Genomic DNA, 72,089 nt, shown 5'->3' with positions numbered 1-72,089 from the left:
CCTTCTGCAGTGGTAATGACTCCATGGCAGAAAGAGCAGCTGCTGCAGGACGAGATTGCCAGGCTCAGGCCAGGCTAGAATTTCTACTGCGTCAAAGGGAAACAGCATCCCAAGGCGCTGTCTACATGTCCAATCATGGAGGAGAATCTCGGCCACCAGATGTGCCAAATGGCCAGGGAGCTGACAACACACCACCTGAACGATGAGATTCCCCCCAATAAGTAAGCACACAAGAAGTCAGACCTCCTCAGCTTAATGTAAAGGCAGAGGAATTCAGGCCAAATCCTCAAGGCCCCCCGTATGTGCCATGGCAAGTTACCCTCAGCAGACAACACACTGAAGCAAATCACCAGCCGGCCCTGGCACATGCCCCTGCTCTCAAGAACAAGACACCAACTGTGCCTAACTACACCCCCTACGCAGCACCAACGTACCTTCATATACCCTGCAGAGGAAGGCTAAACTTGGCATCCAAAGGAATACAGAAATTCTCTGGAAGTATTTCCAGTTCCTAACATGACTACTGCTAGGACCATCCAGGTGCTGAGAAAACTCTTTGCCACACATGGGCTGCCAGATGTCTTAGTTTCAGACAATGGGGCCCAATTCACTGCTGCTGAATTTCAGGCCTTCCTTAGAGCTAGTCTCATCAGACATGCAACATCTACGCCTTTTCATCCATCTTCTAATGGTCAAGCTGAACGTATAGTGAGGACAATGAAGGAATCACTCAAGCACATTGTATCAGGTGACTGGCATCACAGATTGGCAGATTTTCTACTCTGCCAGCATTCTAAGCCCTGTACTGCTACAGGCAAAAGTCCTGCAGAACTACATTGGGGGAGGCGTTTGATCACTAAACTGGACAGGTTGCATCCAGATAGAGTGGCAGCAGAAGCCTCTCGACCTAAACCTTCTAGGGGGCTGCAAATGGGCAATTGGGTTTGGGCCAGGAACTATGGTCATGGGAATCTGTGGGTTCCTGGTCAAATTTATTTATTTATTTATTATTTAAATTTATATACTGCCCTATTCCCCTAGGACTCAGGGTGGTTTACAGGGAGAATTAAAATACATAGCATACAAAAATTAAAAGCAGTTAAAAACTATAATTAAATTGCAGTCCCTGAAATTAAACTAAAACCCAATTAAATTAGTTAAATTAAATTAGTTAAAACCCCTCAGTCTGGGCCAAACAGCTCAAAGAACCAGGTTTTCAAGTCCCGGCAAAATGAGCGAAGGTCGGGGGCAGTCCTGAGTTCCGTGGGAAGTTGGTTCCATAGGGCCAGCACACCCACAGAGAATGCCCTTCTCCTGGAAATAACCCGCTGGCATTCTTTAACCAGCGGTACCCTGAGAAGGCCCTCCCTGTGGGAGCACACCGGATGATGGGAAGTTGATGCCGGCAGCAGGTGTTCCCTTAGATAATCTGGACTCAAGCCATTTAGAGCTTTATAGGTCATTACCAGCACCTTGAATCTCACCTGGAGGGCAACCGGAAGCCAATGCAGCTCACGGAGAAGAGGTGTTACACGGGAGTATCGGGAAACTCCCATAACAACGCGCGCGGCTGCATTCTGCACCAGTTGAAGCCTCCAAGTGGTCCTCAAGGGCAGCCCCATGTAGAGAGCGTTGCAGTAGTCTAGCCGGGAGGTCACAAGCGCATGGGTGACTGTGCGTAGGGCATCTCGGTCCAGATAGGGCCGCAACTGGCGCACCAGATGAAGCTGGGCAAAAGCCCCCCTGGTCACGGCTGCTATATGGTCTTCAAAATTGAGCCGTGAATCCAAGAGGACGCCCAAGTTGCGAGCCCTATCGTCGGGGGGTAACACCTCACCCCCCATCATTAGTGATGGAACAACCTGGTTAACCTGAGATGCCGGTATGCACAGCCACTCAGTCTTGGCAGGATTGAGACGAAGCCTGTTTCTCCCCATCCAAACCCGGACCGCCTCTAGGCAATGGGACATCACGTTGAGTGCATCACTGGGTTGGTTCGGGGTGGAAAGAAAAAGTTGGGTATCATCAGTGTACTGATGATACCCTACCCCGAAACCACGAATGAGCTCGCCCAGCGGTTTCATGTAGATGTTGAACAGGAGGGGAGAGAGGACCGACCCCTGAGGGACTCCACAAACGAGAGACCTCGGGGCAGACCTCTGCCCTCCCGTCAACACCGACTGCGAGCAGCCCAGGAGGTAGGCGGAGAACCACCGTAAAACAGTGCCTCCCACTCCCAACCCCCTGAGACACCGCAGTAGGATACCATGGTCAATGGTATCGAAAGCCGCTGAGAGGTCTAAAAGGACTAGGACAGAGGAACATCCCCTGTGCTGAGCCCGCCAGAGATCATTCACCAGTGCGACCAATGCCATCTCCGTGCTGTACCCGGGCCTGAAACCCGATTGGTACGGGTCAAGATAATCAGTTTCCTCCAGGAACAGAGGAAGCTGATGCACCACCACACTCTCAACAACCTTCGCCAAAAAGCGAAGGTTGGAGACTGGATGGTAGTTATTTAAAACAGCCGGTTCCAGGGCAGGCTTCTTGAGGAGGGGTCTCACCACCGCCTCCTTCAAGGTGGCAGGAAAGATACCAAAATTACCAAAGCATCCAGGCCCCTGTCTTATGAAGTGGGGTTGGAGGGAGGGCGAATTGTCAGACGCCACATTGATCAACTCAGAAAATGGTTTCCAGAATGGCCACTAAGTGTGGACTGCATCATAAGTCCCTCCCAAGGTCCTCAAACTTACGGCCAAGCCAGTCCTCACATGGACTCTCAGGACTTTTCCTTCATAACGGAGGAGGAACCAGAGGGAGAAGTGGGGAGTCCAGGAATACAACATGGGTCCCCTGAAGGAGCAAGCCAACCAGACTTCAGCAACAGCTGTGCCTAGTCTGCTGATCAGTCTGACTCTGGGGTGGGCCAGCCTGGAGAGGCCAGCCAGAGAGCATCTAATCCCCTTGACTCAGGAGCACCAAGGGACACAGGTCTACCCAGCCCACTGGGTAAGCTGGTAGACCACAAAGTGACTGGAACTCCAAGACATTCCACGAGGGCACACAAGCCTCCTTCTTATTTTGCTGATTACATTGTAAAATAAAGAGCTATAATATTGTTGCATTGCAGCTTGCCACTGTACTACAGAAACTAGCGTTATAATGTTAACTGGCATACTGTCAATGAAGGCATATTCATTCAGGTGCTATGATGTAACTGTCTAGTGTGCTGTCAATGAAGCTTATTCATTCAGACGTTGTTTAATAACATTGTAACCTATATGGGTTGTTTTTTCTATTACTATTCTTTAAGTTTGTTTTGATAATGAGTCTTCATAATTGCATTAAGACTAACTTGTGTTAGTATTGTCTGATCTAAGAGGGGAGGGGTGTTATGTACTGGGCTCATTAGTAATACCATGTGGGTTGCTGGAGCAGCTAACAGCTCTCCAGCAACCCAGACTACAAGTCTCCAGTGTTGCTATTGGCTATCCCTAGGCGGCAATGGTTGCTCCAAACCTATTGGCGGCCGCCTAGGGGCTAGACTATATATTGTGGCTAGTTGTAGCCATTTCCCCAGTTCTGACTCTGCACGAAATAAACCATGAGCTTTCCTGTACTCATTTATCTTGTCTTCATTCCTGCGCCAAAGAACCCGCTACACAACAGGACCAGTGCTGTAACCATGAGTTATTGACATTGGAAGCATGAAATAAAAGTAGTTTGTTTATTCCATTTGAGTTTATTCTGGCTGTTTTCAAGAGGGATTAGCATTCACATCTTTTTTTTGAAACAGAACAATTTCTATGTCTTGTCTAATATTTCTGTTTAAGACTTCCAAAGTGAAAATGAATAAAAATGGAGATAGTGGGCATCCTTGCCTTGTGCCTTTTCTTATCTCAAAGCTCTCAGTACAATCTCCGTTCACGATCACTTTGGCTGTCTGTTTGTTATATATTGTTTTTATTATGTTTATAAAGTTCTGTCCAAAGTCCATTATTGGTAATTGCTGGATCATAAATTGCCAGGAAACGTTGTCAAATGCCTTTTGGGCATCTAAAAATATTAGTGCCAATTGTTTCCCTGGATGTAGTTCATAGTATTCTAATACGTCCATTATCACTCTTAAGTTATTTTTAATTTGTCTCTTTGGTAAAAAGCCATTTTGGTCTGGATGTATAAATTCAACTAAGTATTTTTTCAGTCTCTCTGCCATTATTGAAGTGAAAATTTTGTAATCCACATTAAGCAGTGAAATCGGTCTGTAATTCTTAATCTGTGTCAAATCTGAATCTTCTTTTGGTATTAGAGTAATATTTGCTTCTATCCATGTGGCTGGAAGTTTAGCCTCTAACAAAAGTCCATTGCAAATATTTTTCAACGGTTCACTTAGTATATCTTGTAAATTTTTATATAGTTCTGCCGGTAGCCCTTCTGGACCCGGTGTTTTCCCATTTTTTGTCTTTTTATGGCCTCTGATATTTCCATCGTAATCCTTTCCTCTAACATAGTTTTAAATGTCTCTGGAATTTTTGGAAGATTATTTTCTTCTAGATATTGAACAGTTCTCTCTCTTCAAGTTTCCTCTTTATCATACAGTTCCTTGTAGTATTCCTTAATTATCTTTTTTATTTCTTCATTTTTAAATTTTCCATCTACTAAGTTATATATTATTTTCTTCTCTTTCTGTTTTTTAAGTTTATAAGCTAACCATCTTCCTGGTTTATTGACATTTTCAAAAAAAATCTGTTTTTCTCTCTTTATCTGCTCTGCCACTTTTTCCGAATCCAATAGGTTTAATTTATGTTTTATTGTTTCCACTTCCCTTTTCAAAGTCTTTTTCTGCAGATTTTTTGTAGTTCTGATTCTAACTTTCCAAATCTTTCTTTTAAGAATACATATTGCTGTTTTCTCTGTTTATTTTTCTTTGCCATATATGTTATAGCTATGCCTCTAAAGTATGCTTTGGCTGTATCCCATACATTTTGTAATGTTGTATCTTCTTTATTTTCTTTAAAGAAGAGTTCCATTTCTTTTTTTGCTAACTCTATAAATTCTCTTTATTTTAATATAGATTGATTTAAAGTTCATCTTGGTCTTTTTTGTATTCCTCTCCATGACACTTTTAAAGGGTTATGGTCTGCCCATGTGCCTTTTTCTATCTAAATTTCCTGTATATTCATCCTCAATTCAGATGTCATCCAAATCATATAAATTCTTGACCAGGATTTTTGGCTATTTGAGTAAAAAGTATATTGTAGTTTTTCTGGATTAATTTCCCTCCAGGTGTCTTGTATTGCAATTTCATCTGCCATATCAAAAATGTCCTAGTAATCTTCCGGTTTTTCCTGTTTTGCTGCTTTTATAATCAATTTTTCCATCTACTATCACATTAAAGTCTCCTACTAGACAAATATTTTGGTACTCCATTTCTATTATTTTTCTATGTAGGCTTTGATAAAATTCTTCTTGATTGTTGTTTGGTGCATAAATTGCTACTAACAATGTTTGCTTTTGGTGTAGATATATTTCTACCATTACAATTCTTCCTTCTTCATCTGAGTACACCAATTTAGAATCTATTGTCATTTTAATGTATACAACAATCCCTCTTTTTTCTGATGTGCTGATGCATAATAACGTTTCCCAATTTTTGAATATTCCAATATTTTATGATGCTGTTCTTTTACATGTGTCTCTTGCAAACAGATTACATCTATATTCAATTTCTGTAGTTTCCTAAAAAAAATTGTTTCTTTTTGATGGAAAGTTTAGTCCATTTACATTCACAAAGAAAATTCCATTTTCTTTCTCCATCTCCATTTCCATTATTTATATTTAGGTCTAGTCAATCTCATAATCCTCTGTTCTCTGACAATTCCTTCACCCTCTTGTTCATCTTTCTCTTTCTGTTCTCCTATTTGTGTAGTTACTCCTTGGGTTGTCTCTTCCATTTGTTTCTGTTACTTACTCTCCCCTTGTCGTTGTTGCACTCCTTCATCTAGCATTGCTCAATTTCTTACTTTGAAGTCCTCTGCTTTCCAGATTGAATCCAGTCAATACCTTGTGTTATTCCAATTTATTAAGATGCCTTCCAGCATTAGCCATCTGAAGTTTATGCCTTTTGCAATCAGCTTTGTAGTTAAGAAATGGTAGTGTCTTCAAGTGTCTCTTACTCTCTTGGGTATCTACTTTAAGACCACGATTTCTTTATTTTTATATTGTAATGGCTCATCTCTCACTTTTCTCAGTACTTCATCTCTTGTTGTTTTCTTTATGAATCTTACATGTACTTCTCTTGGTAGTCTATTTTTCCTTGCATAGCTTGAATTCATTTGAAATATTTTGTCTATCACCATTTGGATCTCTGCTCTTTCTGCCTTCAAAGCCTCTGCCAGAAACTCAATGATCACAACTGCTATGTTTTCTTCTCTATCTATTCTGGAATGGTATTAAACAAAATAGTTATTGATCAGGAATTCTAAGCAGTAACTCAGGTCTGCTGTAGATACATCTGTCACATGTTTATAATTTGTCCATCCACGTAGTGTAAAAAGAAATAATTACCCCATATCAGCGAAGCATTGTTGAGGATCTCAGTCAAAGCATGCATGAGGCTTTATTAGACAAAGGCTTTTTACAACCTTGGCATGTAGCCAGGAAATCCTCTAATAAACTTTGAAGTCCCTCCCAGTACCAGTTAGACATAGAACTGACCAACAACTAAACTACATTTCCCAGAGGTCATCTCTTACGGAGACAGCATTTAACCCCTTAAATGCTACTACTTGCTCTAACAGCACAGTATTTCTTAGGGAGACAGCTTTTAACCCTTTAAACAGCACGCTATCCTCAGGGATATTTTGAAATCTCAAGTAGTGTTCTGCCTTGTCCATTTCCAGAATCTTAACTGCCCCCTCTAGATCTTGATTTGCTTGTTCTAATTTTTCATTTTCTTGTAACAACATTTCCATCTTTTTATCAATATCCTCTGATTTATTTTCCATTTTCTGAATTCTTTGTTCATTTTTAATAATCATTTAGTATTGAGCTTCAAATGCCAGACAAATCTTATTGCATTCTTTGACCAGGTGACAAAATTAGTGGACCAGAGGAATGCTGTGGATATAATTTACTTGGACTTCAGTAAGGAATTTGATAAAGTAGACCACAACTTACTACTTGATAAGATAGAAAAATGTGGATTAGACACCATCACCACCAGATGGATTCATAGCTGGCTGACAAGCTGTACTCAGCGTGTGGTCCTCAATGGAACTGCATCTACATGGAAGGAAGTGTGTAGTGGGGTGCCCCAGGCCTCTGTTCTGGGCCCAATGCTCTTCTACATCTTCATCAATGATTTGGATGAGGGAATAGATGGGGAACTCATCAAATTTGCAGGTGACACTAAGCTGGCAGGAATAGCCAACAGTCCAGAAGATAGGCTTAAGATACAGAAGGACCTTGACTGACTTGAATATTGGGTGCTATCTAACAAAATGAATTTCAATTGTGAAAAAAGTAAAGTTATACATTTAGGCAAGAAAAACCAAATGCACAGGTATAGTACATTGGTTGAACCTTGCTAAATAGTAGAAACTGTGACAGGGATCTTTGAGTCTTAGTGGATAATCACTTAAATATGAGCCAGCAGTGTGCTGCAGCTGCCAAAAAAGCCAGGCTGCATTAACAGAGGGATAGAATCAAGATCACATGAAGTATTAATACCACTTTAGAATGCCTTGGAAAGGTCACACTTGGAATACTGCATCCAGTTTTGGTCACCACAATGTAAAAAAGACGTTGAGACTCTAGAAAGAGTACAGAGAAGAGCAGCAAAGATGATTAGGGGACTGGAGGCCAAAACATATAAGGAACAGTTGCTGGAATTGAGTATGTCTAGTTTAATGAAGAGAAGGATGAGCAGGGACATGATAGCCGTGTTCCAATATCTCGGGTTGACACAAAAAAGAGGGAGTCAACCTATTCTCCAAAGCACCTGAAGTCAGGACAGGAAGCAATGGATGGAAACTAACCAAAGGGAGAAGCAACCTAGAACTAAGGAGAAGTTAGAACAATTAATCAGTGGAACATCCTGCCTCCAGTAGCTGTGAATGCTCCAACACTGGAAGTTTTTAAGAAGAGACTGAACAGCCATTTTTCTGAAATGGTATAGGGTTTCCTGCCTGTGCAAGCGGTTGGACTAGATGACCTCCAAGGTCCCTTCCAACATTATATTATTATTATTATTATTATTATTATTATTATTATTATTATTATTATTATTATTATTATTATTATTATTATTATTGACGGCATTCCTCATTAGCCTTGGGTGGAACTTAAAAAGAAGTTTTGATAATTTGTAGGCTGTGAAATCAGCCTGTAATATAAAGCATGTCTGTGGAATTTGGTAACAGTTCTGGCAAGTTGATGTGTGTAATTTGGTAGCTCATAGCAAAGAACTGTGTCTGTAGTGCTCTATTTTCTCCTGTGGGAATCTTAATGTTGATTTAATACAGGACTTCAAAAATATTTACAAAAGCTACAAGAATTTTCAAGGAACGATTTCTTCCAGCAAATTTTAGTCATGTCCGATTTACATCATGTTATACTTCCATGGCTAAGAACTAAGTTTAGCTCATCACTAGGCTTTCTTCTGTAATATTTCAGAGCAGTGTAATAATAACATTAAATTCCAGGCCCTTAGGAACAGTTCTAGCAGAGGGTCACATTTTCTTTCATTTCAATTAACCTACTTGCCATATACAAGGTTGTCTCCATTCAGGGGGAAAAATGCCCAAACTGTTTCTTATGTTCTTTTAGTGTGTTGAACTAAAAATTAATGATATCTTGTTGCTATTTGCACCAAAAATATAATGAACATTTTTCCAGTTGAGCATTCCTATTGGGGAGTCAAATTTACTGTCTCCTGATAACTTTGTTTAAAATATAGCATTTTTTCATATTCCAAGACATGCAACTTTAAAGTCAATGTCCCTAGTAAATAGTAGTTTAAATAGATTAAGATTTCATGAAACACATTTGTCAGGTTGTGTAACAGTATCAATGCTAATAGTTCTTCTGTACACATGGAATATTTATTATAAGTAGTGATTTCATTTCTACTATAATCTGTTAAAAATGTTTTTCATATAAAAAGTCCCCATTAAACCAATAAAAAGCCAGTAGTATCTATTGAGTGCTACTATTATCGCAGTCTGCAGCAACCTAACAAATGTTATGCAAATCATGCTGAGTGCACAGATTATGGAAATCAGCTGTTTAAGAGGCATACCATAGTGTCCATGGCATTGAGCTAATTGTCTCTCTCTCCATGAATTAGAGTTAATAGGATGTATTCCATTATAAGATATCTATACTTATGAACATATGAAGCTGCCTGAAAATGTCAGACAATTGGTGTGTTTCTTGCCCACAATTACTTACTCTAATTGGCATCAGAATTTCAATAGTAAGATAACAGTATTTGCCAACTTATTCTTTCTTGCTAATAAAAGTCACTGGCTTCAGTACTTTGGAAGACTTCAGTTCTTCATAGCTCATTACAACTTAATGTCAGCTGGAGTCATTTTTTTATTTTTTAAAAACAAATGGAATTTTTCAGTGAACTATAGTTAATGAAAACAAACGTTTAGATGGAAACAATTTATTTGCTCACATTTGGTGCATTTTCTGAGCTACTGATAAGATACATTTGTCACACAAAGAAACTATCATGTGGGTTTTCACTGCTTGATCCTGAAAAGAAGATTAATCTTGTTTTTAAGTTTCTGTATTTCTGTTGCATCTGTGGGTGGGCATGTTGGGTGAAGACACAGACAGCTCATAAATATATAGCTTTTTAAGCTATTTTTCCATTGATATTGTTTTTATAACTTGCAAGACTATTTCCATTCATATAGTGTTCAGATGGACTAAAAGCTCTTAAGTATTTATGGCTCTTTGGCTTTGAAACGGAGGGAACCTTTACCTTTACACACACACACACATGCACACGTGGACACGCGCGCACACACACACACACACAGACACACACACACACACACACATATATATATATAATTACTGCAGTTTTATGGACAAATAACAGGCACATAAACAAATAAAAAGATATACTCAATCCTATGCACAGAAAGATTAGGAGGAAACAGACAAGACTTCTTTTGCTCTAAGGGGGCCTATATATATATTTCTCATTTAAAAGTAGAGTCCTATCTAGATTTCTAGTGTTGGGACTTTTATTTTCTTTCTAATAAATATTATCAAAGAGAAAAGTTTGACAGTTGCAGTTTTGAGTGTTGGGTTGCTCTGGCTTTCAGCTTCAGTAATGTCTTGACGGTTTAGCAACATAAGGTTAGTGTGTACCAGGCTACTAGAAGATTTTAACAAATGTTAAATCTCAAGAATAGGAAAAGGAAAGTCTTAGAAAGGTCTCAGAGGTGGACTGGTCAACTGGATATGCTGTGTGTTGGATACTGGGTTCGTTGCTTCAATGACGAGGCAAGGCGAGTGAGTTCAGCAAAGATCATTGTTGCTTGCAGGATCTGAACTGAGAAACAGGGCTGCGAATGCAGCAATTTATACCCTGGCCTCTAGGTGGTGGCCAATAGGTTTAAAGCAACCTATTGCCGCCCTAGAGGCAGTCAATGGCGGCGCTGGAGACAGGTTGTCTGAGGAGCTGGGAGCCGTTAGCCAGCTTCCCTGCTTAAGCAACCTTCCAGCGATTAACCCACGTGGTGTTCCCTTAACAAGACAAAGCCCAATACATTACACCCCTCCCCCCTAGAATGTACAAACATTATAACAACAGAAGAAAAATGATTACAGCAATACAAATTTACAAGGTAAAACAATAGTGTGCATTTACATGTTTCCATTCTGTCTAATACAGATGTTTCCTAGCTAGCAGCACAGTCATGATATTATAGCTCCATTATTTCAGAACAAAATCCTGTAGATTGCAGGAGGTTTATGAACCCTTGTGGAATGCCTCTTCCTGGCCTATCAGCTTGCCCACCGGGCTGGGTAGATCAGTGTCTTTAAGTTCAAAAGAGTCTGGTTGACTCGGAAATCTCTGGCTGGCCCTTCCAGGTTGGCCCACCCCAGAGTCAGTTTGCTCCGCAGAGTTAGCACAGCGGCTGTAGTGGCTTTCTCCATCAGGTGACCCATGTTGCACTCCTGGGCTTTCTTCCTCTCCGGCCACCTCCGTCTGGCTGCTTGGACCCTCAGAGCCAATGGATTGCTCGGCCTGGCTGCTGGTTTGCGGTCCGTGGAAAGGACCTGTGACGAAGTTCTCACTTTGTGGCCATTCTGGAAAACGCTTCCTAAGCTGATCGATATGGTGACAGACAACTCGCTCGCCCTCTAGGTCCACTTCGTATGAGAGAGGGCCTAATCTTCCCTGGCACCCACAAGTTCCCATGCCCAAAGTTCTAGGCCCACACCCCGTTGCCCATTTGCAGCCCCCTCGGAGGTTTTGGGCAAGAGGCCTCAGCTGCCACCCAGTCTGAGTGCAGCCTGTCCAGCTTTGTGATTAGGCGCCTCCCCCAGCGCAGCTCTGCTGGGCTTTTCCCTGTTGCCGTGCAAGGTGTGGAATGTTGGGAGAGCAAAAAGGCGGCCAGTCTGTGGTGCCAGTCCCCAGTCACTATATGCCTCAATGACTCCTTTGTGGTTCGAACCATACATTCGGCTTGACCATTAGTAGATGGGTGAAATGGAGCCGATGTCACAAGCCTAATGAGGTTTGCTCTCAGGAATGCCTGAAATTCTGCTGCAGTAAATTGGGCCCCGTTATCGGACACTACGATGTCCGGCAGCCCATGCATGGCAAAGAGTTTCCTAAGCACCTGGATGGTCCTAGCAGTAGTCATGTTTGCAATTGGTATAACTTCTAGCCATTTAGAGTGGCTGTTGACCACTATAAAAAAGAGCTGTCCCAGAAAGGGACCAGCGAAGTCTATATGTATCCTAGACCAGGGAGTGTGAGTCTCCTTCCACCTGTGAACTGGAGTGTGCGGCATTTCAGGCCTTGATTGCTGGCATGTATAATGCCCATGCACCTGGGCCTCAATGGCTTCATGTAATCCTAGCCACCATAAATAGCTTCTTGCCAAGGCTTTCATGTGAACAATACCCAAATGACCTTCATGAAGTATTTGCAACACCTTGTCTCTTAGTGAGGTGGGAACTATGACCCTGTTCCCCCAAAGAATACAACCCTTGTGAGCTGAAAGCTCGTGTCTCCTCGTAAAATAGCCCTGAAACTCAGGACCTGGGCTTTTATCCAGCCACCTTGTGTGGCTTTTATCCAGCCACCTTGTGTGTACCCAAGGTGTCTGCTGCCGTTTCTGCAGCAATGTCCCCCATGTGGAGGGGAAACTCTGGCAAGTCCTGAATGGACAAAACGCAGGCCGCTGGGGTGGGGTCTGGTTTGATTTGAGGCAGTGGAAGTCTGCTCAGGCCATCTGCATGGCCCATATCCTTGCCGGGTTTGTGAATTAGCTTAAAAGTATAAGCTGACAAAAAAAATGGACCATCTAAGCATCCTAGGGGATAAAATGTGGGGTGTCTGTCTGTCTGTAGTGAATAACCCCAATAGCGGTTTATGGTCTGTGAAGATTGTGACGTCCCTGCCATATAAATAGTCATGGAATTTTTTTACTCCAGCAACTATAGCCAGTGCCTCTTTGTCAATTTGAGCATAATTACACTCAGCGGAGGACAGTATCCTTGAATAGAAAGCAATTGGAACTTGAGTTCCATCTCTCTCTAAGTGACTTAGGACTGCACCCACCCCGTATGGGGATGTATCACATGCTAAGCAAACTGGCTTTGACTGCTTGAAATGAATGATAGTGGAACTAACGGACAGAAGGGCCTTCAATTCCTGGAAACTCTTTTGGTGAACTCTAGTCCACTTCCATGTAGCATTTTTATCCAAGAGCTGGTGTAGTGGCTCTGCCACTGCAGCCTTGTTAGGAAGGAATGCATGGTAAAAATTTAGGAGGCCTAGGAATGCCTGAAGCTCTCCTTTTCTTTTAGGGCTGGGTGCCATCTGAATAGCTTTTACTTTCGACTCAGCAGGGTGGATGCCGTCAGCATCAATGCGAAACCCTAAGAACTCAGTTGAGGACACTCTAATACTGCACTTATTCTTTTTAAGCTTGAGGCCTGCTTCACGCAGCCTTTGCAGAACGGCTCTGAGCCTCCTTGCAAGCACCTCAGCGATGAGCACGTCATCAAAATAGGGGCAAACCCCCAGAATGCCCTTGAGTGTATGTTCCGTGATGCCCTGAAAAGTGCTGGGGGCTACACTGACCCCAAATTGCAGACACTTTACTTTAAACACCCCCTTATGGGTTACAATAGTCTCTGCCGCAGCTGTGGCCTCATCAACAGAGAGCTGCTGGTAGGCCTGAGCCAAATCTAATTTTGCAAAAATGGTGCCACCCTGCAAAAATGTCAGGATGTGGCTTACTACCGGTACTGGGTATGTGTGCTGTTTGAGTGCACGGTTAATAGTGTATTTGTAATCTGCACAGATTCTGACCTCCCCATTGGCTTTAAGTCACGTTACGATTGTGGTCTACCAATCACCCCCATCTACTGGCTGCAGTACGCCCTATTCAACAAGTTTATCTAGCTCAGCGTCTAACTTGTGTTTAAGAGAAAATGGAACCCTACGAGGTTTAATCCTGACTGGCACTACATTTGGATCTAGTTTAAATGCTATTGGCGGGCCTGTGTATGTCCCCAGAGCTGAATCAAACACATCTGCAAATTCCTCGCATACTGTCACTAGACTCGCGACTTGTGTCCGGTTGATCCCAGTTACTTGTATGCCTAGTGCATCAAACCAATCAAGCCCAATCAGGCTCGTTCGCTGACCCCCTACTACGACAACATCCAGGTGCCCCGAAAACCCCTTAAATTTAACGGCTAGTGTGGCCTCACCCTTGACTGCGACTCTGGCATTCTGAAAATCAGTTAATACAATATTAGATGGCCTCAGCTTGGCCCATCTTTTACTGTGGCCACAAACGAAATTAAATGTTTCAAGGGAAATAATGGAAATGGTGGAGCCCGTGTCCAGCTCCATCTTGCAGGGGACCCCTTGGAGCTCCACCTGAAGTCTATAAATAAATAAATAAACCTTTATTGTCAAAGTACAACATGTGTACATTGAGATTAACTGAGCCTCCCCCCGTGCTCTCTCCCCCCAACACACAGTGACAACAAACCCTCCATCCTACCACACCATGTGAACCAACCATACTATGGCTTAATCGGGCAGCGAGCCCCGGTACGGCAAATACTTCTGCGGCTGGATCAAAACCCCATACTATACTGTCCCGGGGCCCCGGTACCTCTCCTGGTTGGATCTTCTGACTGGTGATTCGATGGCCGGTCCCTCTGGCGACCTCTGCAGATGGACGCGATGTGGCCCATCTTTCCGCAGGCCCATCTTTCTGCAGGCCTGGAACCTACAGCCCAAGCGTTGGTGGAGGCCGCCACAACCTGGGCACCTAAGGAAGGGATCTGCCTTGTAAGTGTCCCCATGTTGCTTGTCACTGCAATGCTGTTGGTCATGGTGTCTGTGTAGCTCGTCGACTTCTGTGTCATCTTTGGGGTCTTCTGTGTGTTCGGCGTCCTTGTGATGGATGGCTTCTTTGCGTTGTGTAGTTCTGGCGGGCCACATGGCTCGTACGGCCCCACCGGCGGCTCCATCTGCCATGATTTCCTTCAGCGCGTCTGGGAACGACAGAGTCTCTTTGGTGAAGAGCTTTTGCTGCAGATCTCGGTTTCAAAGACCACAGACAAACCGGTCTCGTAGCCTCTCCTTGACATCGGAGAACTGGCACGGGCATGCGGCCTGCCTCAAGGCCACGATGAACTCGGACATGGTTTCACCTGGTTGCTGGACTCTTTGCTTGAATGCATAGTGCCAAGTGATCACCGACAGCTTAGGCTGGAAGTGGTCTCCGAGCTTCTTCTTCAAGTCCGCAAATGATATGACTCCAATGACGGCACGAACAGGTTCTCTGCTATGTCGAACATTGCTGGGCTGCACACACAGAGGAGTGTGGCGGCCTTCAATCCGTCCTTGGTGACCTGGTTCACTCGAAGGTAGTTCTCGACCCTGGACAGGTACGAGGACCACCCTTCTGAGTTATGTTGAATTCTTCCAGCTTTCCGACCTTGGCCATTTCTGCTGGTCTTCGCGGCTGGTGCTCAGCATCTTTGAATCCTGCTCCTCCTTTGCCCAGGGACTGGTCCTCTGGGTGCGTGGTCGCTAGCGTGGCTGTGCTAGCCGACCATGGGGGGATTGCTTTTCCCGCCAGGCATGTGCTGCCTCTCCCCTAGTGACTCTTCAGCTCAGTTGGAGGAGTAGGATCCCACCTTTGTCACCAGTGTTGGATACTGGGTTCGTTGCTTCAATGACGAGACAAGGCGAGTGAGTTCAGCAAAGATCATTGTTTGTTGCTTGCAGGATCTGAACTGAGAAACAGGGCTGCGAATGCAGCAATTTATACCCTGGCCTCTAGGCAGCGGCCAATAGGTTTAAAGCAACCTATTGCCGCCCTAGAGGCAGCCAATGGCGGTGCTTGAGATGGGTTGTCTGAGGAGCTGGGAGCCATTAGCCAGCTTCCCTGCTTAAGCAACTTTCCAGCAATTAACCCACGTGGTGTTCCCTTAACAAGACAAAGCCCAATACATTACACTGTGCTTGAAGCCAAATATATCAATGGCAGTGGCAAAGACTACACACCACTTTTGACACCACCCTCAGCCATCTTATCTGCACCTTAAAAAAGGTTTGCTGTATGGAGATCGGAAGAGGTGGGCCAGTTGGAGATGCTATGATTGTCTGAATTATCCAATTAGCCAATCACTACCCACCTATCCAATCTTTCATCACATCCCTAATCCAGTCCTTTCAGGCATCCATCAAAACATATACAGGTAGTCCTGGACTTACAACAGTTCATTTAGTGACCATACAAAGTTACAACAGTACTGAAAAATATGACTTAAGACCATTTTTCACAGTTACAACCTTTGCAGTATTCCTATGATCATGTGATCAAAATTCAGATGCTTGGCAACTGACTCATATTTATGACCATTGCTGTGTCCCAACATCATGTGATCACCTTTTGCAAGCTTCTGATAAGCAAAGTCAATGGGGAAGCTAAACTCACTTAACAACCGGGTTACTAACTTATCAACTGCAGTGATTCACTTAACAACTGTGGCAAGAAAAGTTGTAAAATGGGGCAAAATTCACTTAACAAATGTCTCACTTAGCAACAGAAATTTTGGGCTCAATTGTGATCATAAGTGGAGGACTACCTGTAGAACCTGTCCTGAATCAAATGTTACAGAGAAGTTGAGCTGAGTGTCATTGGCAGGTTGATGCTTTCTCTCTGCAAAACTCTCTGCTTGGCTGGTAACTTCATATAATTACAAAAGAGCATTGGGCACCTCAAATTGTAATTGCCAAACAATAGTCACCCAATGTTATTCCTTACAAGTGTGAGTAGGACAATCTCCAACCCATTGAGAATAGTCAACAATATCAAAAACTGCTAAGAGATCCATCAGATCAACAGCCATTCGTCTATCTCTTACTATTAGGAGGGCACCCATCAAGGCAACCAAAATATTCAATCTTAACTGGGTTAAGCAAAATATTTTACAAGAAGGTATGCAGCTGCACAGACATAGCACCCTGCTCAGAAATGGGCTATAGTTGTCATAAATCTTCCTTTCCTCCAAAGAATTTTTAAAGGATGTGAACTGCTACTACATCTTTCAAAGATATTTACTTACACTATTTTAAATAATTATGCTTGATAAAATATAATGCTTTACTTTGGTTCTCTTTTTTGAAATAATAAATTTTAATTACAATTTCCGTAACATGATTATTTCTTAACCAACATTGTTAACAAGCAATAGTATTACTTTTATTCATGAATGTGGTTCAACACTATTGTTACTTCCAGGGAAGAAATGGCAAACTAAAGTCGGCTCTGATAAAAACAGAATAATCATAGTAGAATAAGAATCGGTGAGTAGACCATCTCTTCATAATTCCTCTTTGGACAAGGAGAAAGGTAGTTCTGGGTGGCTAATCATTTAATCATTAAAGGGATATACAACTTACAAACCAAGAAAGTGACCTAGATAATTTTCCTGTACTGGAATTACAAAAGAAATGTTTAAAAGCTTTGAAGAATTTTGTCAGGAGGGACAAACAAAAATGAAAAAACCCCCAAATTCTAAATATTAAGATTGTTAGAAGTAAAAAGGAAGAGATATAAAGTTGATTTATTTGATCAAGGTTAAAATTGATATGTTATCTGACAAGAGAATGTGACACATTACTAAAATTGTTTATACTTGTAACAAAGGGAAATTTCAATTCAACCAATTTATTAAAGCCAAAGGCCACACATAAATCAAACATCCAAATAAAACAAAACCAAACAGAACCATCACAAGAGGACATAGCAATACATCACAATCAATGATGCAATCAATGGGCGATCAAGGTCTGCCTAGTTTTACACACAGTATATCAAAAACAAGCTAGCTTCAGCAAAAATGAAATATACTGGCCTGACAATAAAAATACATTAAGTATAGTCAGTGCTTTTTTTGTATAAGAAAAAGGTGCCGGAACTCACACATGTCATACAACCCACCTTGCCTATCCTACAAGGTTCCATCCAAAAAAGGTGCCGGAACTCCATTCTGAGCGTTCTATGAGGAAACAAAGCCCTGAGTATAGTCTAAAACTGGATAAAACACGTAATAAAATCAATTTTAAAAGATTACCGTATATACTTGAGTATAAGCCGAATTTTTCAGCCCACTTTTTTGGGCTGAAAACTCCACTTCGGCTTATACTCCAGTCAACAAAAAAAAAGAACTGTCCCTTCGTTGGAACAGGCTGCTGAGAGAAGGGAGGGCTGGGCTCCGCATGGGCCGCGGGTCCGGCGTTCGCCCGCTGAACAGCTGATGGGCGCGGGCGTGGCCGGGCTGTCTCCAGAGCCGGGCGGGTTCCACCGGCATTCCGCGTTCGCCCGCCGAACAGCTGATGGGTGCGGGCGTGGCCGGGCTGTCTCCGGAGCCGGACGGGTTCCACCGGCTGGGCTTCCCACGGCTGCCTCAGCAGTTGGCGCGCCCGCGGGTCCGGCGTTCGCCCGCCGAACAGCTGATGGGCGCGGGCGTGGCCGGGCTGTCCCCAGAGCCAGGCGCCTTCCACCGGCGTTTGGCGTTCGCCCGCCGAACAGTTGATGGGCGCGGGCGTGGCCGGGCTGTCCCCAGAGCCGGGCACCTTCCACCGGCGTTCGGCGTTCGCCCGCCGAACAGTTGATGGGCGCGGGCGTGGCCGGGCTGTCCCCAGAGCCGGGCACCTTCCACTGGCGTTCGGCGTTTGCCCGCCGAACAGCTGATGGGCGCGGGCGTGGCTGGGCTGTCCCCAGAGCCGGGCGGGTTCCACCGGCGTTCGGCGTTTGCCCGCCGAACAGCTGATGGGCGCGGGCGTGGCCGGGCTGTCTCCGGAGCCGGGCGGGTTCCACCGGCTGGGCTTCCCACGGCTGCCTCAGCAGTTGGCGCGGCCGCCGGCGTTTGCCCGCCAAACAGCTGATGGGTGCGGGCGTGGCCGGGCTGTCCCCAGAGCCGGGCGCCTTCCACCGGCATTCGGCGTTCGCCCGCGGAACAGCTGATGGGCGCGGGCGTGGCCGGGCTGTCCCCAGAGCCGGGCGCCTTCCACCGGCGTTCCGCGTTTGCCCGCCGAACAGCTGATGGGCGCGGGCGTGGCCGGGCTGTCCCCAGAGCCGGGCGGGTTCCACCGGCGTTCGGCGTTTGCCCGCCGAACAGCTGATGGGCGCGGGCGTGGCCGGGCTGTCTCCGGAGCTGGGCGGGTTCCACCGGCTGGGCTTCCCACAGCTGCCTCAGCAGTTGGCGCGGCCGCCAGCGTTTGCCCGCCAAACAGCTGATGGGCGCGGGCGTGGCCGGGCTGTCCCCAGAGCCGGGCGGGTTCCACCGGCGTTCAGCGTTCGCCCGCCAAACAGCTGATGGGCGCGGGCGTGGCCGGGCTGTCTCCGGAGCCGGGCGCCTTCCACCGGCTGGGCTTCCCACGGCTGCCTCAGCAGTTGGCGCGGCCGCGGGTCCGGAGTTTGCCCGCCAAACAGCTGATTGGCACGGGCGTGGCCGGGCTGTCTCCGGAGCCAGGTGGGTTCCACTGGTGTTCAGCGTTCGCCCGCCGAACAGCTGATGGGCGTGGGCGTGGCTGGGCTGTCCCCAGAGCCGGGCGGGATCCACCGGCGTTGGGCGTTCGGCCGCCGAACAGCTGATGTGCGCGGGCGTGGCCGGGCTGTCTCTGGAGTCGGGCGGGTTCCACCGGCGTTCAGCATTCGCCCGCCGAACAGCTGACGGGCACGGGCGTGGCCGGGCTGTCCCCAGAGCCGGGCAGGATCCACCGGCGTTGGGCGTTCGCCCGCCGAACAGCTGATGTGCGCGGGCGTGGCCGGGCTGTCTCCGGAGCCGGGCGGGTTCCACCGGCTGGGCTCCCCACGGCTGCCTCAGCAGTTGGCGCGGCCGCAGGTCCGGCGTTTGCCCGCCAAACAGCTGATGGGCGCGGGCATGGCCGGGCTGTCTCCGGAGCCGGGCGGGTTCCACCGGCGTTCAGCGTTCGCCCGCCGAGCAGCTGACGGGCGCGGGCGTGGCCGGGCTGTCTCCGGAGCCGGGCGGGTTCCACCGGCTGGGCTCCCCACGGCTGCCTCAGCAGTTGGCGCGGCCGCAGGTCCGGCGTTTGCCCGCCAAACAGCTGATGGGCGCGGGCATGGCCGGGCTGTCTCCGGAGCCGGGCGGGTTCCACCGGCGTTCAGCGTTCGCCCGCCGAGCAGCTGACGGGCGCGGGCGTGGCCGGGCTGTCCCCAGAGCCGGGCGGGTTCCACCGGCTGGGCTCCCCACGGCTGCCTCAGCAGTTGCCGCGGCCGCAGGTCCGGCGTTTGCCCGCCAAACTGCTGTTGGGCGTGGGCGTGGCAGGGCTGTCCCCAGAGCCGGGCGCCTTCCACCGGCGTTCGGCGTTCGCCCGCCGAACAGCTGATGGGCGCGGGCGTGGCCGGGCTGTCCCCAGAGGTAAACTTCGTGACCCACCCAGCCCATGCATAAAACAGAAATGAAAAGTCTTAAAAAAGTTTTGAGCGGTTAAATAAACAGCATTTGAATATTGTTTCTCCACGGAGCACCGACAAAATTCGCTCGAATTAAGGAACGTGGGGAGCTAAAGAATCGGGCTATAGGGAATGTCTGGCATGACGGGCAACCCTGGGAAACACGAGGACTGTAGTGCAGTGGTGTAGCGTGGGGGGTGCAGGGGGGGGCCGGCCGCACCGGGCGCAACATCTGGGGGGGCGCGACCGGCGGGCTAGGGCAAGGCTGCTCGCGAGCGAGGGGTATCTGTGCCTGCGCCGACACAGAAACGCTTCTCTCTCCGGGTGGGGGAAGGCTCGGCGGCTCCCTGGGTCTATATATGCCTCTGTATGCGCACGCCGCCTCGCGCTCCCGTAAACGAGAAAGAAAGAACGGCGGCGGCGGCGTCTGCGAGCCTCGCCAGCGGCGGTGTTCCTCGGTGTGGGCGTGCCTGCGTCTTTGGGTGTGAGGCTTTCGGAGAGGCTGCCTTTGGCTCCTGGTACAGCCCGGCCACGCCCGCGCCCATCAGCTGTTCGGCGGGCAAACGCCGGACCCGCGGCCGCGCCAACTGCTGAGGCAGCCGTGGGGAGCCCAGCCGGTGGAACCCGCCCAGCTCCGGAGACAGCCCGGCCACACCCGCGCCCATCAGCTGTTCGGCGGGCGAACACCCAATGCTGGTGGATCCCGCCCGGCACTGGGGACAGCCCGGCCACGCCCGCGCCCATCAGCTGTTCGGCGGGCGAACGCCGAACGCCGGTGGAAGGCGCCTGGCTCTGGGGACAGCCCGGCCACGCCCGCGCCCATCAGCTGTTCGGCGGGTGAACGCCGGACCCGCGGCCACGCCAACTGCTGAGGCAGCCGTGGGAAGCCCAGCCGGTGGAACCCGCCCGGCTCTGGGGACAGCCCGGCCACGCCCGCGCCCGTCAGCTGTTCGGCGGGCGAACACCCAACGCCGGTGGATCCCGCCCGGCTCCGGAGACAGCCTGGCCATGCCCGCGCCCGTCAGCTGTTCGGCGGGCGAACGCTGAACGCCGGTGGAACCCGCCCGGCTCCGGAGACAGCCCGGCCACGCCCGCGCCCATCAGCTGTTTGGCGGGCGAACGCCCAATGCCGGTGGATCCCGCCCGGCTCTGGGGACAGCCCGGCCACGCCCGCGCCCATCAGCTGTTCGGCGGGCGAACAATGCCGGTGGAACCCGCCCGGCTCCGGAGACAGCCTGGCCAGCCCGCGCCCATCAGCTGTTCGGCGGGCAAACGCCGGACCTGCGGCCGCGCCAACTGCTGAGGCAGCCGTGGGGATCCCAGCAGGTGGAACCCGCCCGGCTCCGGAGACAGCCCGGCCACGCCCACGCCCATCAGCTGTTCGGCGGGCCAACGCCGGTGGAACCCGCCTGGCTCTGGGGACAGCCCGGCCACGCCCGCGCCCATCAGCTGGTCGGCGGGCAAACGCCGGACCCGCGGCTGCACCCACGGTCGGGGGCGAACGGGGGGGCCATGAACGGCCACAGAGCACACATGCCGGCAGGGATGGCTGGGAGAAGGCTGGAGACGGCTGCCGGTGGTTGCGCAGCTCCATCAGCTGAGAGGCGGCAAGAAACAGCTGCCGGCGGAGTCAACGAGCAGCTCGTCGTGGCACAGAATATAGATATGTTGCTAAGAAGGGGCCAAGCTTATACTTATACTCGGCTTATACTCGAGTCAATAACTTTTTCCAGTTTTTTGGGGTAAAATTAGGGGTCTCGGCTTATACTCGAGTCGGCTTATACTCAAGTATATACGGGTATTAAAAAGACCTAAAATGATTATGAATCTAGCCACCTGCGCCGTGATCACTGCCTGTTCATCCTTAAGCAGTCACTGGAGATAAATACTTTCCGAACGACCAGGATACCTATCAATTATGGGGAGGATATGGTTTTTCCAAATGGCTCTGTAGAAGGAACATCAAAGGAATATGTGTCCAATGGTCTCCACCTCTCCTGAGCCACAGGAGCATAGTCTTTCAGACAGTGGTGTCTTTTTATAGTTGCCGTACAGGACAGCCAATGGAAACATATGGCACCGTGCAAGCGAGAATGCTTTCCGGTGGTTTACTGACTCCAACTGACTAAGATAACTAGCAGGTGTAACCACGTATCTAATAGAGTCTGGAGCCTGAAACAGCAGAGCTATACCTAAGTCTGCTTGCCTCTCGATGTCCTCTACCCTTTGACACAAGGTTTGTTTTGCTTGGTCGTAGTCCAGTTTGAGAATTGAGGCTCACGAGAAGCCTAGTTTGGCAAGGTTGGACTCGACTGCCTTGATCCATGAAGAGGAAAATTTATCTTGTAGAATTAATGGAGCGAGGCTTTGCAGAAAGCAATTAAGCCTTAGCCAGATGTTTAAGGAAGCTATACAGATTCTTGCTTCGACTTTTATCAATCCTGTCTTCAGGCGCAGAAGTGCATTTGGGACTCAGCACGGCATCTGGAGAATTGTTCTGATAAATTTGGATTGAACTCTTTCCAGTAGTGTAAAACACAAAGCTGAGGGTCCAAGCAAGGTCCCGTAGAGAAGCTGTGCTAGCGACCTGCCCAGAAAGAGCTTAATTGCAGCTGGAACATGGTGTCCTCCCTTTATGTGGAAAAATTTAAGAATGGCATTTGCTGATCATTGGCCAGAGGCAGCCGGGTATTCTCCATGGGCTTTTTGTGAGAATATTACACCTTGCGTATTACACCTAGCCTTGAGGGATGTTTTGGTATGTAAGGCACGTAACAGATGGAGGAGTCTGTGATCAATTGAGGCAGCTTCCAGCTTCTCCCATAGCTTAGTCCTTGTAACCGTGCCAAAAGCTGCCTTAAGATCTATAAAGGCAGCCTATAATGATACAGGTCTATCTGATGCATATTTTTCAATCAAATGATGAAGAACTAAGCACTGATCTATGGTGCTTCTCCCCTCTTTAAACCTGGCTTGTTCTTCAGCAATCAGGTTCTCAAGGTCCAGCCACTTCTTTAATTTATCTTGAAGGTGTTTGGCATAGAGTTTGCTGATTATATTTAGCAGACTATTGGTCTGTAATTGGCAGGGTTTTCTCTCTTTCCCTTTTTATAAATTGGGACCACAAGTGCCAAACCCCAATCCTCTGGGACATACCCGGTGGAGTCAATATAGGTGAATAGCACTGCCAGGACGGGCATCCACCACTCCATATTATTCTTTAGTAATTCGGCCGAAATGAAGTCAGCTCCTGGAGCCTTCCCCATCCTGAGTTGGCCAATGAGGGATTTCATTTCAGATTCTGCAACTGGAGGCCACTCAGGTAAATCCTTCATTATAGACCTTGTACTCTCGCTGGAGGGGTCTTCATACATTCTACGAAAATGGAGTTGCCAGGTTATAGGAGATATATGACAGTCTAATGGGGTATAGATTCTTTCAGAGTGGCAAGCTACTAAACGCCAAAATAAAGAAAAGTTCTTTTGCTTTGCTGCCACAGTGAGCTGTTCCCAGGAAGACCTTGTGTTTTGTCTCTTCTTGAATGCAAACAATTGCTTGAATTGTTTTTTAAGTGTAAGTAACTGTTTAAGAATTGCTTTATTCCCATATCCAGTCTCGTTTTGTACTCCTTGCATGCCAAGTTAAGGGCTTTCTTGGCTTTTACGCAATCTTTATCAAACCATGGTTTGGAAGTGGTACAGGACCTCTTAGCTGAGAAATTTCAGCCATGTGCTAATAATGGTTGTAGCTCATAAACTAAACTTTTATATAGTTCTAATAAATCTTGAGTGAGTTGGCTGATATAAAGGCTGCGCAAATTTTTTGAAAATTATCCTCTGTTAGGGCTCCCCTTGCCTTCTGATCAAGTTGTTGGGTTCATTTGACCTGTCATCTTGTTAGACTGGCTGTAGAGATTGCAGGGATAAAATGGTCCTTGGAGGGTATCTGCCTGATAAAGGGCTTCATGTATATACACAGAGGAAGATGATCACTTTCTAAGTAAGGCAGGACTTCAAAATTTCTATATAATACAGTAAGTCCATAGAAGTTAAGATGTAGTTAATAGTGCTAGTTTTGGACCCTGCCATGAATGTAAACTCGCCAGGATAGTCACCAGGCCACGAGCCGTTAGATATGAAGAAGTTAAATTTATTTGCCAACTTGGCAAGATAGAGGCCAGCATAGTTAGCTCTAATGTCTTTAAAGAGTCGTATGAGGGGAGCATTGGTTTGTATAGGGACCTCCGATGGTGGGTATTGATGCTGTTTCATGAATAATGTATAATCATCTGGTCCCAATCTGGCATTAAGGTCTCCCCCTAGTAGAGCCCTGGCATTTGGGTGTTCTATGAGTGGTTTATTAATGTAGTGTTCCAACTCCAGCCATACAGCAGTGGTTTCAGCTTTTCTTAGTGAAGGAGGGAGATAAACATTAATTATCAAAAGCAGGACTGAGTCCCTCTTGAGGAGAAGGGCCATAGCTGAATGGTTTAAAGGAGTAATAAGTGTGGACTCTGCTCTCAGGTTGGTAGAAATGAATATATCCAGCCCTCCTTTCAGTCTCCCTGGTTCTCTGCCTGGCCTTGCTTCCAGCTTATATGAATAAAAGCCATTAAGCAGGAGATCATTGGTAGTCCAGGTAGTCCAAGTCTAATATCTTTACCTTTCAGAGGATTAGAGTGATTAAGGCCTCTGAAAAGATACCACCTGGCTACATTCCATGACATGTTTTTCTAGCACTGGCCTTCATATAGTCAGTTCAAGTTCTCCATAGGGGCACTTGTTGCGGATAGTTATGATAATTGTTATTTGATGTATTATATTGAATAGTTATTGTTAATGCTTCTTTTAAATCATCCAGTCTCTGTGTATAATTAGCTTGCTCAGGTTTCTGGCAATATATTGTTAAAGTCTATCAACATTTCTTCTGGCACACCCTCAGTAGAATCTGTGATGTGGGTAATTCTGTTTGTGGATCACTTCTCTGTTTTCTCAAGGTTGATTCAGCTGCCCATGTTTCAAACTTATCAGTATGAGGTCTGATGCCGCTTGGATTTAAAGCAATAGTTCCCTCATGGAGAGACTGGAGTGGGTGCAGGTTCCCTGAGCAGAAAACATGTATTGGAAATATTGAAAAAGTGCTCAGGAAGTGCTTCATTCTAAGAAGCATTGAGGGAAATATGGACTGCTTGAAGGATAGCAAAATCCTCATACATTGCCTTCTTGCGGGCAGCCACTCTGCATGCAATAAATCAATCTGTGTATACTCGCAATGAAGCAGCTGGCTCAGAAACTGCCTAACAGCTTTTCTATCACTCCAACATCCTCTATTCCATCTGTTTAGATTTGCAAGGTAACCTGATTGGTCTGTAAACTGAGGTTATAATGGTCACCTCTAGAACTATCTGATTGAGTGTTGTTTTCTTTGTGGATATTCTTTCCTCTCTCATTTATAGAAGGGAGAGAGGGGCCTATTCTAGTTTCCATTTCTGCATTAGCCATCTCATGTCTATCATTATGTGTTCTCCTGGGTCCTTCTGCAATGTTTGTTTGACTGCTGATAAACTTTGCAAAAGACTGTTCCAAGCAGTCAACCTTATTTGTGACAATTGATAAAAGTTCGTAGATTGAATTTACAGTTTGAGCTGTGAGCAAACATTGTCTGGAAAGGAGATATGTTTCATTCTCCTTTACTAAGTTTGTTACTATCCCTTCCTGTGCAGGAAAAGCGGGTGCTGAATTCCAGGGAGAGGAGCTATTTTCTGTGAAGAGAAACAGAAAGTTCCATATGCTGTTTGCTTTCAAGTTCAGTTTGTAAATCCCATTCCAATGAGTCACATACAGATGAGTTACTTACTGGAGCGGGCTGTCTATTTGCAGTGAAATCTTCCATTTTCTGCTGCTTCAGTGGCTTGGAAGAATTCTGTGCTGCTGAGTGAACATGCTGTCTCTTTCTCCTTTTCCCCATTTTTGGTAATCCTGGCTTGTAGAGTTGTTAAAATGTAGGTAAAACAGTGGTAGCCTCTCCAGTTTATAAAAAGTCTTTGACTATTATAAAAAGTCAAACAAGGGTTAAAACAGACTTAAAATAGGTTAAAATGGGTCAAAAATAGGTTAAAATAGGTTAAAAATGGGTAGGTTAAAATACAGTGTTAAAAGGTGTTAAAAATTTAAAATAAAAATAAAAAAAGCTTTTACTTTTGAAGGAGCTCTTTACAGCCTTTGCTGCCTGTCCACCATCTTGGCTCCTCCTACCAAAGGGAAAGTCATTTTTTATCTATTTCTTTTCTATTTTTTCTAATTTTTCTTCTGCACCTTTTCTTCTTGTATTTTATTTTTTAGTTTGTATTAGTTTTTAATTGTTGTAACTGTATTTTTTAAATCAAATTACTATAAAAAGACTATTATCTATCAACTCTTGGGATTGATTTTTTTTGTAATTAATGGCATAGATACATACATATCCTGAGGACTTGAGATGAATTCTTATGCAAGTTTTTGTCAGTTTCACTCATTCCTGCTTATTATTTACTTTTTCCTTGAATAGTTACTAGCACATTTAAATCTAATGAGAAACTATGTTCTCTTGCAAGCATCTGGTACATGAAACAATGTATTTTTAAATGCCTTGAAATATTGCTATTTCTCAAGAAACATATAATTTTAATTTTATAGAAAAAGTTATTTCAAATTAGACTCTCCACACTTACCCAAAACAGCAATGTATTCCAGTCCTACAATATTTAGTATTTTTTTAAAAATGTAATTGTGAAGATATTGGTGGCTATAACCATTTCAAAACAAAATGTTGGTGCTTAGCTACTTATGATCGTTATTTCCAAAAATATTCTTGGATCTCCTATGAATGCAGTAGTAAGACATGGAACTGGAAGGCAACACTTCATTCTGAAGCTCTTCCTGATGCCAGAACTAGATTGACTGATCTTCACTGTCATTTCTTACTAAAGGGCAAACCATTAAAAATAAAAATGACCTGGAACAGGTAGATATGACCCAGTAGAAGGATGAAATTAGGAGATTCAGGAAGGGCTACACATAAGTATACCTATGGACAATTGACTCAACTGAAGGAGAAAATGGAGAAACTGTTTAGTTATCCATGTGCATGTGTGTGAGAGAAAAGGAGGAAGGAAGATTTAGTTAACTAGTAACTCAGTAGGACTAATTAAAGCAGTTGGGTTCCTTGCAAGATTCTTTCAATAAAAGATAATATCTGTAGCTCATGGCTGAAGTGTGGAGTTTTTGGTGCTGAGTTTGGTTGTTTGCTTGCAGACATTTCATTACCCAACTACATAACATCATCAGTGTGGTGAGTATGGGGTTTGCTAGGGAATTCTTGCAAGCTTGGCATTTGAGCAAATCAACCATCAATAAACACATAAAGATAAGCCACATTTATGCAGCATTCAAAAGTGACAATTTAAAAAACCAAGAAAAGAAACAAAAATATAGAACATGTCCCCACACAGCCAACATTCAGATACTCAGAGAACAACACTAGACAGATCATCAGGCAGAAAACAATATTCTAATCAAGGAACCTGCAAGAAGCAAACTACATCCCCTATCAAAACTGGTAGAGCAAACTACTGTATGTAAACAGGCAACAAACATCACTCACAAAGATGAGGTCACCTAGTCAAGTAGTAAAACATCTGCAAGCAAACAACTAAGCTCAAAGAGCACTAAAACTACGCAGCTATTTCAGAAGTGGCTCCTGGCTGTTTTTCTGTGTCCTGAGCAGACAGTTTATTCTCTGGTTTTTGCTAAGACTGTTGTGTGAGAAAGAGAGTTTAGGAAGGATTTTCAGAAAGATAATATTGTAAAGTGAATCACTGTAGTTGTTCAGTTAGTAACATGGCTATTAAGTGAATCTGGCTTCCCCATTGATTTTGCTTGTTAGAAGGTCGCAAAAGGTGATCACATGATCCCGGGACACTGCAAACGTCATAAATATGAATCTGTTGCCAAGTGTCTGAATTTTGATCACATGACCATGTTGATGCTACATGGTGTGAAAAACAGTCATAGGTCACTTTTTTCAGTACTGTTGTAACTTTGAACTGTCATTAAATGAACTGCTGTAAATCCAATCTACTATGTTCAGACCTGCAAATTTCACAACAGCAAGAATAAAGAACAGAAAGACAACCCCCCCTCTTTGCAAGGAGAAATGAAAAATATTACTTGTATCAATCTCATACACACAAATACACACAGTCCTTGTGTCAGAATCCGTTTATATCCCATTCATAAATCCCTATCTGTATGTTCTAAAATCTTACACCCCTCACTGGATTCTGCCATTCCCAAGGAGGAGAGGAGAGAAGATGTTAATTGGCCATCCCTATCCATATGATGAAAGGTTGTTTATTCAGCCTGCCTGGAGGCCTTCATCAGACCAGGAGAAGAACCTTTGAACTGAGAAGAACAAAGAAAGGGGGGGAGAGATCTGGTTTTAATCTCCGATTAGAATCTGAAAGGGAGGAAGGAAATGTCATAAAGGTGTGGAAGATCCCTCTTCTCTTGGAAGGTTTTGACACCTGAACCTTAATTGATCCGGGATTGACCAAATGGACTGAGGGGAGGGGGTTTCACTCAGGGACACTTTAAAAGTATCAATCTGTAACACAGTTTTCAGATCTTGTCTAGTTTTCCACTGACAATCATGTTTTAGTAAAAGCTCCTTCTTGGACAATCCTGTCTCCAAGAGTTCTTCTTTCCTAAGACGTGGATTGGGGTGGGTCACATTAGACAGGATCTGCAGTAAGAGTCAACCTGGAAGAGAAAACCTTACCAAGGGACTTTGTAAAAAATACAATGTCTAACGACAAAGCAAGGGAGGAGGAAAGCCCCATGGAAAGGGAGTTTTCCTCCCAAACGGAACCCCACGAACGATCGGAAGCTGAAGCATCATATTCCTCCAGGGAAGAAGTGGTGGAGCTGCATGACCGCAAACCGCGGTGGTCGATGGGTGTTGGAAGGAAAAGTGAGTGGGAAAAGGCATCGAGGAAAGTGACCCTGAGGCGGGGCGACCACCAACCTGAATGGAGGCAAGAGATGGAGAGCTCCCTGCACATCAGTGAAGAGGAGCAGATGCTAGAGAAAGCTATTGACCAGATGAAGAAAACCCTTAGCTCACTAAGAGAGGAGAAGGCTGAGTACTGCAGCTGCAGCAGTGCTTGGGGCCACAACTGGAGAGACAGTGGGGGGGACCCGGTACCTGCAACACCGGGGCTGTCCGCTGGAACAGGAGTTGGTGCCTCAGTAGTGCCCACCCAGCCCTGAACCACAGATGTGGATCAGGATGAGGGGCAATACCGCACGCTGCGCAGACAACGATCCATTCAAAGACTTCCACTCCTGGAAGCAAAATTCAGGAGGGAGCCATCATGTTTGGGGTTTTTCCTAACCCAAGTCCTCAGCTATATGGAAGAATATGGACAGGACATCCCCAGTGACAAAGCTCGCATCTGTCTTGTACAATCCACCCTGGACAGACTGGCTGCGGACTGGGTGGTGAACCTGCATGACTCCAATGCCCCAGAACTTAACGACTTCAACCGTTTCATGTCATCCTTGAGGCGGCGGTTAGAGGATCCTTTGGCTGATCGTAAGGCCCGGGAGAGAATCAAAATGGTGAGGCAGGGCAGATGGCCGGTGGCTGAATATACCCAAGAATTCCAAGCCATTGCCAGCAAGCTGAATTGGTCAGAAGATATCCTCCTTAGCCACTTCAAAGACAGGCTAAACTATGACCTGTATGACGCTCGCCTGCCTCGAGGAGACCCACACCATCTCGACGACTGGTATGTCCTGGCAGAGGAGGCAGAGATAGACCTACTGAAGAGGCACTTCCGGGGGAAACCATGGGCCCGCCCACCACCTGAGCAAACACACGAGGGGGAAAAACCACCATCCACGGCTAAAAAATCAACAGGCTGTTTAAAATGCGGGAGAGAGGGCCACCGCGCCGCAGAATGCTGCTCAAAAGCCCCCCAGCATAAATCAGAGGCATCACCCTCCAAGAGGCTAGAGAAGTCCCAAGGCAACCCAAAAGAATCTTCCATGAAGGGGACAGAGGCTGTAGAGTCCACAACCCCTGCCAAGAACTGGCATTGGATTCTGGCCTACACCACAGGGGCGGTGGACACTTCGGAAGACAGCTCAAAGGGAGAACCATTGATGGACCTATCTTTCTTTTAAGGAGGGCAGATTGTCAGAATCCATTTATATCCCATTCATAAATCACTATCTGTATGTTCTAAAATCTTACACCCCTCACTGGATTCTGCCATTCCCAAGAAGGAGAAGAGAAGATGTTAATTGGCCATCCCTATCCATTTGATGTAAGGTTGTTTATTCAGCCTGCCTGGAGGCCATCATCAGACCAGGGGAAGAACCTTTGAACTGAGAAGAACAAAGAAAGGGGGGGGAGAGAACTGGTTTGTATCTCCGATTAGAATCTGAAAGGGAGGAAAAAAATGTCATAAAGGCATGGAAGATCCCTCTTCTCTTGGAAGGATTTGACACCTGAACCTTAATTGGACTGAGGGGAGGGGGTTTCACTCGGGGACACTTTAAAAGTATCAATCTGTAACACAGTTTTCAGATCCTGTCTAGTTTTCCACTGTCAATCATGTTTTAGTAAAAGCTCCTTCTTGGACAATCCTGTCTCCAAGAGTTCTTCTTTCCTAAGATGTGGATTGGGGTGGGTCCTGACATCTTGTATCATGATATGTGTTCTCTGATCTTAACTCCCCTCTCTTATGAAGCAGCTGTTCTATACAGGAGAGATAAGAAGGCATCAAGTGATCTTGACCTTGAAAGAGCTAAAGCCTCAGAAGCAAGAAGGGAAGATGAGTTGTTGGACATAGAGAATTGGATTCTAATCAAAATGATAACAACTTAAATGCAATTTGCAGCAGAACTTTAACTATTAGGTTTTAAGCAACAATCTGTTCCTTTTTTAAAATTTGGCAGACATGGCTTGATGTTTTTCTAGATCCCCATTTTAAAGCCTTCAGTCTTTTTTTCTTTTTTCTTTTTGTGCTGCCCTTTCTAAAGTCATCATTACTCATTAAGTCTATTGTGCAGCAAGCAGAAATAGGTCAAGGATGAAATGTTCCTTCTTAGGGAGAGGCACACAAGAATTATATAAAGCTATTTTCAACTTTTCATGGGATTACACAGTGGATGAATACTGCCACCATTGACTTACAAATCAATGCTTCGCATGAAGGGAGTTAAATCTTTTCGGATTTCATAGGTTAAAGACATTGGCTTAGGGTTCTGTTTGAAAAGATAATTCTGTAAGTCTTCAATGTACATTGCATCGATTCCTTTTTGCTCAGATATACCAAACCAAACATTCTGAAATAGAAAGAAGAGGGAGTGCTCTGTGTAGCTGGAATCAGACTTTATACTAAAGGATGATTTCAGGTAATTTGTATAAGGTTTGGGCTAGTGCAATAGTCACTTCTTTGTCCTCAATCATAACCACAGTGTTCACACAACCTTCACATGTATTACCATCTAAGCTTCTACTTCTATATCATTGCTTCCCTATGTTATACAAGAGTCTTCAGATTTTCTCTTCTGTTACTGGGGCATATCTATGGATCTTCTAAACAATACTGCTCTTTGCTCTTTTCAGCTGCCATAGCAACATGCAATCAAGGTTGGAGATGCTGGGGAAAGGATCTAGCTGCAAAAATGCTACTCTGCTATCATTGCACATCACAGCTTGTAAGAAGCTTTAAAATGGAAAGGAGGAGCAGGATTTGTAGTAAGAAAGTACTGCTTCATAACTATTCCCCCCCCAGAGATGACCAGAGAATTTGATGTAATGGATATTAAAAATATAAGATGGGCATCAGCAAGTTGTTTTAATTTTCTTTTAATTCAGGTACATGGACCAGGGGCAAAGGGGTGCAGTTGGCAAAAGTGAAGAAGGCCACAGGTCAGTTTCAAGCTGCTAGGTGAGGAACTGGGGAATGAAAATTGTATGATGTAGATGTGCCCTGAGAATGCCTACGAGTATCAATGAACAATTATCAATGAAGCCTACAATTATCAATGAACCTAGAAAGGCTAGTCTTAATTATAAATTATGATATGAATATGTGACCAGAATCATTTAAGCTGTTGTTAGTGATAGTTTTTACAAATCTTAGTTAGCTTATGAAACCTATCGTCTATAATATCTAACCAGGAACAGAAATGTTGGGAAACACCCAATCAGGCAAAGCAGCCCCCTCAAGTGCAGAATTAACCTCATATCTTGCGCAGATGCAAGAGATACAGAACCGACTCCCCAACCTCTTAAGCTCCACAGAGTCTTATCTATCTTGTCCCAACTGAAGGCTGGCAGTCTGGGGAGATTTCTGTATAATAAGCAGAATGTAATAAAGTAGTTGGCTTGAATCCTATACATGAGAATCTGAATGCTTGAACCTGACAAAAAATGACCTTATTAGGTTTTCTCCTTTTCTTATGTTTGGCATGATCCTGGTGTGCATCAGAAGTGTTAGCATCAAGTAACAGAAGTGTTGCTGGATCCTATTACTTTTGTCTGAAAGCTCCACCCTCTTTGGATGGATGCAAGCTCATTCCTTTTGAGCAATGTCATGACACATGTAAAAAAGTAGAAGGACTTGTGTTATGATGCTGCAACACTTTTTGCATCCATCTGATGTTCCTTGATACCCCTCAACGCCACCGTTTAAGAAATGCCTTCCTCACTGTATGAACATTATAACCAGTGTTTTTTTGTAAAAGAAAAAGGTGCCAGAACTCACACATGTCATACAACCTGCCTTGCCTACCCTACAAGGTTCCATCCAAAAAAGGTGCCGGAACTCCGTTCTGAGCGTTCTATGAGGAAAAAAGCCCTGATTATAACCAAATATAATTGGTAATTATAACCAAACACAAATCAATCTGAGATTATGGTGACATAGTTCTTGATCAAAATTGTCTCCCTTTCCTCCAGACTATTTGTTTTAGGCCAGGAACACAAATTTGTGCTGTTTCAAATACTCTTTGATTTTAACTTTTATCAGCACCAGCTAGAGATTTGAGGTGAAAGGTTAAAGATTTCCCATTGTGTAACAGATAATCAAATATTGTTAATATGGTTGAATCAGCCAATAATTCATCTGGGTAATCAGTTCATGTATATACAACATTTCATAATGTTCTCACTTAATTCTTACAGATAGAGAAGAAGTGATAGAGGGAATTGAAATTGCCAGAACCTTGGGTGAAAGTGACCACATCATAGTGGAATTTAATATAATGCAAACACTAACAATAGAAAACAATCCAACCAGTGGCTTAAATTTCAAAAGAGCTGGCTTTAACAAACTCAAAGAGAACCTAGGAAAGATCCCATGGATGAAAATCCTAAAGGGGAAAACTCAAGGAGCGTGGGAAGCCCTGAAAAATACAGTCATAAAAGCTCAGACCAACACAATACCATTGAGAAAGAAAAACAAGAGATTCAAGAAGAAACCAGCATGGCTGCACAAAGATCTCTCTGTTAAATTGAAAGACATAAAGGACAAATACAAAAAGTGGAAAGAGGGGCACATAACTATGGCTGATTATCAGCAGACAGCCAGAACATGTAAAGATGAAGTTAGGAAAGCAAAGGCTCAGAACAAACAACAGAAATCAAGCATAATAAAAAAAAAGTTTGTTCCAACATATTAACAACAAGAAAAAAGTCAAGGAAACTGTAGGCCCACTTAAAGAGAGAAGATGGCAAAGAAATAACAGGGAACAGGGAGAAAGCAGAGCTGCTTAACTCATACTTTGCATCAGTCTTCACACAAAAAGAAACTATAGCACAAAATACCAAAAAAAAACCCACTGCAAAAGACATACTAGAAACAAAAATTAAAACAAGCAAGAAAATTGTAAGAGAACACCTCTCCAACCTTGACAAATATAAATCAATGAGAACATCCCAAAGTACTGAAAGAGCTGGCAGATGTTATCTCAGAACCACTGCACCACATCTTTCATAAATCCTGGAGCACCAGGGAAGTACCTGAGGATTGGGAAAGGGCTGATGTGGTTTCCATCTTCAAGAAAAGAAAAGAAAAAACAGACCCAGGAAACTACAGACCAATCAGTCTAACATCAATACTTGGGAAGATCCTAGAAAAGATAATCAAAAAACAGATCTACGAACAACTGGAAGCAAACAAAGTCATAACCAGTAACTAGCACAGGTTTGTTAAAAACAGATCATGCCAAACCAATCTTATTTCATTCTTTGATAAAGTAACTAAAGTAGTAGACCAACAAAATGCTGTAGATGTAGTATACTTAAATTTCAGTAAGGCATTTGATAAAGTAGACCAAAGTCTACTCCTTGGTAAGCTAGAAAAAGGTGGAATAGACAACATCACCACCAGATGGATTTGTAGCTGGCTGACAAACCATACTGAATGAGTAGTCCTCAATGGCACTAAGTCCACATGGAGAGAGGTAAGCAGTGGGTACCACAAGGTTCTGCCTTCAATATCTTCATAAATGACTTAGATGAGGAAATTGAAGGGGAACTCATCAAATTTGCAGATGACACCAAACTGACAGGAGTAGTCAACACCCCAGAAGACAAATTCAGAATCCAAAAAGGTCATGACAAACTTGAACAATGGGCCCTATTCAACAAAATGAGATTCAATGTGGAGAAAAGCAGTTTTACATTTAGAGAGGAAAAATCAAAGGTACAAGGACAGATTGGGTGAGACCTGGCTTAAAAACAGTAATTGTGAGAGGGACCTTGGAGTCCTAGTGGATGATCACTTGACTATGAGCCAGCAGTATGCAGCAGCAACCAAAAAAGCTAATACAATCCTGGGTTGTATAAACAGAAGCATAGAATCAAGATCACATGAAGTATTAGTACTGCTTTATAAAACCCTAGTAAGACCACACCTGGAATACTGCAGCCAATTTTGGTCACCATATCACAAAAAAGATGTTGAGAGTTTGGAAAAAATTCAGAGAAGAGCAACTAAGATAATCAAAGGCCTGGAGACTGAAACATGTGAAGAATGGCTGCAGGACTTGGGTTTGGCTAGTCTAAAGAAAAGAAGAAATAGAGGAGACATAGCAGTATTCCAGTATCAGAGGGGCTGCCACAAGGAAGAGGGGATCACATTGTTCACCAGAGGACCAGAGTGAAGGATGAGAAACGTTGGAAACTGATCAAAGAGAGATGCAACCTGGAATTAAGCAGAAACTTCCTGACAGTGAGGACAATCAACCAGTGGAACAGCTTGCCTCCAGAAATTGTGGGCACTCCATCACTGGAGATTTTCAAGAAGAAACTAGACCAGAGGTCCCCAACCTTTTGGACACCAGGGACCGGTTCCATGGAGAGAGGTTTTTCCACAGACAGGAGGGTATGTGGTTTTGTGTGCTGCCTGCATCCTGCAGATGGGGCTTTACTTGTTTGTGCGGACCGGTTGCTGACATGCTGCGGCCAGGTACTGGTCCACGGACCAGGGGTTGGGGACCCCTGGACTAGATAATCACCTGTCTGAGATGGTATAGGTTCTCCTGCTTGAGCAGGGGGCTGGACTAGAAGACCTCCAAGGTCCCTTCCAGCTCTATTCTATTCTAATTTAGAACCAATAAATAATGCATATATTAAGATGACATGTATAACCAATTCTTTTTGTACAATTTTAAAAGTTAATATTTAAAAAGTAATCAGTTTAACTAGGTGTGTGTGTGTTTGTGTGTTTTGTGTGTGTGTGTATGTTTGTGAGTGAGAGAGAGAGAGAAAGAGCGAGAAAGACAGACAGACAGACAAACAGACATACAAAGAAATGAATAGTTCATTAAGGTTTTGTTGTATTTGAAACATGTAGTTTTCTTACAAAACTACAATTCCCAGCATTTTCACCTTTTATTATTTGAATTTGGAATGAAATTCCAGAGAATTTTCTGTCTTTAAATATTTTAGATGTATCTGTTCACATTCCTTCCATTATCTCTTTCACAATAGAGCACTTCAGAAAATCTATTTTAGTGCAGTTTTACATTTGTGACCTACTGACCTACATTTCTGTTTCTGACTGCTACAAGTTTGTATTCCTGAAAAAGGATTTCTCTTTTCATCCACGAATTGTGTTTGATATTTTGAGATAAAAGCCATTAAAAGAATAACAATTTAGTTTAATTTGTTTTGTTCTGCCTTTTAATCAAGACCACTGTAGTCGTTTGTTATTTTAGGTACATTCTTGTTTAATTGAGAAAGTGTTTTACAGAGCTATTTGGAATTGGGGTTTTTTCCCCCTTTTTTCATTTTGGAAACATTTCTATTTGTTAATCTAGAATGAGAAATAAAATGCAGGAAGAAGCTTTACTTTATGGCTAATACATAGTGAAAATGAGAGGAAAGAAAGCTTATTGAATCTATCAGTGAGGGAAAGCAATCTTTGTCTTCTCTTGAATAATCTGTTGTTGAAATAACTATGTAGAGAGTGTAGGGGTGAAGGCATAAAAGAAAAGACCACAATCTGCCTAAAAAACAAATAATGTTTTCAAAGTGTTATCATAGACAGGGAATTTATTATATATGCATCGCTGTGTGAGCTGACTAACAACTTAATCCTTTCCCTCCAAGTTACAATCTCTAGAAATCAGTTCACCAAATACAGTAAAAAGCATAGCAAGCCAATGATGCAGAACATCAAATGTTTAAAGACATATAGACAATAATAGTATTGTTTGTGAGAGAATATATGAAGTTTTATTTAAAAATGAATCACAGGAAAATATTTCATTCACTTTCATTCTAGAGTAACTGATTGTCCATATCTGTTACAGAACTTAGGTGGCTGAATGGCTAATTCTCTTTCAGAAATGATGTCCCCTGCATATAATAGAAGCATACAAAAGAGGAATTGGGATGGTATTTTAAAGATATGACTTTCAAATTAATCCCATCAGAGAATGTATTTCTTAAGTCTATTATTTTCTGAGTTACTGCTATTTTGTTTCATACAGATTTGAGGGATCTAGTCTAACTCTAATCAGTGCAGGATCCACAATAGCAACTCTGACAAATGACTATTCAGCCTCTGCTTGAATAACTCACCAAAGTCTGTTCCATTGACAGACAGTTCATAAAACAAGGAAGTTCTTCCTTCTCTCTAGCCTGAATCTGGTTCTTTGTAGTTTAAGTCCATTCATTCTGCCTTGTTCATTGGATAAAAACAGGATAAGTCAACTTCTTTTGCTTTGTGAAAACACTTTAGATATTTGACAATATCTATCATGTCTCCCTCACCTATCCCTTCTATATGCTAAACAAGCCTTGATTCTTTAACCATTCTTCAGAGGCTTTGGTTTCTAGATCTTTCACAATTGTGATAAACCTCCTTTGAAGCTGCTCCAGTCTATCACTATTTTTATGAACAGATAATTCACCCCAATAGCACTTTTAAGAGTTTCATCATATTGTCTATAAAAATGCAGTCAACAAGAACACCCCAATCCTTTTTACATGTACTATTGCCAAGTTATGTTTTTCCATCCTATTCCTGAATTCCTGGTTAATTATCCTAGATCATTTTGAATCTCCTCCCTTTCATATAAAGTATTAGCTAATCCTTCAATGTTGTCTATTTGCAGACTCCCTTATCCAGGTCATTGATACAAATGTTGAACAGCACAGAACCAAGGACAGAGCCTGGTGGGACACACCGTCCTTCCACCCACTTCATATTTCCCACCAAGCTGAAGTAGAGCCATTGATAAGCACTCTTTGGGTATAATCATTCAGCCCACTATGAATCCATCTAACAGTAATATAATCTAACCCACATTTACTACCGTATTTTAAAGAGATTATTAATCTGTATTTTACCTGCTTTTAAACATATAATGGAAAACACAAGGCAGGAGTTTGTAATACATTAAAAAATAAATTTCAAATTAATCCCACAAGATACGTTTAGTCCTATAATTTGCTGTGCTACTGTTTGGGTGGTTTGTAATTATTAACCCACGTTGTGCTTGTTTACTAAACTATTTAGGGAACATGTGTTTATGGTGCCACTATTAGTGATTGATTTATATAGTTGCCTATTAATTATTTTTATACTAAAAAGATGTTTAATCCTGTTTCATTTGTTCTGAGTCTTCTGTGCATTCTATAAAAATGCTTTTGTAAAAATGAATAATTTGTTTTTGGCTCTCTATAATGTGGCAGATGTGATCCTTTAGATGCTAGTGGAAGTTTGTGGGGAGGTTGAGAAAGGAAGAGGAAAAAATGGCAGATGAGTCACAGGACTTCTCTTATAAATGACAACTCAGCTCAGGTGGGAAAAAAAATCTGGGGAAAATGTCTCCGAGCATTCTGACTCAGCCTGAAACTACCCACTATAAATGATGATACAAAATTTTTCCTATAATTTCCAAGGTTCTCTATTTATTCCAGATGACCATTAAAGCTACTTTATTAAAATCTAAGCAGTCTTGTGGGGGCTTAACCATGATCAAAATTTCAGCCCTAAAATATAAAGCAGGAATGGACAAAGGGCAGACTTAAAAAGCCAATTCTATGTGTTGAGTTCTCCCAAAGAGTTGGGTCATCAACATTGTGTGGGAATGGTTAGTTTGGAATTTTTCTTCTGGGTTTATATATACTGCTCAAAAAAATAAAGGGAACACAAGATAAGACATCCTACTATTAAATACAGTACATTGTGTTGTTTAAGTGTTCCCTTTATTTTTTTGAGCAATATATAATGTGTCTATTTTACTGCTTATATAGTTTTAGCATTTTTTGAAATAGCAGGAACCTATTTTCAAAAGTTTTCAACTATCATACTGAAGGGAGATCTGAATGGCAAAAAAAGAAAGTTGGGAAGAGACCCCATGAAATAAATAGTTAATCCTGTAGAAATTATGAGACAGAGAATTGTATAAAATGGAAGACAAATTCTGTGCATCTGGCAGATAAAATTGCTCAGATTCACTCCCAATGGGAGGCCAAGCATGGTGCAGGAACTGTGGAAATGCCTGGAGCAGACTTACTCTATCTAGAAAGAGTTTTATCCTGCTGGACCTGAGGAAGTGGCTATATTCTAGAATTCTCAGTGCATTAGATTATCCATTTATAAATTCTTCATGTACATCCATCTATCTTCTAAGGAAGCTTCATTTGTTCAGTTCACCCTACAGTTGTGTGAATGTCTCTTAGATTCTGTCTCTTGGACTACTGTTTACCCGGAATTAGGAGACAGCATAGGAAGTAACAATTGTGAATACCGTATGTGCAGATGGCTCTGCTGTCTTTGGGCACTTGCAGAATCATGGATGCAAGGACAGCAAGGAAGACTTACTGGGTGAAATCTTCATCTTATGTGAGTCAGCTTTGCTGGGTGGATTGCGTATGTAATCAGAAAGAATAAATACAAGGATTTCTTGTCATTAGGGGCTTCTCTCTTTTAGAGGAGCCGTCTTTGTTCAGCCGAATAAAAACGTAAAGCTTAAACGCAACTTCTGGTTTCCTGTATTTTTTATCAAGCAAAACCTCAGAACCTGCATATCATTACCTGTGCAATATTTTAAAAAGATATAAATTATTATCAACAGACCGAATAGGTATTTCTGGCACTGTTTCTATATTTCTGTTGAAGAAAAGTATAGATCTCTACAAAGTAGGCCAGGAACTCCAGAGAGACAGTACCATTGCCTTTGTTTTCTTTTGCTACCTTGAAGTTCAAACAGCATAAGTAAGTTCTTTGCAAAAGGAAGTGCAGAACTCTTTGAAGGACTGATAATACACTTACAATGCCATATAGAGGGCTTCAGTAGCACCAAGTAATAAAGGACTCAGCATGCATGTGTGGGTGTCACATCACTTTATTATGGCAGATGTTGCATCCTGGGAATACTTTTTTATTATTAGGAATTGTTTGCTGTTGAGGTTAGCAATCTGTACCTTTCTGTAGCTCACCTGCTGGCTTCAAATCCCACTAAACACATTCAGTGCCTCTTATTTATTGCTAGGAAGTTACACATTTTAATTATATAATAATGGACAACAGCATAGCTCATGTGTCAGATGGGTGTATTTCTTCACAATTGTATAAATCATAAATTGACATTAAACAGCCAGGGCTGGATTTTAAAGTTTTTTATTTCAATGGCCTAGGGTGATATAGAAAAGACAGTGATGTAATCATGATAGCTTTGGACAGAAATGGTTTTTGTTTTTTATCATTCATTCATTCTGTAGAGACACCCATCTCACATTTGTGACTCTGAGCAGCAGACTTAATTAACAACAGTAAAAAAACACAACCAATACACATAGTCCTTGACATACAACCATTCATTTAGCAACCATTCAAAGTTACAATGGCATTAAAATGTGACTTATGACTGATCCTTGCACTTACAACCATTGCAGCATCTGCATGGTCACATGTCCAAAATTTGGGGACATAGCAACCAGCATGTATTTATGATGATGGCAGAAGTTAACATGTCAGTTTATTCATGTATTAGGCTCCAAATCATAACCAGATCCCCAGGCCCATTGACAGAGACATGTCTTTAGAGCCTTTCAAAAGGCAAGCAGGACCAATCTAACCTTCAGGATGAAGGTAATACTCCAAAGGGTGGGCATTGTGTTAGAAATTGTTCTTCTTCTGGGTCCTATCAAATGACAGTCCTTAATCAATGGCAGCCATAACATGTCCTCTCTGCAAAACCTGATGGGAAGCTAAAATAACATTAATACCCTGATCTTAATTACGAGCAACCTGTCTTCCAACTCTTCTGATTTGAATAGAAAATGTGTTCAAGATGACTATGGGCTGTTTTGATTGTCTGCTGATCTCTTCTCTGTCTTTTTGCAATTCTTTCCAGTAAGCTGGATGAAATGAGGAGAAATGATAATATACCGTATTTTCCGGCGTATAAGACGACTGGGCGTATAAGACGACCCCCCAACTTTTGAGATGATTTTCAAGATTTTTCGTCTTATACGCCGAAAAATCAGCGAGCCCGGGAAGGCACACCCTCCCCTCTCACTGTGGAGGAAGCAGGGCAGGCTGGCGTCTGGCGGGAGGCGGCAGGGCAGTCCTGCGCACAATGCTGCCTCAAGAGGGAAGGACTGCCCTGCCGGCTCCCGCCCGACGCCAGACGGCTCTGCCGATGCTGCTTCAGGAGGGAAGAGCGTGAGGCGCCTGCCATGGCTCTTGAGGCAGCATCCCCGAAGACTCCTTAGGAGCCGGGGAGCGATGCTGCCTCAAGAGGGAAGAGCGTCGGTCGGGAGCCGGCAGGGCAGTCCTGCGCGCGCGCGCATGCGCAGGACTGCCCTGCCGGCTCTCGCCAGACGCCAGCCTGCCCTGCTTCCTCCACAGTGAGAGGGGAGGGCGTGTCTTCCTGGGCTCGCTGATTTTCCGGTGTATAAGACAACTGGGCATATAAGACAACCCCCCAACTTTTGAGGTGATTTTCATTGGTTAAAAAGTCATCTTATATGCCGGAAAATACGGTAATTAGCACTACAGCAGCTGGAACTCTTTTCTATGCTGCTTGGGCTGAGTTGTTTCATATTTCCCACGGATAGCTTATCTTTCAGATGGTGCACCTATATTGAAAGAGAAGTTCCTATGAGAACAACAGGGAGACATCAGGATAAATAACAAAGCAGTGCTTAATCTCAGGGGTCCCATTCATGCCAAAACTGAATCTGCATTTTTGTCTAACAATGATATATTATATATTAAATAGAAATAGAGGATAAGACTTCTTTGGACATTTCCTCACTTCTGAGTGGACAATATATGATTACTTTCCTGCTTTTATTCCTGGTCCTTACAAAATTGTCTTCCTTCCAAAATAATGTTTGAATATACAAACAGATTTTTTATAGCTTGAGTCTGCTTCAGGACTATGCTAGAATAAAGGGAGAAATACTACTTTTACATCAATATACCCATAAGGCTATCTTATTCATGGCCTAAGGTTGCAATAGAAAAATGTTGTCTGTGAATATGTGTGCTAAGAGAAGGCATCTGCAATCAGCTGAGATTTTGTCAAAAGATGCACTGTGTGAAATTATGATTTTTTTATGTATTTGCATGTGACATCACAATACAAGCAGAAAATAGAGTTTGGGTCATGAAATTGCAACACACATGTTGTAATTTGCCCCCTTGTATGCAGATACCTTGATGCTGTAGTTAGATGCAAGTTGGGAAAGGAAACAAGAATGTACAAATACTTAACTGACTGCCAAGTAATTAATCTGATTGCAAATCCTTCAGAGTAGCTAGCCTGTTGGAGAGTTATTCTAAAAAATAGTCCTATCATTATGGATTTCCCCATGTTGTTCTCTGTATTTATGCACATTTCTCCCTCATTCTGTCAAGCTTGGCGTTTATCAATTACCCAACATTTATACAATTTGTTCTTCTTATAATGGTTAGAATTATTACACTTTGGTCTGTCCTATCCTGTCAAAAAGCCACTGAATTCTTTGCACATTTTAGTCATATCTGTTTCATCCAGAACTTGATTCCTTGCAAGCCAGGAGTAGGATCAGACACTAAGGTCATGTACTTATTCTCCTTCTATTTTTTTCTGCCATGAAGGAATTAAAATCTGAATAAGGTAGGTAGTAATTATTACAAATATGAGGATACCTATAGCTGAAGGATTTCTGCAGAAGGCCCCATGTGGCCTCAAGCAGTTTACCTCATATATAGAAGATTCTCTCTCTCTCTCACTCTCTCTCTCTCTCTCTCTCTCTCTCTCTCTCTCTCTCTCACACACACACACACACACACACACACACCCTCTATACCTTTATTTCTATCATCCATGTATCTTCAATCTTGCATTTCATTGAGGATAAGGCAACATACATAGTGTTCCCATGTTATTTACTCTCAAAATCAATGGAGGGAGTTTGAGATGAAGAAGAATTACTGGTACTGACCCAAAGTCATCCAGGGAGTTTCTATGGCCACCCTCCTCATAAAGTCACAAGGCTACATTTTGGGTGCTTTCAGATAGCCTGCATTTTTGGCTGCTTGCAGTGTCCCATAGTTATGTGATCACAATTTATATTTTTGCTAAAAAGTTTACTTCTGGTTTCCAGGAAAAAACCCCATAGCGAACATACAGGTGAAACTCGAAAAATTAGAATATTGTACAAAAGTTCATTTATTTCAGTAATGCAACTTAAAAGGGGAAACTAATATATGAGATAGACTCATTACATGCAAAGCAAGATAGTTCAAGCCGTGATTTGTCATAATTGTGATGATTATGGCGTACAGCTCATGAAAACCCCAAATCCACAATCTCAGAAATTTAGAATATTACATGCAATCAATAAAACAAGGAGTGTACACAGAACAATATCAGACCTCTGAAAAGTATAAGCATGCATATGTACTCAGTACTTGGTTTGGGCCCCTTTTGCAGCAATTACTGCCTCAATGCGGCGTGGCATGGAAGCTATCAGCCTGTGGCACTGCTGAGGTGTTATGGAAGACCAGGATGCTTCAATAGCGGCCTTCAGCTCTTCTGCATTGTTTGGTCTCATGTCTCTCATCTTTCTCTAGGCCAGGGGTCAGCAACCTGAAACAGCGAAAGAGCCACTCGGAACCGGTTCCCTCACAAAAGGAAAAACTGGGAGCCGCAAAAAATGTGTGCGCATGCGCGCATGTGCAGAACAGGGTTTGACTGAAGAGTGGAGACAAGGCGAGATATGCACCTACCCTGCATATTTGAATTGATTGGTTGAACTTTTTTAGTCCCACTTTTTTTTTTGGACTGCACATGGCAGAGGACTGGGAGCCGCAGGAGACGGCTGAAAGAGCCGCATGCAGCTCCAGAGCCGCGGGTTGCAAACCTGTGCTCTAGGCAATGCCCCGTAGATTCTCTATGGGGTTCAGGTCAGGCGAGTTTGCTGGCAATCAAGCACAGTAATCCCACGGTCATTGAACCAGGTTTTGGTGCTTTTGGCAGTGTGGGCAGGTGCCAAGTCCTGCTGGAAAATGAAGTCAGCATCCCCATAAAGCTCATCTGCGGAAGAAAGCCTGAAGTGCTCCAAAATTTCCTGGTAGACGGCTGCATTGACCCTGGACTTAATGAAGCACAGTGGACCAATACCAGCAGATGACATGGGTCCCCAAATCAACACAGACTGTGGAAACATCACACTGGACTTCAAGCACCTTGCAGTGTGTGCCTCTCCATTCTTCCTCCAGACTCTGGGTCCTTGGTTTCCAAATGAGATGCAAAAGTTGCTCTCATCAGAAAAGAGGACTTTCGACCACTGAGCAACAGACCAGGTCTGTTTTTCTTTAGCCAAGGTAAGATGCTTCTGACATTGTTTGTTGTTCAGGAGCGGCTTGACAAGAGGAATACGACATTTGAAGCCCATGTCCAAGATCCGTCTGTGTGTGGTGGCTCTTGATGCACTGACTCCAGCCTCAATCCACTCCTTGTGAAAGTCTCCAACACTTTTGAATGGCCTTTTCCTGACAATCCTCTCCAGGATGCGGTCATCCCTGCTGCTTGTGCACCTTTTTCTTCCACACTTTTCCCTTCCACATAACTTTCTATTAATGTGCTTTCATACAGCACTTTGGGAACATCCAACTTCTTTTGCAATTACCTTTTGAGGCTGTCCCTCCTTATGGAGGGTGTCAATGATGGTTTTCTACACAACTGTCAGGTCAGCAGTCTTCCCCATGATTGTGATTCCTACTGAAGCAGACTGAGAGACCATTTAAAGGCTCAGGAACCCTTTGCAGGTGTTATGGCTTAATTAGCTGATTAGAGGGGGACACTTTGAGCCTAGAATATTGCACCTTTTCACAATATTCTAATTTTCTGAGATTGTGGATTTGGGGTTTTCATGAGCTGTAAGCCATAATCATCACAATTATGACAAATCACGGCTTGAACTATCTTGCTTTGCATGTAATGAGTCTATCTCAGATATTAGTTTCCCTTTTTAAGTTGCATTACTGAAATAAATGAACTTTTGCACGATATTCTAATTTTTCGAGTTTCACCTGTAGGTTCATTTAACATGAAGTATGCTTAATGACTTCTGTGAAAAAGGTCATAAAGTTAAGCAGGTCACATGATGACCTGATTGACAACTGTGACAACTTACAATTGGAATTGCAGATCTGTATCACATTCCCCTTTTTAAATGTTAGGGAAATCCAGCTCCGATCAGAACCATGGCCAATATGAGAAATGTGACACTTCGCTCCTCCTATTTTGATTTATTGCTAGAAAAATGTAGTGTTCTTCTACCAGTCATACACTTTATGGTGTCCCTATGAGGAAATCCTGCCCTGTCTGAATAATTATCAGCCTTGGTGGCCAAAGGCTCTACTTTTTTTTTTAATCCCATTTATATCCCACCCTTCTCCGAAGACTCAGGGCGGCTTACAATCTAAAGCACAACTCAATGTGCTTAGCAATAGCCTTCATTCTATGTATATGCCTGCTTATTAGGGCTTTCACCCCCCCCCCCCAAGCGGCATTATTACAAAGTCAGTTTATTGCCCCCAACAATCTGGTTCCTCATTTTACCTACCTCGGAAGGATGGAAGGCTGAGTCAACCTTGAGCCTGGTGGGATGCGAACCTGCACTAATTGCAGGCAGCTGGTGTTACTTAAGGAGGAATTAGCCCACTGCTCCACCAAGGCTCTTGAGCTCTTGGAAAGAAAGCCAAGTGCTACGCTGGGCAGAATAAAGAAATATATCAAAAATTAGTGCCACCTTGATTTTTTTAATTTTCTCCTGGGTTGATCAAGGTAGAAAATACCTGCCATTGATACATATTGAATACCCCAGCAAATAATTTGTTTATAAATAAGAGATCTAGCCGTTCAAAAAGGGTTCAGGGATCATTAAAAATTCTATAAAAATATTCTAAGAAAATTGTTTCTCCCTATACTTATATTCCATGTTTTAAGTATGCAACAATTTAAATTTTGATATACATTCATGGGGACTTAATTACATTGCAAATCATCCTGAACAATACTAATTACTCCAAACACTGAATTTTCTGATACACTTTTTAAAAATCATGAATCATGAATCATGAACTGCTGCAAATTAATGTGACATATTGTTTACTGTGTATTCTTGCCCATTTGCACTTAACCATGACACAAATATGGCCTAGCAACCCGAGTTTTCTGCATTGTCTCCACATTACCTTGAACTCACCCCCAAGAATAACAGCCCAAGAATGAGACAGACTTAAGTAGACCTTAGCTCTCTCTAGCATTAAAGTAGTATTTTCCTTGTTATTCCAATGCCATCCAAGGATTGAACTTAAGTTACACAAAATCTATTAGGCTTTGTTATCCATTACATTGGAGAAAAAGTAATGGAGTGATTCCTTGGAACATAAGCAACAGACACAGAGTAGACACTGGTAATAGCAGATTGCCTGTCACTTCTGTATAGCTTTCTGCCAACTTGGCATTTGGAGAAAGTCTATCATTTAATAAATATTCATAGGATTGTTTCAAGAGGACAATGGACTTAACATGGTAAACATTGCCATCTTCAGGACATACCTAATTTCTTCAATATTTCTTTACTACTGCCAGAGATAATTCAAGGGCCTGAGGCCTGGGGATTTGAGGGTTGTCATAAGATCTTAGCTGCTTCTTCTTCTACTGTTTCTGCTATACTGTGAGATTAAACCAAACTCATCTGAATCCTATGGAGATTTCTTGTTAAGTCTCTCTGTTGGTCAATATATTTGACATGAGAAAAAAATACAGAAATGCTGAAACCAAGAAACAGGGATAAGATTGCACTGTAATAAACAACCTAAATCTTTTTATTTAGAAGCATATGTATTACTAATGTAGCTGGATGTAAACAACTGAATATCACATTTTTGCTCTTTACATTGAAGGTCAAACACCCTAACCTCCCAAATACTTTGGTTTATAATTCCCAACTGTACACAATATTTAAGTGATTTGTATTCCAAGATATTTGCAATATAGAACACCAGACTAACCTACCTGTTATTCTGGAGATTAACAGGAATTAGAGAAGACTCCTTTTTTCTTCCACTCATTAGCTTGAAAAGTTAAGTGCATCACAGAATGTAGTAGACAAAGTTTGAAACTAACTAACATTAATGTTTTAATGCATATTAGTACTTTGGGGGGAATAGACAGTTGTAGTCCAAATGTCTTCATTCTATCCAAAGGTAAAGGTAAAGGTAAAGGTTCCCCCACACATGTGTGCTAGTCGTTTCCGACTCTAGGGGCTGGTGCTCATCTCCGTTTCAAGGCCGAAGAGCCAGCGCTTGTCCGAGGACGTCTCCGTGGTCATGTGGCCGGCATGACTAGACGCCAAAGGCGCACGGAACGCTGTTACCTTCCCACCGTAGTGGTCCCTATTTTTCTACTTGCATTTTTACGTGCTTTCGAACTGCTAGGTTGGCAGAAGCTGGGACGAGTAACAGGCGCTCACTCTGTTACGCGGCACTTGGGATTCGACCCGCCAAACTGCCGACCTTCTGATCGACAAGCTCAGCATCCTAACCCACTGAGCCACCGCATCCCTACTATCCAAAACATGCCCTCAATACACAATTAATTCAAGGTGTTAGTTATGACTTACAAAGCCCTTCATGGCATGGGTCCGGATTACCTACGGCAACACCTGCGACCGGCGTCAACTTCCCTCCATCCAGTGCGCTCCCACAGAGAGGGCCTCCTCAGGGTGCCGCCGATCAAAGAATGCCGATTGGTGACCCCCAGGGGGAGAGCGTTCTCTGTGGGCGCGCCAGACCTCTGGAACCGCTTACCGGTTGAGCTCCGGACGGCCCCCGACCTTTGCTCCTTCCGGCGCGATCTTAAAACATTCTTTTTCGAACAAGCTGGCCTGGTCTGACGGGATGGGGTTGGGTTTTTAAAACTAGTTTTAACTTTAATATGTATTGATTTTATGGGCATGATGTTTAATGGTTTTTTAATTTTTGTATTCGATTTTTATTGTGTATTGCCCTGTTCACCGCCCTGAGTCCTTCGGGAGAAGGGCGGTATAGAAATCAAATTATTAAATTAAATTAAATTAAAGATGGCTTAATTCCTGCTCACCAAGAAACAGCACAAACCTAGTTTAATATTTCTGGAAGACATGAGTTTTGTTATTCATTTAGTGAATTTACATACAGTAGTCACTCTCTAGAGTGTATTTCTCAACCTTGACAACTTTAGATGCATGGACATCAACTCCTAGAATTCCCCAGCCAGCTCTAGGTATGATTCAGATAATTCAGGGCAACAGATCTCACTCACCACATGGCATAACTTAGTAACAGGGACCTAGATTGTGCAGTTGTTATATCCTATGGAAGGGCAGAGTTAATCAGAAATAGGTCCAGCAAATAGCCAGCCCCTGTGCCTTGAACGTTATATTGTAATAAGCAGTATCTTAAATTCACCTGGAAATAAATTGGCCACCAATGCAATTTGTGAAGTAATAGTAGTATTACATGGTCACTTACATTCCTGCAATCTGGATCAACTGTAGCTTCCAAGTGTTCTTGAAATGCACTCCTGGAAACACTTTGCAATAACCCAGATGAGAGGTTATCAGGTTGTGAGTGACAATGGGTAGGATTGAGATTTAAGGTGCTGGTACTTACCTTTAAAGCCCTACATGGCTTAGGCCAGGGATACTTGCAGGACCATCTGCTGCCGGGAACGACTTCCCATCGCCCAGTGCACTCACACAGAGACGGCCTCCTCAGGGTACCGTCGGCTAGACAATGTCGGCTGGCGAACCCCAGGGGGAGGGCCTTCTCTGTGGGAGCGCCAGCCCTATGGAAACAGCTCCCCCCGAGCTACGGATGACCCCAGATCTCCGGTCCTTTCGCCGCGGCCTCAAAACACTTCTTTTCCATCAGGCTGACCTGGACTGACAGGGATTTTAATTATGTTTTTAATTTTTAACTTATTTTAATTTTAATTTATTCTACAGGGGCCATTAATTTAATTTTCTTTTAACTTCTGTATTACTGTATTTTATTGTTGTTAGCCGCCCTGAGTCCTTCAGGAGATAGGGCGGCATATAAGTCCCAATAATAAATAAAGTTCCTAAGCTAGGAATGTGCACAAATTTGTGCAAATCTGAACATAAGGCCCTCCAATACATGGCTGCCACCTGCTGTTCAGTTAGGACTTATAAATCCATGAGGAGGAGGATCCCCAAATTATGCACTGGATTGTCTGGATCTCATTTACAAAGATGGAAAATCTCCCGATCAGGAGGTCATGACTACATCTATTTGGAGTTGCTAAGGTTGAGTTCAACTCTATTCCTCCCATTCCAGACTCCTACAACCTTCAGGGCTTGAATCAGAATCCATATATAAAACCAACTGTTCCAAATCTATGGCTTTTCTTCTGAATCTGTAATTACACTGTGTTGTCAAAATATTTGTTAAGTAATGAGTCTGGGATATAGACTGAGAATGTAAGTTAAAAACTGATTCCAGCCCTACGCAGGGATTCCCAATAACATACTTGCTGCCACTACGTAATAGAGCTGAAATAACATTGTTCAATTTAATTGTTTTGCTCTATGTAACTGTCCATTTGAGATCAGAGAGGACTGAACCTCGTCTCTTTTACAGGGATATTTGTGCAGTCTTGGTTATAGCTTTGTTATGGAATTTGCCAGAAAAGGAACTAAATTCTTGTTACTTGGAATTCAAGGAATTGCAAAATCTCTTAATTAGCCCAGATCAAACACTTTGCAATCCAAATTCAAGAAAAAATGAAAAATGTAATGATATAAACTGCACACATGCATTTTAGTTGATGTCAAAGACATGGCAGCCGGGCAGACTCTGCCCTTATGCCCCATCGCACACAGATGATGCTGCAGGGCATGGGCAGAGGGTGTGGCCGCCATGGTGCTGCAGGGCCGCCTGCAGGCCATGGTGTCGGTAGGTGGCCCTGCGGGCAGGCAGGGGGCAGGACAGTTTTGGGGCATGTTGTCTAAAAGGTTCGCCATCACTGCCCTATATACCTAAAGTACCTGAGAAATTTAAAAAGCTGCTAGAAGGGAAAATAACAATGATGGCATTAACAGAAGCAATTAAAAAACAAAAGAATGGCAAAACACCAGGACCAGATGGGCTATCAGCAGAACTACATAGAACATTGCGGGAACCGTTAGGCAATGTAATGCTGGAACTCTATAATGAACTTCTCTCTGAAGCTGAGATACCAGATTCACGGTCGGAAGCACTCATTACCCTGATACCAAAGGAAGAAACGGAAATACAGAAAATAAAGAACTATAGACCGATTTCCTTGCTCAATGTGGACTACAAAATATTCACATCAATCATGGCCGAAAGACTTAAAAAGTTCTTAAACGAATTTATTCATTTGGATCAAAATGGGTTTCTGCCGAAAAGACAGATTAGAGACAATATGCGAATTTTATTAAACACATTAGAATACTATGAAACACATCCCAAAAAACAGATGGCATTCATGTTTTTGGATGCGCAGAAAGCATTTGATAATGTGAATTGGCAATTCATGATAAGGTTCGCCATCACTGCCCTATATCCTTTCAGACAGATGGCTGTCCAGTCTCCTCTTAAAAAGCCTCCAATGATGGAGCACCCACAACTGCTAAAGGCAAGCTGTTCACTGGTTAATTGCTCTGTCAGGAAATTTCTCCATAGTTTTAGGTTGGATCTCTCTTTGATTAGATTCCATCTGTTGTTTCTTGTCTTGTCTTCATGTGCTTTGGAGAATAGCTTGACACCCCCCCTCTTCTTTGTGGCAGCCCTTCAAATATTGGAACACTGCTATCATGTCTCCTATTTTTTTCCCTATACTAATTGCAGGTCTTTCAGCATAGGGGACAATATTTAAACACATCAGTATGCTTGTTTTACCAGTAAACAAAACATTTTATGCTTAAAATTTATAGAAAATGTAAATGGAAGATAGTTTACAACAGTGCAACAGTGAATATTCATATTATCGAACTCTTCACTTCTAGTCTGATATCATCCAAGCCAATGTTTTCTGCACATTTCTTTGGACCATTATTAAATATCCAAAAGTTGAAGAGATAATGTATTCTACAGTATAAAGTCATTGTGTTTTTAATGACCCATCAAGTATAATTACAATTGTTATAAGTTAAGTTTAAATCATGTATACAAAAGAGGAAGAACAAACTCATTTTTCAAACTATTCTATATTTCCTTTACAGATAGTTCTCTACTTACAACCAGTTTCCATAAGGCAGTTGTTAAGTGAATCTGGTTTCTCCCATTGACTTAATCAGAAGCTAGCTGGGAACTTTATAAATATTGATTACCTGACCTTGGGACAGTGCAGCTGTTATAAATACATGCCAATTGTCGAGGGCCTGAATATTGATCACCTGACCATGGAGATGCTCGAATGGTCATGTGAAAAGTGGCCATAAATCACTTTTTCCAGTGCCAAACAGTAACTAAATGAACAGTTGTAAGTTGAGGGCAACCTGTACTTGATCTGATTTCAGGATTTTTAAATAAATATGCTGATAAACACACTGATTTAGGTAACTTTTTGTTAAAATTAACCTACAACAGGTTAGGTTAATCTGATCAATACAGGCCTACAGTCATCAATATAGCTCTTCCAAAATGTATCATACAATTTTTATCCAGCCCTAGAGTGACGCTGGAGCAGAGGGGAGAGTATACTACAGTTAGTGATAAGAGTACAAGCAGATACCACGTTTGTTAGTAAATGTCCATCAGAAGTGACTTTAATGGTATGTCAACTTTAAAAATTGCTTTTACTTTATTCCTGTATGAATAATGAAGTTTATTTTTCAAGAAAGAATACTACCACTGATATTCATTAGGCTGAAATAAAACACATTATTTTATAGCAATAAATCCTCTGGTTTCATTGAAGAGTAATTCTGAGTAATTGGGCACAGGAAAGAACTGCACGTGGGGTCTTAATCCTCCTCTGAGTCACTTTCTTCTCTCTTTGTTGGAACAGAGCACTTGATGGACGTCATCAGCTGGTCTTGAATTTGTTTCCTGGGGTTCTCTTCCAGGTCTGTCTTAATGGCACCTGACTCAGAAATTTGCCATTCTAATTCTAAATGTAAGAGAAACAACAGGGGGAAATGAAACATTGTGGATGCCTTTCAATGTTGGAAAGAATAAAGTATCACCATGTTCCTTCTCCCTCTGAACAATTCCATCTGTTGTTTTCTTTTCCACTTTTACTATAATGCTATGTTCTACACAAACTTCTTGAAGCAGCCTTCCGGACATTAACTGACATGCTACAGCTAGCCAAGAATGGACACTTCATCTCGCCTCCTTTATCTTGTTTATAATTTATTTGGAACTGCCACTACTGTTTGGAATGGAGGGGGGCATCTTCTGTAGAGCACAAAGACATAAACACCCAATTCCCTTCTTATTTCTTTACACCAACAAAACAGACATTTTCCATGTAGCAGCAGGTTTTTATTGCACATGTTCACACTGGCTTACATCCCAGAAATGGAAGCAAGTCAACAGTACAAGTTAATCAGATATCACAGTTAACTCTGTGGGCAACCTAATCAGTCAATCTCATTTATGTTAGTTTAAAAGGAAAATTAGCATGATCTGGATTTTCTACTGAGATTAGTTCTACAGATGTAATGATAAAAGTGACTAAAGAACTGGTGGGGGGGAAGGGAAGGGATAAGAGAACCAAATAAAGTAGGTAACATTAAGGGGGAGTACTTACTCTTATTTCTGTGTTAGAAAAGTATATTCATTTTGCTTGTATAATAGTTTATCTACCATGTATTAGAAATGGACTGATGTTAATAGTTTTTCTCCAACAAAAAAAGCATTGGTTATATGCATCATACACAATGCCACAATTGCCAAGATGTACCAAATGCAACAAGCCTTTCCTACTATGCTGATGCAATCTCAGCTCCCGAGAAAAGGAAGCCAAACATTTTTTGTTAAAGATTCAAATCAATCAATTTTAAAAACTAGCACAGCATTTATCCATACTAACTCAGCACAGTTTCAATCAACAGGAAATGTAGGAATACATATACTGTAAATGGTAAAAGCAGAAGAAAAATAGGACCACCATCTCAAAAAAACTAAAACCTCTTTTGCTTAAGAGATTTCTTTTTGCATCCTTAACTTTTTTGATATGGAGATTTAAGGAAGGAAAGTAAGAATAGACTGAAATTTAGTGGCAGACTACCTCAACCAATTTTCTGTGTGAAAAATATTCTGTTTATTGCAAAACAGACACTCACCATCTCTCGTCAAATTCATGCCTCCAAATACCAGTGGCCCAATAAATTGGGCCTTGATGTCACCTTCCAGGTAGACAAAGATTGTGGGGAGGTTTCTATCAGGATAGTTGGGTATGCAAGTTGTAGAAATAGCTTTGACAAACTTGACATCCTGGAACTTCTTGGCAAGCCCACTTAAGTGTTGGTTTATCAAGGCACAGAGAGGAATACTAAATTTGAAGAAAGGAAAACAGACCCATATGCAAAATAAAACAAATGTCCATAATGGGCAATATTCATGATTTGTAGTTACTGTTTACAAACACATCTGGGTATCTACAAGTTTCACTAGACTGCCTATTAAAGTAGTCCTCGGCTTACAACCACAATTGGGACCAGAATTTCTATTGCTAAGCAAGATGGTTAAGTGAGTCATACCCGATTTTGCAACCTTTTTTGCTATTATAAATACATGGCAGTTACCAGACAAACTAATTTTGATCACATGACTAAGGGACAATGTGATAGGGATAATGTGAGGACTGGCTGTAAGCTACTTTTTTCAATGCCATTGTAACTTAGAACAGTGACTATATGAATGGTTGTAAATTGAGGATTACTTGTATACTGAAGGTGATACAAAGGAAAAGGCAGAAATTGACAAGCTTTCTCTAACTTAACAGGATCTCTCATATCAATAGGAAACCATCCTCATTTCCACCTGGTTAAGACAATTACAATGATAAGCGAAAAACTCTTTTGCAACCTCTTTGACTTGCAACTGAATTAGGCATAAAAAGGGGAAATTGTACTTTTAATGCCTGTCCTTGAATAGCAAATGGCAGCACAACTGCCATGCTGTAGCACAATAACAAGAGCTGTTAGAGAAAAATGATCCATGAAGACAAAAAGCCTTGAAAATCTCGCTTACCCTTGCTTGTAAAGATGCAGTATCACCCAGATATTTTTGCCAGCTTTTGTAATTTCCTGAATATAATCCTGTCCTGAAATCTCCAAAACTTGTCCAAATATATTCTTTGCTTGAGATGCTTTCCATTCAGCTATTCTCTGCTGCCTGCAAAATATAGAATCAATATATACATATAAATAATACACACACACACAGAGAGAGAGAGAGAGAGAGAGAGAGAGAGAGAGAGAGAGAGAGAGAGATGGACAGACAGACAGATAAAAATGTTATTCAGAACACAGCCAGCTTTCTCCAATCTGAATCTTTCTAAGATGCCTGGGGCTGCTAATTCCAGAATTTCTAGCCAGAATGATCAATGCTTGTTCAGACCGCATTTAGCAGGAGATCTAATATATAACGTTGTAATAAAACTTTGGCAATTTTAATGGATGTGGGACAATGCTTTTATCCCAATATTATAAGCAAATATTTAAAAGATAACAATCTGCTTATAACAACTAGTTCATTTATCCTCTGAATATGGTTTGTTTTTGCAATGGATGGTTAAAGAAGTCCCGGTAATCAGACTTACAACCCACATTATGTCATAAACTATGGTTCCTCCCCTTTATGCATCAAAATATAAGGGAGATGAAAATTAAAATAAATAATTTTGAGAGATTAAAACAATGCATATATATTAAGGGTAGTAGAGAATGGAAAAAAGGATATTTAAAACTACTCTCTAGATTACGGTACATGATGAAAATCACATTCCTGTTCTACAGACGCAACTACAGATGCCTAGATTCAGATTGAAACTGTCTAAATATCATCACTTAGATTCTTCTTCTGTTTTTGTACATATTGTTTGGAATGAGGAAGAGAATTTGATTGAAGTATTTTTGGAAGAACACTCAACCCGTTTATATTCATTAAACAGCTTCCATCCTTCTCCTTCAGTTTTTCTTTTCATTAAAAGATTTATCATCTGTTCAATCCACTCTTCTTCCTTATCCTCAAATTTGTTCTGTGATCCTGACAAGTAAGATATCTTTTCCATTTCAGGTGTTATCCCTGCATCTTCTAATTTTTCATTTGTCTGCATCTGTCTGTTAATTCTTTCCTTTAGGTCCTCCATCTTTTTCTGGGTAAAAGGATCCATTTCTTCTAATTTTCCTTCTGTTTTCTGGAATACTAGTTCCTTCTGAATAGTCATTGTCTGGATGTGTAAGTTTAGGTTAGAAAATTGTTCTTTTATCTTATTTACGTTATTTTAGTCTCATCATGAAATAAAACAATTGTCTGTTGGATTGATTTCAACATAAAAAGAATTTCTTTCTGAGATTCATTAACATTTTCTTGTTGGCATATCAAGCTGGGAGCTTCAGAAACAGTGTTAAAGATGATTTTTTTACCATTTAAGGCTAAGTATGGAACACTCATTTTGTTTTTGTATGTAGTCTTTATAGTCCAATAGGGTCCCCAACACAGATAAGCAGCCCAATTTGGGTTTTGTTCCCCTTTTCCCAGCTGCAGGCTGCAAAAGTGAAAGTTTCCAAACAGACTTATCTAAGTCTGGGCTTCAAGGCAAGTTTCCTTTAAGCATAACAAATTGTAGTGCCATGATTCACCACTAGATGTTGGTAACACTGTCTTCCAGCTTTCCAAATCCAAGCCTATTTTACAGACTTTCAAATATTTTTTCTAAAAAAAAAAAGTCTCAAAGGTACTTTGAGTCCCCAAATTTCAAAGCTATATATCTATATTAATTCCAAATTGATCTTGTAGTTTTCTCTATTTTCCCCCAAAGCAATTCATTCGCTGCTTTTCTTTTCCTAAGGGAATAGGGCAAAAACATCCCTTCCCTCTCTCATCGGGGAGCATTCTTTGCTTTGGGCATTCTTTTTCCAAGAACGTAGTGTTAAGGTCATAAAAAGACGATAAAGTCTCACCCAGTTCCATCCATGTTGCTCAAAAAATTGCTAGTTAGCGCTTATCTTCGGTTGTCAGCAGCTTCTGACTGGCCACACAAATGTAGCCAGTCTTTCCCCTGCCGGTTTGGAGGGCTTCCTCGGATCCAGCGGAAGGGCTGCTGCCCCCTCCACAATCAACGAGGGTCCCCTCCTTCAATGCCTCTCTGGGGCGATTTTCGACCCTTTTAAGGGTCCCCAGCGGGGTGAAATCAAACATGGAAGATGGAACCCTGTCTTCCTGCACCCACCACACTGCGATGTATTTTATAGTGTTTTATGGATTTAAAGGCAGAAGCTTCAAATGCATCTTTTATAGAGCAAATATTTTAAAAAATTCACTGTTACATTCATTTTGTCCCTTATAAGATCACTGTCAAAGTGAACTGAATGCCGATTGGTGGCCCCCAGGGGGAGAGCGTTCTCTGTGGGCGCACCAGACCTTTGGAACCGCCTACCGGTTGAGCTCCGGATGGCCCCCGACCTTCGCTCCTTCCGGCGCGATCTCAAAACCTTCTTTTTCGAACAAGCTGGCCTGGTCTGACGGGATGGGGTTGGGTTTTTATAAATAGATCTAATTTTAATATGTATTAATTATTATGGGCACAATGGTTTAATTGCTTTTTAATTTTTGTATTCTATCTTTTATTATGTATTGCCCTGTTCACCGCCCTGAGTCCTTCGGGAGAAGGGCGGTATACAAATAATAATAATAATAATAATAATAATAATAATAATAATAATAATAATAATAATAATAATAATAATAATTATTATTATTATTATTATTATTATTATTATTATTATTATTATTATTATTATTATTATTATTATTATACATGCCAGATACCTGTTTCTTTTTATGAGTTTGGCTGGTTTAACTATAATATAAATTACTGTAATTTTTGAGTAATTCACTTAATTCATTTTTGTAAATTATAGGTATCTTCTATAATATCTGTTAAATAAAGAATTTTCTACTTCTCTGTTCTCATATGCTGTGACACACTGGCATACATACACACGTCTCTTTTGCTCAATGCACATGGAGACAGTAGGAACAATTTCCAAAGCAATCCACAATCCTTGCAAAAGATGTGGCTGTTTCAGGAATTTGAAACATGCTGTTTACACACAATCCTATATATTGTATTTTTTTTTCAAATGCTTTGTACAGATCTGAGTGCCAGTGATCTCACTGCTAGACTATACTTATGTAGGCACTGTTTCTCTGAATCTGCACATACATGTAGTCCTCATTTAGCTATAATTCAGACTGGCAACTTGGTCACTAATCAAGGCAGTCGCTAAGTGAGAGCACAATTGTACTTATGATCTACATAATTTTAGCGTTCCTTTGCTTTATAGATCCTCAAAGGTTATATTCCAAGGATTGTTTCTAAATTTACTTTTTAATCCAGAGTTCTTTACCATAACTTATAGTATCAACAATAATTTCCAGTTACAACTATATCTTTATTTATGGCACTTTCAACAGAATATTCTAACCTGTACATTTCTACAGCATGTTCATCTTCCTCATTGAATTCATCTTCATTTTCTTCAAGTTCCTCCAGAGTCATATCTTCATAGGTCTTAACTGATATGGGACAAATACAGGGTCATCAGTACAAACAAAGAGTTTGGTAATTCTTACCAAGGACAAATGTCAGGCCGTAGACAATACAGAATTACACAAAAAATCTCTTTTGAATATAAATCATGTAAATTTTATGAATAGAAGCCATTTAAAGACAGCTTGCATGTTATGTCAAGAAAACTTTTGCTCTGTAGACCTTTGATTGGTAGAAATAAATAATAGTCCTCTTTGTGAGTTTCTAATGAGTTTCAGGAGCTAACACACGTAGAGAACTAAATCTTGTCCCTTAGCTAACATAATCTTGCATTCTTCCTGTACTATCTGTTGTTCTCTCAACCTCTGCAAAAAGCAAAAAGCCCTTAAGGAGAATTTGATTTCTCTGCTATTGAATGCGCTTTAGAGTTCATACCATCTAGGGTTCTGATCTAGTATGGATCCAGGTAGTATGAACATTATTTCAGGAAGTCAGAAAGCACAAAGGGCAGGGCAGCAGGAGGAGTGGACTTACTGTACTTAGTCTCATCTTATGTATTTTACCCTTATCTTTCTAATATTATTTACTTTAAATTGGGTATAAGTCAAAGCTGCCAAAAGAATCCAATAAAAAACAATAATATTAACCAATAGTTTAAATAACAAAAATTGGTTTAAGGCTTTTAAAAATGTTAATAGTTATGCTAGGCTCCTCATCTCTGCAAGGGAGGTGGTCCAAAAACCAGGGCAGCAACAGATCCTTCCAGGTTAGCTTATAGGTGAACTTCATTAAGAAAGTTTGCACTAGGTTAGCATAGAGCAGGGTTTTCCAGCCTTGGCAACTGTGGACTTGCTGGTTTGGGAATTCTGGCAACTGAAGTCCATGCATTTTAAAGTTGCTAAGGCTAGGAAACCCTGGTATAGACCATGCTGTGAAAATGATGGTTCATTAAATTAGGCACAATTCTCTTGACTAGACATTCATGTCTGTAACAAACTTGTTGCAAAAGGAAAGTGAATCACTTCTATACAGATTTGAACCTAATTGTTATTGCCCTCAGAATGATGCCATCTTATTAACTCTGCTCCTGCAAATAACTCGCTGGAAGTATTCATTTGCTACAAGGCTACTGCTCCTACTGAGCCAATTCTTATTTTAGGCAGCAATCATCCGCTTCTTTTTTAAATGACATGTAATAAGAAAGGCAATTATAATTCTTGCCAAGGGGAACAATCTTGCTCAATAAAAGAATTTTTAACTCTGAAAAGAGCACCCCATGAATCAAGCAAATGTGTTCAAAAACAATATTCTTACTGCAGATCACATGCTAAGGCCATCTCTCCAGTCCCATGAACAACCTTACCAGTTATTAGTTGATCTAAGGCAGATTTCCTAAATATGTTACTCTCCTTGGTTTGAAACATGCCAAGTTTGAAAAGCTGTTATAGAGGGGGCACTCTATACTGGTGGTAAATGATGAGGTTAAGTGTGAAGACTGCAGTCCTGTCCTATTGGTTCCCTTGGTTTATATTCTCTATTTAACTCTTATTAATTTTAATTGTTCTTATTTTAATCTTTTTATCATTTTGTAAGCCATCCAGTGTCACTCCAAGAGTGAGAAAGGTGGCATATTAATTAATTAATTAATTAAGCAAGCAAGCAAGCCTTTTTCAAGTAACAAAATCTCTGGAATTCTAGATTACTCGTTACTGTTGACATGGGGGCATGTTTTTAAGATTGTCATGACTTTTTGAAACCAACACAGGATGATACACAGTTTATAGCTCTCAGTCAAAGGGTATTGTTTACAAACAATATTCTTTGTCTGACTTTCCCTAGGGTAGTTCTCAAGAGTTGTTTGATTTAAACTAAAAATATATATATAATCTACAGTAGTTGCCAAATGTCTTACTTATAAAAAGACCAGAAGTATATAAAAATGATTTATGTGATAAGGGTACCTTCACTGCTAATTTTATACAGGTACTCTCCAACTTACAACTGATTGTTTAGCAACCATTTGAAATTCCAATGAACTTTCTCAAGACTAATTATGACTACCGTATTTTTCGGACCATAAGACGCACTTTCCCCCCACAAAAAAAGTGGGGGGGGAAAACGAGGGTGTGTCTTATGGTCCGAAGGTGATCCGTATGGCCAGCCCCAACCTCCACAAGTGGAAAGCAAGGGAGATTGCCAGGAGCGTGAATCAGCACATGCTGAGAAACGCCGATCTCACGCTCCTGCAATTTCAGCTTCCCTTGCTACCAGAGAAAGCAGGCTGAAACTGAGTGAGGGAGATTGCCAGGAACGCGAATTGGCCAATCTCCGCTGCTGCAATCTCCCTTGCTCCATTTCAGCCTGCTTTCTCTTGTAGCAAGGGAAGCTGAAACCGAGGGAGATTGCAGGAGCGCGAGATCGGCCAATTCGCGTTCCTGTCAATATCCCTCACTCCGTTTTAGCTTGCTTTCTGCAAGAGTTAGCCGGGCCGCAGGGCCGCCTCCACAGGTACTGCTCTAACGTGGAGAGGGAAGGACAAAGAGGGAGGGAAGAAAGGAAGGAAGGAAAGAAGGAAGGGACAATGGGAGAGGGAGAGAGAGAAAGAGAAAGAGAGAGAGAGAAAGAGAGGGAGAGAGAGGAGAAAGAAATAGGGAGGGAGAGAAAGAAGGAGAGAGAGAGAAGGAGAAAGAAAGGGCGAGAAATAGAGGGAGAGAGAGAAAGAGGGAGAGGGAAAGAGAGAGGGAGAGAAAGAAAGGGAGAGAGAGACAAGGAGAAAAAAAGAGGGAGGAAAATAGAGGGAGGGAGAAAGGGAGAAAGAGGGAAAGAGAAAAATACAGAGGGAGAGAAAGAGGGAGAGAGAGAAGGAGAAAGGGAGGGAGAAAGGGAGGGAAATGGAGAGAGAGAAAGAGGGAGAAATAGAGGAAAGAGAAAAAGAGGGAGAGAAAGGGAGAGAGAAAGAGGGAGGGAGAGAGAGAGAGAAAGAGAAGGAGAGAAATTAAATTAGTAACATGATTGTTAAGTGAATCTGGTTTCCCCACTAACTTTGCTTGTCAGAAGGTTGCAAAAGGCAAACACATGACCCTGGAACAATGTGACCATCATAAATATGAATCGATTGCCAAGCATCTGAATGTAAATCACATGACCCTGGGGATGCTGCAACGGTCATAAGTGTGAAAAATGGTCATAAGTCACTTTTTTCAGTGCCATCGTAACTTTGAACAGTCACTATGTGAATCATTGTAAGTCAAGGACTACCTGTATCATTTTTTTTCCTTTTTGGGGGGGGTCAAGTTTTTGACACCTTGCTGGGCGACTGGTGGTACTCGGACATTGCCTTGTCCTAAAAGTGGTACAATGGATGAAAAGGTTGAAAACCCCTGTTTTAGTATACCGGTACTATTTGGTTCAGAATATTTTTTTCTTGTTTTCCTGCTCTAAAAACTGGGTGCGTCTTATGGTCAGGTCTTATGGTCCGAAAAATATGGTAATTATGACCTAGATTTGAAGTTCTAATGACCAATTCCCAGGTCATGTGATCATATTTTGGGCACTCAGAAACTTGTTTGTATTTATGGTTGTTTACACAGTCTTTTGGGGGGGGGGCAAAACCTGGCATTTACTTCCTATATCAAGAAAAAAGGGTTAATTGCAGACAATGGATTAACGAATACAGCATTCTCTTAAATACTGTGGTGTTCACTTAGTGACTAAGGTGATTCACTTAATAACTACCACAAAAAAGGATGTAAACTGGGGCGTGATTGCATGGTGACTGGCTTAATAACCAGCATGACTTAGCGCTCTAATTCTGGGCTTAATTACAGTCATAAATTGCAGATTACCTGCATTTCATTAAAATTATATGTGTAGATCAAAGTTTATCAATTATATATCCTGAGAACTAAATCCCAACCTACAGCGTAGACAGCAGTTGGAAATTCAGCTGAGTTTAACCAGTCATCAGAAACACAAACAGTTCTGAATATTTCTCCTGATCCTTGCTTCTCAAGTACAAGAATTAATTTTGAAACCTTTTCACCCAAGACATGCAAAACCCAAAATACAATGAGTACACAAGCCTCACTGAAGTTAACAAGGTCCTTGTTTGCAATGAGAGGGCTCCTATATTTTGAGGTGATTACCCGGGAACCTGGGTAATAAGAGTTCCACATTAATTCAGCATTCTAAACTAGATTGCTTGCCAACTGATTGTTGCTGGAGGATCTGCTGCTCCCTTTCTTCTTCTGCCTGCTCTTGCTCTTTCAGCTTTTCTTTTGGAGGAAGGATGCCTTTTTTACGCAAGATGTCATTCCACTCTGTATCTGCATTAGGATCCTAGAACATAAAAATGATAAAGAGCATGAGATGCCAGTGTGACAACCTTATTCCGGCTCCCTGCACATTAAGACTGTACCAGCTTCACTGCAGAGTTTGAAAATTCCTTTGAAAAGCATGGTGGATTGCTGGCAAGAAGGAATGCCAAACCTTATAATTACAATCCAATTTCCATTTCTGCAGATACAGAGCATGGTTAATAAAATATTTAAACTAATCCTATAGTACTCTTTAAAGAGAGACAACAAGGGAGGCAATTCAGTTGAACCCAGAGGAGGTTTTCTTCTGTCTGAGTAAACATCAGCTTGCTTCCATAAGAAAAAAAAAGCAAACCAAAAACCGTAAGGAAAAAAAAAGGTAAACCAAAAACCATAGAAAAGCAACCAATAGCTAAAAACAGTAAAGCTGCAGTATAAATATATACCTTAAGATATAAAAACAGCAATATTTTTCAACCAATAGTTGTGTTTTCAGTAACATCTAAATATTTGCACATGAAAGAACATAAAGACACAGCAATGTAAGGGACCACACCATCATTATGCCAGAAAAATCACAATACAGTAGTGGCTAAAAAATGCATTAAGCATGCAACAGACGGGAGTGAAATAGCTTAATCATTTCATGGCATTTCTTTCTTATGGAGTCAAAAGAGAAGCAGAAAACTAACACATGCTCTTCTTCTTGACCAGCCAAATAACAATAAAGTAAAATTCAAGTGATAATACCAGAAGGAAAGACTGTATGAAAACACACAAAAAAGAAAATGAACATATTAATTCTGGGACATCCTTTTATGTAACAGTATGACTGAGCAAAACACTGAACAGCAACAAGAGATGTACTTTGGCTTACAAGAACTGACATTAAATAAACGTTTCTTGGACTTTCAACTACAATCAAGTGTATTACCATAACAAAAGATGCTGGGATGAGATATTACAGATGCAAGAATAAACCCAAGTGAGAGAGCTGCTCACAATCTCCGAATGGAAAAGCAGAGATGATTAAATTGATTCCTTCATCCAAAGGAGAGAATATATTTAATTTTTTTTTTCTATCTGGAAATTGCTTCCAGATATTATGCTTGGGAGGGAAAAACGGAAACTTTGATTTTGTTTTTGCTGATTAGATAGGTTTGTTGCTATAGAACTGGCTAGTATATACACAATATACTATTGTATAGAAGTAAAAAGTTGAGTAGTTATGTTATTATCTTCTACTGTGCTAAAGAGAATTGGAAGTCAATGTCTTTTTCTTGGGGGGAGGAGCCAAGATGGTGGACAGGCAGCAAAGGCTGTAAAGAAGTCCTCCAAAAGTAAAAGCTTTCTTTTCTTTTTATTTTAACTTTTTAACACCTTTTAACACTGCATTTTAACCTACCCATTTTAACCTGTTTTAACCCTTGTTTGACTTTTTATAATAGTCAAAGACTTTTTACAAAGGATATATACTGGACAGGCTACCATTGTTTTACCTACATTTTAACAACTCTACAAGCCAGGATTACCAAAAATGGGGAAAAGGAGAAGGAGACAGCACAGAGTTCATCCAAATCACTGAAGCAGCAGAAAATAGGCCCCTCTCTCCCTTCTATAAATGAGAGGAAAGAATATCCACAAAGAAAACAACACTCAATCAGATAGTTCTAGAGGTGACCATTATAACCTCAGTTTACAGATCAACCAGGTTGCCTTCCAAATCTATGACAACAGATAGAATAGAGGATGTTGGAGTGATAGAAAAGCTGTTAGGCAGTCTCTGAGCCAGCTACTCGGCTGCGAGTACACGCAGATTGATTTATTGCATGCAGAGTGGCTGCCCGCAAGAAGGCAATGTATGAGGATTTTGCTATCCTTCAAGCAGTCCATAATTCCCTCAATGCTTCTTAGAATGAAGGACTTCCTGAGCCCTTTTTCAATATTTCCGCTCAGGGAACCTATGAGTGTTTTCCACTCAGGGAACCTGCGCCTACTCATGGTTCAGTCTCTCAATGAGGGAACTATTGCTTTAAATCCAAGCGGCATCAGACCTCATACTAATAAGTTTGAAACATGGGCAGCTGAATCAACCTTGAGAAAACAGAGAAGTGATCCACAAAGAGAGTTACTCATAGTCACTGATTCTGCTGAGAGCATGCCAGAAGAAATGTTGAGACTTTAATGATATATTGCCAGATTCTGAGCAAGCTAATTATATACAGAGACTGGATGATTTAAAAGAAGCATTAACAATAACTACTCAAGCTAATACATCAAATAACAATTACCATAACGATCCTCCAACGTGCCCCTATGGAGAACCTGAACTGACTATATGAAGGCCAGTGCTAGAAAAGCCTGTTATGGAATGTAGCCAGGTGGTATCGTTTCAGAGGCCTTAATCACTCTAATCCTCTGAAAGGTAAGGATATTATATTGGTGCAAGAGACTTGGACTACTGATGATCTCCTGCTTAATGGCTTTTATTCATATAAGCTGGAAGCAAGGCCAGGCAGAGAACCAGGGAGACTGAAAGGAGGGCTGGGTATATTCATTTCTACCAACCTGAGAGCAGAGTCCACACTTATTACTCCTTTAAACCATTCAGCTATGGCCCTTCTCCTCAAGCAGGACTCACTCCTGCTTTTGATAATTAATGTTTATCTCCCGCCTTCACTAAAAAAAGCTGAAACCACTGCTGTATGGCTGGAGTTGGAACACTACGTTAATAAACAACTCATGGAACACCCAAATGCCATGGCTCTACTAGGGGGAGACCTTAATGCCAGATTGGGACCAGATTATTATACATTATTCATGAAACAGCATCAATACCCACCATCGGAGGTCCCTATACAAACCAATGCTCCCCTCATACGACTCTTTAAAGACATTAGAGCTAACTATGCTGGCCTCTATCTTGCCAAGTTGGCAAATAAATTTAACTTCTTCATATCTAACGGCTCGTGGCCTGGTGACTATCCTGGCGAGTTTACATTCATGGCAGGGTCCAAAACTAGCACTATTGACTACATCTTAACTTCTATGGACTTAGTATATTATATAGAAATTTTGAAGTCCTGCCTTACTTAGAAAGTGATCATCTTCCTCTGTGTATATACATGAAGCCCTTTATCAGGCAGATACCCTCCAAGGACCATTTTATCCCTGTAATCTCTACAGCCAGTCTAACAAGATGACAGGTCAAATGAACCCAACAACTTGATCAGAAGGCAAGGAGAGCCCTAACAGAGGATAATTTTCAAAAAATCTGCGCAGCCTTTATGAATGAAGACCCCCTCCAGCGAGAGTACAAGGTCTATAATGAAGGATTTACCTGAGTGGCCTCCAGTTTCAGAATCTGAAATGAAATCCCTCATTGGCCAACTCAGGATGGGGAAGGCTCCAGGAGCTGACTTCATTTCGGCCGAATTACTAAAGAATAATATGGAGTGGTGGATGCCCGTCCTGGCAGTGCTATTCACCTATATTGACTCCACCAGGTATGTCCCAGGGGATTGGGGTTTGGCACTTGTGGTCCCAATTTATAAAAAGGGAAAGAGAGAAAACCCTGCCAATTACAGACCAATAATCTGCTAAATATAATCAGCAAACTCTATGCCAAACACCTGCAAGATAAATTAAAGAAGTGGCTGGACCTTGAGAACCTGATTGCTGAAGAACAAGCCGGGTTTAAAGAGGGGAGAAGCACCATAGATCAGTGCTTAGTTCTTCATCATTTGATTGAAAAATATGCATCAGATAGACCTGTATCATTATAGGCTGCCTTTATAGATCTTAAGGCAGCTTTTAGCACGGTTACAAGGACTAAGCTATGGGAGAAGCTGGAAGCTGCCTCAATTGATCACAGACTCCTCCATCTGTTACATGCCTTACATACCAAAACATCCCTCAAGGTAAGGTGTAATACGCAAGGGTCTCTCTTGAGGTCAGTTGAAACTCAAAAGGGGGTTAAACAGGGGTGCATTCTGGCCCCCTTGCTCTTCAATTTTTACATAAATGATATGGTAAAATGTTTAAATAATCCAAATTAAAAAAAAAAACCCAAAACAGGTGACCGAAGCATTGCTCTGCTGCTCTATGCAGATGATGCTGTGATTCTCTCCAGGATTCCACCTGGCCTTAAAAGAGCCTTGCGAGCTCTTCTTGTCCAGTATTGCAAATATAATAAACTGGATATAAATTATGAAAAACAAAGGTTATGGCTTTTCCAAAAAGGCCAAAATGGTCCACATTGTATTTAAATAGCCACAAAATAGAGCAGGTAACCACCTTTTAAGTACCTAGGGGTGGTCATCCATGCCACCGGCTCACAAAAAGCCCATGGAATACACGGCTGCCTCTGGTCAACGATCAGCGAATGCCATTCTTAAATTTTTCCGCACAAAGGGAGGACACTATGTTCCAGCTGCAATTAAGCTCTTTCTGGCCAGGTCGCTAGCACAGCTTCTCTACGGGACCTTGCTTGGACCCTCAGCTTCGTGTTACACACCACTCGAAAGAGTTCAATCCAAGTTTATCAGAACAATTCTCCAGATGCCGTGCTGAGTCCCAAATGCACTTCTGCGCCTGGAGACTGGATTGATAAAAGTCGAAGCAAGAATCTGTATAGCTTCTTAAACATCTGGCTAAGGCTTAATTGCTTTCCACAAGGACTTCCTCCATTAATTCTACAAGATAAATTTTCCTCTTCATGGATCAAGGCAGTCAAGTCCAAACTTGCCAAACTAGGCTTCTCATCAGTCTCAATTCTCAAATTGGACTACGACCAAGCAAAACAAACCTTGCGTCAAAGGGTAGAGGACATCGAGAGGCAAGCAGACTTAGGTATAGGTCCACTGTTTCTGGCTCCAGACTCTATTAGATACGTGGTTACATCTGCCAGGTATCTTAGTAAATTGGAATCAGTAAACCACCAGAAAGCATTCTCGCTTGCACAGTGCCATGTGTTTCCATCGGCCGTCCTGCACGGCAAGTACAAATAGACACCAACTGTCTGAAAGACTATGCTCCTGTGGCTCAGGAGAGGTGGAGACCATTGGACACATATTCCTTTGATGTTCCTTCTACAGAGCCATTTGGAAAAAAACATATCCTCCCCATAATTGATAGGTATCCTGGTAGTTCGGAAAGTATTTATCTCCAGTGACTGCTTAAGGATGAGCAGGCAGTGATCACGGCGCAGGTGGCTAGATTCTCTGCAGCAGCATTGGGGATTCGCCAGAAACATAAATAATCATTTTAGATCTTTTTAATAATCTTTTATAATTGATTTTATTACATGTTTTATCCAGTTTTAGACTATACTCATTGTATTTTTATTGTCAGGTCAGTATAATTCAGTTTTCTGAAGCTAGCTTGTTTTTGATCTACTGCCTGTAAAACTAGGCAGACCTTGGTCGCCCATTGATTGCATCATTGGTTGCGATGTACTGCTAGGTCCTCTTGTGATGGTTCTGTTTAGTTTTGTTTTATTTGGATGTTTGATTTATGTGTGGCCTTTGGCTGTAATAATAAATCATTTTCTTTCTTTTTCCTTCTCTTTTCCTTCCCTTTCCTCCAGTTTTCTATTTTTTTTGTATTTCATATTTTGATAAACCAAAAAAAAAATATGTGAAAAAACCAACTTCTGAATACCTGAACAGCACTTTGCTGAAACTCTCATGTCTCCTTCCAAGTTTCCTTCCCAAGTTTTATTATGTAGGCAGCTGAAGTGTTAAGTCAGTATTTTAATTAAATGTTAATGAACTAGTCTGCTTGTAATGCTAAGCCAAATAGAGTGGGTTCAAGTATGCATTGATTAAAGTCAACAAGTCTGTTTTTGGACACAAATATAACTTTAAAACTTTCTTTAACACATTACTCCCCACTAAGTATAAAGTTACCAATACTTGTAATGGAAGCATCAGCTCTCTCAATTTTGCACAAAGCAGTCACATTTATCTAACAAAGGACTGTTTCTGCAAGTTACTTACATCCTTTTTATGTATAAAGCTTGTAATGGTTAGAAGCTTTATTTAGGGCAGACATGTCAAACTCGCGACATCATGTGATGTCGTGCGAGTATCGGAGCTTTTCCCCCCATTGCCAGCAATGGGGTAGGCGTGGTTTTCTCGTGACGCATCCGGCCCATCAGCTGGCAGTTTAGGGGTTCAAAATATAAATTAGAGGCCATTTTTGAATAGTATGAATTTTTCCCTGTTACAATGGGCAGGGGAAAGATTGTAGCATAGGTCCACCTTGGTTCTCTTTACGTCAAAAATGAGTGTTTGGGGGGCGAGTGTCTTTTTCTGCAAGTACTCCATATGGTGCAGAACCTAAAGCCTCACGGCATGAAAAAAACCTAGGACTATGAGAGACAGAAAGGCACAGTACAGGCACTGCCCCTCTTCTTGTGCTATAAGAGATAAGGTTCTAGTTCACTGCATCAGTGTAGTCTGAACCATAAGGTTACCAGCAAATAATATTTTGCAATTGGTCCATGGCAAAATGTGACAGGGAGCCAGGGAGAAGATATAGCTACTTGAAGGACCATCTCATCTCACTGAGATTGGCCTGCCCCACCTGTGCCAGAAGAGGCATGCTGTGAACCCCATCATCCCCCTCTCCCCCATACTGAGGTCAGCTCTAACCTTCTTTACCTTCTGTTAGAGCTTAAAGACCTGGTTCTGCTAGTTCATCTGGGACTCCAATGAAGGGTTTCACATTGGGGGTGGTTCATAGATTAACAACAGATCCCACCCCCTCTTTCTCATCATATTCCCTCCCTCCCCATCTTTTTAGGTAGGTTGATTTTTTTATAGTATTATATTTATAGTATGTTATAGTTTTATCTTCTAATATTGTAACCCTCCTAGAGTTACCATGTGGTAAGATGGGCAGCTAATACATTGTACAAATAAATGTTGTGTTTAGAATGTTGGTCCATTTTCCTACAGTCTACTTCTATTTATGTTTACTTGTTTTTAATTATTGTTAATACTTGTTTTAACTGTTTTGTTGTATGTTGCCCAGAGTCAATTTGTGAGATGAGCAGCTATATAAATTTGCTAAATAATAATTTATCTTATTAAGAAACAGTACTGGGAATAGTGGGGGAAGTTCCGTTGCTATCATCTTTTCTTTAAAGGGTCATCATTTTACTAATTATACTTTGCAATTTTAAAGTCATTATATAGGATTAAAATTACATTAGCCCAAGAACACAGTGGTGTTTGTGGGTTTAGGCACCCAATCCATCTTCTCTACAATCTAGCTATAATTTTCAGCTTTTCCCTTCGCTCTCATTTACAATAGGAAGGCAGCTAAACCAAAACAAAACCAGAGTTTATTCTTTCTACTCCTCCAAGCAAAGGAGCAATTATTGCAAGAACTTAGAAGTCGGAAGAATATACACTAATAAAGGAGAATATATGCAGTTCAGGATTGAAATGAGGGGTTCTTGGTGCCCTCTAAGCTTGGTTGGTTGGTTGGTTGCTTGCTTGTAGACGTTTCATTATCCAAACTAGGTAACATCATAAGTGCTCTCGTAGTCTAAATACATACTCTCACTTCTGTACACCCATCCACAGTACCCGGAAAAGCGGTCTCGGAGCATGCGCTGAACGAACACTCAGCAAGCGAAAAGAAACTTGGACCGCCTCTCTTTATGGTCAGGAAAGTCACCACGTGTAGCTTACTCCAGTGTTTCTCAAGCTTGGCAATTTGTAAACCTGTGGACTTCAATTCCCAGAGTTGAAGTCCACATATTTTCAAGCTGCCAAGCCTGAGAAATACAACGCTAAATCGAACCACCCATGAAGCATAAATCCAGCTAACCAAGCCATTCTTCCTGATTCCCACCTCCCCGGCAGCTAACCCTCCCTCGAAATCCCGCCCCTATTAGGGAAGCACGCGAGACTTTCCTCTTCTTGGGGACAAAATGGTCTAATCTGGCTAACCTGCATTTTGAGGAAAGGTCTTCTTGCTGTTGTCGCCGCTGAAAGGCCCAGATAGAGGCAAATCGAGCTGGGCACCTCGCGCGCGTCCTCCCGGATCAGTGGGAGGAACACAAGCGGGCGTTGCACACACGCTACTAACCCGCCCACTGTCCATCCTGACGTCTCCTTATTAGGCTTGATCCGGGCATTTTTCCTTGCCTGGGTGGCGAAGTAATGCGGCAGCGTTTGTCCCGCGGTGCTGAATAGGGGTTTTGCAGTCGGAGCAGGGCTGCTTATTGCTTTTATGAGGCACTAAATGATGATATCCGAGAAATTTAATATCCACACTTTTTTTTAAAATGCTTGTGTTCAACACTTATATGGATTCATAAATCATAGACACAGTTCTCTTGCAGTTCATTCAACTTTTTCTTTTTGGAACATCAGAAGACTTGGCTAGTTACTGGCTAATGTGTATTGTGCCAACTATACCCGTGTTTTTTATTTGATTTTTAATTAATGTTGATTTTTGGTTGAGCGAGAACACCGCCATTAGGCCCATTTATATGCATATATAAATAAAGTAAAAATAAATATCAAAAGAAACATGAATCCCGTTACATATGTAGCTTGATTCGTAAGCTTGGTAAATTAAATATATAGTAAATTAAAAGATTTTTCCTATTAGATAAGGCCCTTGAGAGTGGAGGAGAGTGGCTAATGAATGACCTGGGTATTCAGCATACTATGCTAATCCAAGCAAGTCAGCACAACAAATATGTCTTGCTTTCTGGAAATTATGTGGAAGCTTCCAGGTACTTTTCTTAGCAATAAAACAGAAATAGTTTACCGTTGTTTTCTTTGAGAAGTGGGATTTTTAAAATTCCAATATCCAAAAGTTGCTTATCTTCTAATGTGGAGAACCTAAGGCTAGCTAGCACATCCAGGCTGCAAAATTCCAGGCATCCATGACCAAAATTTTCTGGATGTTTACATACCATGGGTGTTTCAATTTAGCATTGTATTTCTGAGGCTTGGCAACTTGAAGATATGTGAACTTCAGCTCTCAGAATTTCCTGGGAGGTGTAATTCAGGGAATTCTGATATCGTGCAAGATCAGCCAAAAACTTCCATCTACTCAGAAGTCAATAAAATAAACTGAGTGAGTCTCATTGAAATCAGGAGGATTTACAAGTATGAATTAATACTGATACTCAAAGTACCTTACTTAAGTTTACTGTATTTGTCAAAGCTGTTGCTTGATCTTTTGCCTAAGATCTTGTGTCTGTGTCTGCTCTTAGTTTACACTCCCTTCCCATTACCTAAAAGAAAAATAAAGTCTTAATGGAAAGATACCTTATGGCAATGTATTAGCAATAAATGATTCAAAATTGCCTTCTTAAGGAATAAATTTCCCTTATTCATGAAAGGAGAGATGGCTTCTATATACTTAATATTAAGTTACACTTTCCCAGTAATGAGATTTGGAAAGCATACTTATCCATAGTTTCCCAATGAATCCAGTTTTCTGGATTAGCATAATTTACTAAGCAAAAAAACATATAGATTGGTTTGCATTCATGCTAAGCTAAAATGAGTTTGTTAATTTGTAGTTTAGTGTATTATGTAAATGCAGCTTTAATTAGAAATTAATTTTCAAAAGATAAAATAATCATGGTAAGCATCCTGCTGACCATACGTTCTCTGTTGTAAGAGTGGGGATTGTAGTTTTGTTGCCAAGGGAAAATGAACACAATTAAAATTAGTATTAATAGTGAA

The 72,089-nt window shown here is 42.0% G+C and overlaps 1 protein-coding gene across 1 annotated transcript; it reads right to left on the bottom strand.

Annotated features, from left to right (window-relative positions):
- Nucleotides 1–50,254: 50,254 nt before the first annotated feature.
- On the bottom strand, nucleotides 50,255–70,437 carry PDCL3 (phosducin like 3). The gene is made up of 6 exons (XM_083362723.1): nucleotides 70,332–70,437; nucleotides 62,257–62,389; nucleotides 57,987–58,077; nucleotides 54,526–54,669; nucleotides 53,616–53,824; nucleotides 50,255–52,435 (listed from the first exon to the last, which is right to left on the bottom strand). The coding sequence occupies exons 1-6, from the start codon at nucleotides 70,335–70,337 to the stop codon at nucleotides 52,290–52,292; spliced, it is 729 nt and encodes a 242-aa protein (XP_083218849.1). The 5' UTR covers nucleotides 70,338–70,437; the 3' UTR covers nucleotides 50,255–52,289.
- Nucleotides 70,438–72,089: the final 1,652 nt, after the last annotated feature.

Source organism: Vipera ursinii, assembly GCF_947247035.1.
Source record: "Vipera ursinii genome assembly, chromosome: 4".
Classification (NCBI taxonomy): Eukaryota; Metazoa; Chordata; class Lepidosauria; order Squamata; family Viperidae; genus Vipera; species Vipera ursinii.
The sequence above is the reverse complement of the archived record's forward strand: the minus strand, read 5'-3'. Positions and strand labels throughout refer to the sequence as shown.

Bases quoted from the DNA above. Each gene is read 5' to 3' on its own strand.
- PDCL3 (XM_083362723.1), bottom strand. The intron at 58,078-62,256 runs GCAAGCAATCTA...GTCCCATATCAG, and splicing joins CCTCCAGCAACAATCAGTTG to TTAAGACCTATGAAGATATG. The intron at 54,670-57,986 runs GTTAGAATATTC...TATATTTTGCAG, and splicing joins CATGCTGTAGAAATGTACAG to GCAGCAGAGAATAGCTGAAT.